Source organism: Hevea brasiliensis, chromosome 12, assembly GCF_030052815.1.
Source record: "Hevea brasiliensis isolate MT/VB/25A 57/8 chromosome 12, ASM3005281v1, whole genome shotgun sequence".
NCBI classification, from domain to species: Eukaryota; Viridiplantae; Streptophyta; class Magnoliopsida; order Malpighiales; family Euphorbiaceae; genus Hevea; species Hevea brasiliensis.
The window spans coordinates 20,403,024-20,475,112 of NC_079504.1; the positions used below are offsets into that span (position 1 = coordinate 20,403,024).

Here is a 72,089-nt window from a genome sequence, read left to right on the forward strand (position 1 = left end):
AATTAATATAAGTGAGAATCAGTGTTTAATATTGTTTATTTATTTTATTGTAATAACCTAAATAATTTTTAATAAATTAATAATACATATAGAATTAAAAATATAGAATTATAATAGGATTTTTAGTATAAGTATAATTACTATTAAAATAATATTAATATTTTAATTTATATTAATTATAATAATATTTAAAAATTAAAATTATCTATAGATTTAGCAATAGATAAATTATTGCGAAAATTTATTAGCGATAAATTTATATTAAATAGCTTCTTTATGCTAAAAGTATTTGGTGATGAATAACTTCTTGTTAAAAATTGTAAACGATATATTTGTATAGAATAGCTTCTCACCAAAAATTATTAGCAACAAATTTATATAAAATCACTCGTCATTACTAAAAGTAGTAGCGAAATTTGTTATTAATTTATATTATTTACAACAAATTTATACAATTGACACCATAGATACTTTTTAATGGTATAAATAATATAAATCATGAAGAACATTATCGGCAATGCTAATGTTTTCTCCCTTCATACATTTATCAATATTATCGTTTGAAACACTTGCAATAACACAGTTCTTTTATTATTTAAATATTGAATATTAATATAATTATTTATATTGAAATGGTAATTTTAAGGTTAGTTTAATTCCATAAATAAAAATATATATTAATTTTGAAATTATTATATTTTGATTAAATTATATTTTTACAAAAATTTATATGTTATAATTAATTTAACTGTTAATATATAATATTAATTTAATTATTAACTTAAATGTAATAAAATGAAAATATAATAGAATAATAAGTTTTTAAAAAATATGACCAAGTAAAGATACTGTTTAAAATTCAAAGTGAGAAATTAATTTTGCATGCAAATTGACTCATGGCATTAGGTTGGTTTAAATTCTATTCTTTTCTTTTTTTTTTTTTTAAAAGTTTTTGGTTTGGTTATATTTTAATATTTTTTTAATAATTTAAAACTGATGTTGATTTCTTTGCATAATGACATTGGATTAGCAAATTAGTTAACATAAAAGAATATTCTTTATAAAATTAAAAATTATAAGTAATTTTAAAATTACACCTAGTTTAGCGCATGAGACCACTTTTATTTTCAATAAATTAGTACCATAAGATTTTATGATGTAACATATTATTCTTACATTCGTTAAAAAAATGTTGATATGTGGTAATTTCTTGTGTCAATTAGTATTATTATCTAGTAGTAATTTCTTATTGCAATTAGTATTAATATCTGGTCTGCATTCCTCTAATGGCATAAAATCTCAAGATACTAATTTAATGAAAATGAAAATTTTATCTTTTAAATGATAACAAGATACATTTTTTTTTTATAATTGCTCTTATAAATTATTATAACAATATATATGAATCTTTTGTAGAATTAAGAATATTTTATTTTTGATGTAAGTTAACAAAAATGGAATTATATCAAATAAAAGATTATAAATCTTTGAGTAAATATGAGAAAAAGTGAGACTTATTAATATATCTCTTTAATTAACAGTTTTATCATGAATTTAATTTGGATTTGTTTTTTCTATATTCCCTCATTTATTTTCTTTAAGATTTTTGAGATTTATCAATCATAGGTGTGCCTCTTACGAAGACAATTATACGTGGATGTGATTAATAGGATCTTTCTATTATTACCAATTTTCCAAAGGTTAAGATACTGATTTTCCAAGGCTATAGCTAAATATGAAATGAAACTAGGTGGTTGTAAACCCAACATATTTATATAAGTTAAGATAAATTTTCATTTTCACGATTGTATGTACAATAGTTTTATTATAGTCATTAATTATGATGAGTCCAAATATAATCAAAGGTCAAAATTTATATGTTGTACATAAGATAATTGTATTGAATAATTTTTCATTAGTTAGGGTTCTTATCAGGAGTAACTATATTGGCATCATTGGTTGTAAAACTGGTGTAGTCTGTTAATTATTATTATTGGAGATTTTTTTATAAGATTTGAAGATTTATTATATTAAAAGAAATTAAATATGTTCATATACTTATACTAGAAAGTCTGATGCAACCTTTATAGATATGTATATATTTCTCACAATCTAATTGCTTCCACATAGAAGCGTCTTGTCCATCAAAGGTTCCTCCACCAGTGAGAACCACACCATTAACTTTTTCAAACAAGAACTAATTATCCTCGAAATATTAACTTAAATCATCTGTTGCTTTTATAGTCCCATGAGCTTCAACAATTAAAGGCTTGGTGCTTTTGTAGGGCTCTTGAAATACGACGGGTGCTGTCATAAAAGTCCCTTTAGATATAAGAATTTTTGCACCAGTAGAGATGGCAACAAGTTTAGTTTTTGTAGGTACCCGATTTGATCAAACCTTAGCAAGATGGATTATTGATTTTGGGATGATAGGTTTGAAAGTTAACTAATACTTGTGATAAGTTCAAGTCAAATTCGAGTTTTACATGCTTCAAATATGTTTATACAAATATTTGATTAAATATAAAAAATATATATTTTTTATAATAATATTTATAAAATTTTATATATTTTATTTTATTTTAAATAAAATTAAAATATTTTATAAAATTATTAAATTTTTAAAATATAAATTATTAACAAAAATATTTTTTTATACAGATTTTTAATTAAAAGTATATAAAATTAAATGGATTTGGATATTTTTCAGGTAATAATAATCGGATTTGTGATGGGTGCAAATAGTTGAGAATAAATTTTAATTGGATTTAGGACAAATTCAGGTTTTGAAAATATTAATCGGATTCGAGTTTGAGTATAATGATTTTCATCAATATCTTACCCATTGCCATCACTAAGAACCAACATTGGTTTTGCATGCCTCATCCCAGGCCTTCATACATGAAAGGCACATTATTTGAGTTTCATTATAGTAAAGCCTTGTCAATCATTGAAAAGTTAGTTTATGTTCGATTTAAGACACAGGTGAATTTCACCCATTTTATACGTGAGTTTCACTTATTTTACATGTAGGTATTATTATACATTATTATTGTATAATCAATAATGAATAGATCTAGATAAGAATTTTTAATAAATAAATGTGTAGTGTAAAAAGAAATTAACCCACCATTGTGCAATGAGCCTTCTCATCTCCCATAGTGTCATATTTGACGAGATCGAAAATCTTAATAGCAAAAGAATAGTAACTTGTGAAATCTTAATAGTCACAGAAATAAAACAAAAATAAAATTTTCTTAACAAAGCTAACAAAGAATGAGAAATAGTTTTAGATACATATATGGATGTGAGATTCAAACTATACTATAATTGAAAAAAAAATGTAAATAAATGAAAAATTATAAGAAGAATAATCTGCTTCGGCTGCTGCTGCTGCTAAGCTCTTTGAAGTACAGAAAAATTGAATCTTGAATTTGATGGATCCCAATAAATCCCAATAAGATCTCCTTCAACTAAATTCCTTCTCTTCACAAATTGAATCATCCAGCCTTTGATGAAAACATAACTCTTCGACGAACGCCAATGCTTCAAAACCATATGTTGTTCGGTATTAGTATCGCAATCCCATATAGGAACTGGAGCACCATCTTTTTCAATCTGCTCAACAGTTTCACTGCTCAATAATGGCAAAATATGATTTCTGACTGATAAAGATGCCACCAAAAGTCTGCACAGGTTACCAAGATCACTACCAGTGAGCTTCTTCTTAATCTTCCACGGATCAGAAAGCATCTGTATTGCCGAAACATCATGCATCGGACTCGCTTTTCTCTCATCTTCAGGGCTGGATGTTATCTCTTCAATATTTTGAACCAATGATTTCGATTCTGAATCCGATGATTCTTTGGATACAACAGGTTCCTCTCTCGTTGCGGCAAAGGCAGTAAACCAAGATTCATCAAATAGTTTTAGCTCAGTTGAAACTTCATTTTCAAGTCGAGTTGAAACAACGATAGCATTGATCTCATTATCAGCAGAATAATTGATTTCTTTGATTCTTGGCTTGTTGATCTTGCTTGGAACCCCGCAAGAAAGGGTTAACTCAGTCGAAACTCCGCTATTCTTTTCACCTTCTGAGTCATGCTGGTACTTCCGCTTCTTTTCAGGTGGCTCGGCCACAAGAAATTTATCTTTCTTTGCTTCCTGAGCTGTGGAAGCATAGAAAGAACCAAAGGGTTTCAAGTGCTGTATCTCCATTCTTGAAATTAGTCTAACTTGTTTCTAATGGAACGAGAGAGGTCAGGGATTAATGCACATATATATATAGAATTGAAGGAAACTTTAACATTGAAGTAATAGGATTTAAGATCCTATTTGGAAACTGATTCCTATGCTTGGGGGAGGGGTGAAGTTTTGTGGTTTCCTTTCCGGAGCTGGACTTGAAAATTTGCTGTCATTTTTGGTTAATTATAAATTAACAGGCTATTGTTGGGCCAGTTTAGCCAGAACTTTTTCTGACAGTGACTTGGGCCTACCTTGATGCTCTAATGTATATAATTTCTTTTTTCATTTTCATTTTTCATTTTGTTATGACAAAAATTATATATCAAATTATCAAAATTAGTCTTTTAATTAGGATACATGTTATATATAATCAATGATTCACCCGTGCGTAATGCATCGAGTATGCTAATTAATATATATATATATATATATATATATATATATATATATATATATATATATAAATGATTATTTTTATAATTTATTTAATTATTTCATTGCCATCACAGTTAAGATTTTCGTTATGAAATACTTAATGAAATGTATCAAAAACATTTATTTTATAAATTAATTTTAAATAATTTATAAATTATTTTTTGAATTATTTTATAAATTATTTTTTGAATATACTTAATGAAAATTCTTATAATGCTGGCTTAGCATACAAAGAAAATCGCCGTTAACTTTAAATTATTAAAAAAATAATAAAATATAGTAATTTAAGCTTATTTTCTTTCAAAAACAAAAGAATAGAATTGTTAAAACATATAAAATATGAGTTTGTCATTTTTAACTTTTAAACATGTTTATCCATTCATAATCTAATTCTATTATTATTATTATTATTATTATTATTATTATTATTATTATTATTATTATTATTATACGTTGCATAACTCGTTATAAATATTTGAGATTTAATTTTTTTATATTTAATTTTTTGTGACATAATAATTAAGTTATTATAGAACACTACTACCATTCGGCTTATATGATATGATAATTAAGTTAAATATGTTTTATATATAAAAAACAGAAATAATGGTGGAAAATATATTAATTAAATAGATTAAAAAATATAAAATTAAATAATCTATGATGTTATATAAGTATAAATGATCTATGATGTTATACAAGTATAAATGATCAATAATTAAATTTATTTAGAAAATATAGACTTTTCTATATAATTAATTTTTATTACTCTATAAATTTTAATAATTTTAAAATAAATAAAAAAATTTAACTATTCATAAATTTGCATAATAATAAATTAAATAATTTACTTTCAATAGCCTAATTAGGAATAAGAATCCAATTAAAAATCTTATCCCTATATTAAGCCCCATGATAATGTGAGAAAAAAAAAACTTTCAAAAGGATTTATTTTAATTTTATTAGATATTCCTATTATGTTTTAAATAAATTGATTTTTATGAGCCAATTAACTTTAATTCTTTATTGTCATAATACTAATATTAGCATGTGCGTTGTATATCTTATTTTTTTTTATAAGTGATTTTTTTACTAACAATAATATTTTTAATTATTTTTAATTTTTTTAGAATTTATTATTTAATTAAAAAATAATATTACTAAAATTAATATATAATACTTAAATTATACTTTTATTTTTTAAAAATATATCTTATTTTGATAATAATTATTATTGAATAAATTATTAAAATTTAGTTTAATTATAAAATATATAGAGTAAGGTAAAATTAAAATAATAATATAATATATGATTTATTTAATAATTAGTTATTCTTGTGAAAACAATTATTTATAATAATTCAAACTTATAATATTTATTAAATAGGAAATGTAAGAATATTGTTCAAAAACCATTTTAATTGGTGCATTTTATTTTAAAATCTTTTGATTAATATTTATCAGATAAAAAAATGAATAAAAGAAATTAAATTCCGCACATTATTAAAGCATATAAAAAAAAATAGATTAGTTATAACTTATAATATTTTTACAAAAATAAATTTAATTAAAGATATAAACTTATAAATTAACCGACATTTTTATTTATAAGATTAATTAAATTTATATTAAAATTAATATTTTAATTTAAATAATTATAAATATTTTGAAACACGTGCTTGAAATACTAATCATATAAAAATAACTATAACCGGTTGAAAATTGAGGATGGTTTTGCTTAGCGACTAATGATTAAATTTTTGTAATTAAGTTTATTAATGTCTCTAAAAAATTTTCTTTAATTAAATTTGAGAATAATAATTTTATTAGATTTAATAGTTAAAATTCATTCAACCATTAAATAATATGAAAATAAATTAAATATTGAAACTAAAAATTTAATTTTTTATACAAAAATTTGTTTTTATTTTTCTAGAATCAAAATTTTTAATTATTACTTATTATACATTATTATTTTAAAACATTAATTACTTTAAATAAAATCTCAACACACATATATATATATATATATATATAAATTAATAAGTAAAAAATAAAAATATAATTAATCTATTATCTATCTATCTATATAATTATCGTCTTTCTTTTAACGCAAAAACAAGATGTATAACAAGAGTTCTATATTTTTATATATTGTTATATATTGAACGTCGCACACTTTTTATATATATATAAATGTGGGAAGGGAGAGGAAACATTTGCTTTACCAAAAATGTTCTTCATTTTTCAAATTAATTATAATTATATTTTTATTATTTAAATTGATTTATAGCATATATGATTTTAAAACTCTTAATCCTACTTATATTTAATTTTAATTATATATAAAATTTTATAAAAAGCAATTAACTAAAATAAAAAATTAATAAGTAAAAAATAAAAATATAATTAATCTATTATCTATCTATCCATATAATTTTAATACATGATAAAGTTTCTATTTATAAAATATTAATTATTCAAATTTAAATAAACAAAAATATGTAGTTTTAGTCCTAAAATATTAAAAATTACAATGCAGCAAATATAATCAAGCTCAGATTCTTAATAAGAAATTATAACTGAACTAAGATTTTAATGAGATAAAAAAATCCAAAAAATTCTAACTGTATGAGTTGTTTTAAAAATGTCATAAGCTTAATTAAATAATTAGCAAATAAATAAGGGAAACTGTGAAAATATAGAAATATTCTTTATTTTTATATTATTTATAATTTTGAAATTTTTAATACTACAAAAAATAATTTAGCAAACATATTTTAAAAAAAATTAGAAAAACATCCACTTTTGTTCACACACGCATAATTTATAAGAAAAATATATAAAAATATATTCTTGTAATAACTTTTAACAAAATATTAACTTGACATTAACATTAATTGAAAAAAAAAAAAAATTCAGCGTTACATAAATGGATACAGACATAATATAACATTATAAAATCTCATAATATTATATATAGAAAGAGAGAGGATTAAGAATATATTATTATAAATGTAAAGTAACTAAAGTATGAGTATATCAATTAAATAAGAAATTATAAATATGAAAATTTTAAATCATTAGGTGTATTTTAATAATTATTCGAATTTCTAATTTTACAAATAAATTTTATGTTAACATAAATTATTTTAAGGTAAATATTATCATTTATTATGAACTTTATTTTTTTATATTTTATATTTGATTTTCGCTTATAATCTATATAATTAATTTTTTAAAAGAATTTAAAATTGGAATTGTTATATTTAATAATGAGGTTGATATTTTTAAAAATTCTTTTGAAAGAAGGAAAACTTATACCATAGAGTTAAGGAAGTTAATTATACTTATTTTAACATTCATGAAAAGTTTAAACTACAATATTTACTGTGGTAAAAAAAATATAGTATATATATTTTTTCTTTTGAAATTGTAAAATTAGATTATATTATATGAATTTAATAATTTTTTATATAGATTTTTTCAATATAGTTATTCATATCAAATTAACATATAAAACTAAAGGTGGGAGGAAAGAAGACATCATAATTGTTATAAAAAGTAATTATTGTTCTAATATTTTTATTTTTATTATTTAAATTCAATTATTACTTATTTTTATTTTATTTATTTGATTTTATTACTATTTAAATTGAAGCAGTAATCTTTTATCTTAGAATCATATATAGAAAATTATATGAAAATAAATTAAATAACGAGTAACGAATATAAACAATGTGTGTGCATGGCAGCTTAAAAAAAAACTAGTAAATTAATAATTGAAAGAGAAACGCTTTTCAATATGTTACATATAATAGTTAAAATTTAGCACCCATATATTCAATCCTGCGTCCGCCCCTTAATTAAAGAGGATTCAATACAGCTCCAGTGAAAAGAACAACCTGAGACACCTCTTCTTTAATCATGAACATGAAAGGATGATCAGCATCTAAACTTGGTGGAGGAAACATAGGTAATGCAGTGCCACAAGCACAACCAAAGACAGTGACTGCTGTTGCAATTGTGCCTTCCTCGTTTACTTCAATATAAGACTTGTGAATTGCATCCGAGACATAAAGCTCTGGACTATCAACAATCTCTGTAATCTCCCGGTTGTTCTCAAAAATCTTGGTCAATCCCAATTCTTTCATAATTTTCTTAGTATTTATCTCATAGGAGAACTTCAACTTGGGAATATACATTACAGAAAGTTCCACTTGCTGAAGATCCCAACGCTTATTTAACAATCTGGAATCAGAATTAAGCTGTTGTATTAATTCTTGTAAGCCATCTTTCTCATCAGGAAGAAAGATATACATGGAAAATTGCTTCTTGTTTTGGCCAGACTTCTATGGAAGCTTCAGGAGTTGGAAACCCTCAAATGATCCATAGAACTGAGGCTCACTAGTGTAGCTAATCATGAAGGGAACTTTAACAGTTCTTCCGCTAAGGAGGTGAAAGTCTTCATTCTCAGTGTTTGAGGCATCAAAAGGGTGAAGTCAAGTTCCTTTGAAAGAGAGCGCATTTGCAAGTACAAGTACCGTACATTTGTTCAAGAAACCAAGTAGGACAAGCCCACTGATGAGACCTTTAGATGCTTTTTTGGCCCACAAATTCACTTCATTTCTTACTTTCTCAGCCTTTAAAATGAAAGTAATGTTTCATCAGAAAATCATTCAAAGAAGTATTTAAAAGATAATTTTAATTTTGATCTCATCAAGTAATATAACTGAGAGAGGATGAGGTCACCTGATTCAGAAAGTCTACGTTTTCGGCTTTGGCCTTGTAAATATCTCCAGCTACCTGTTTGAAAGAAGGCTTTATAGGCTGCCGTTGATCCACCCAAATTCCATTAACAAAAGATATGATCGGCCCTCCTTTGCTGCTCCTGGAAGATGCTTCTTCTCTGGTTGTTGGGAAGACTGGGAATAATTGAGATCACTAGTGTTTTCAGATTCAAGAAATTCCTTACTGGCTGTTACAAGAGCCATCATTTGCGAAGATTGAACATTTAGATCGCCAATGCTTTCGGATTCAAAAAAGCTCAGCAACTGTTCCAAAGTACGTCCCGTGGAGCCCTAAGCCATCAAATTCAACATAGCATGTAGAGAGAGTGAGACAATACCAAATTATTTTTGCAGCCATTCTTGATTTCCTTGAGAATCACATGCCTAGCCAATCGCATCCCAAACTCCATCCTATTGCACTTCTCCATTGGAGTTGCGGTCAATCTCCATATATAGGACTTGGATCGCTTCCCACTAGAATTATGTCAACGGTCAAATTTCATAGTTAGCGTTCAGGAAATATATAATACATAGAGAAACAACAAGAAGAGCTTAAAAATTAAAGAAAATAGTCTTTTTCTATCATTCTATCTATTTTTCTCTGTTGGGTTTTTATCCAACGCATTTGTCTTAATACACAATTGAATTAATTCAGGAAAAGCAATACAAAAACTGAAAAAAAAAAAAATTTCTCGTCAACCAAACACTGTATGCGAGTATATAAAGATAAAAGGAAAAGAATACCCTGTTAGAACAAATCTTGAGAGAGATTAGATGTTGGAGTGGAAATCAAGAGGCAGAGATGGATGTTGAAGGCTAAAGGGTCATTTATAATTGGGCTTCTTGTAGCTTTACAAGTTGAGCAAAAACAAGCGGAGAGGTACCGGATGCGAAGTTGGCATAGAAGTGGCGCCAATTTACTTCATGAGTAGGCCTGGCCTGGCCACACGGATTTGAGCACAATTCTGGACTAAAACTATGTTTGGATTATGATTCGTAATGGTTTCATATTATATAGTATGTTTAGTCTACGTATTTGAGAAGATTATTTTTAAAAAAATGATTATTTGGGTTGTAAAATAATGATATCATAACTTTTCAAATTATCAAATTGGTAGTTTCATATGATTTAAAATTTTTATTTTCTCATTTTATCTCTACAAAATATATAAAATTTTAATTATATAACTTCAATGTTATATATTTATATAGTGATTAATTAAAAAAAATAAAATATGTCTTTAATTATTATTATAATGATATTATTTATAAATTAATATTTTATTTAAATTAATATTTTAAATCGTTTATATTTTAAAACAGTAATAAAGAGTATTTTAATAATCTTTATATTTATTTTACCATATTATATCATTAAACTAAATAAAAAAAGTTATTAAATAATTATGATCATACTATTTTTTTAAATATATTAACAATAAAAATTATATTATATAATATAATATGATACGATACATTAATAAATTAATAAATTACACTGCACTTAATGCAAATAGAGATCGTTATTGAAAAGTGAAAACTGTTTTTTATTTCTAAAACTCTTTTTCAATAAAAAAAAAACACCATTTTCGGCACTACTAAAAAAACAATTTAAAAAAAATATTTTATTTATATCTAAAACATATTAAATTTAATTTTAAATTATTTTTTAATACTCTCGTACTAATATATTTAAAAAATAGAACAAACCCTAAATAGGAATTTCATTCAATTAGAATTAGCATTTAAATAAAAGCCTCAATAATCATACATCCAATTAAAAATTATTTCTTCCACAAGGGGTTTGAGTTATTTCTTATCAAGAAATATGTGATCATCCCAAATTAATTGATAAACGTATTGCCATCCGTTGCTCAAGTCCCGTAACCCTATTAAGCTATTCAGTATTCTCCGAGTCGTGAAGACTTGAGGAAAATAAACAGCACTATACAGGGCCACAGGACTGGCCACCAAGGACGGTTATGTGAATGGGATTTATAGAGGTGTGTAATCGGTTTGATTCTGAATCGAATTAGAAAACTGAATTATCGAAATGATGAAAAATAAAAACCGAACCAAATTGAAGTTAAAGAAGAACCGAAGCAAACCGATTTAAACCTTCGGTATTTATACAAGCCAAACTCCGCCGTTTTCAAGTTTCAACCCTTTCCCAATTCCCTTCCCAATGTCTGTTATGTTATCTATTTTTCATTGTCCATTTTATAAATATACAACACCACATCTAAGAATAAAAATATAGAAATTTGCAACACTACAACATTTCTCCAGAAATTTACAAACTATTAATTTGCATATCTCCAAAATTTACACCATATTTAACATAAACACAATACACAATTGTTATACAAAATGAAAAAAAAATTATCTATTTGAATTTCTAAACCATTATCTCAATTCACAGAAACTATTTCTACAAATTGAAATCAATTACAAAATAAAAAAGAATCCAAAGCCTAAAGGATGGAAGAACTACTGAACTAGACAACCATGGGTCACATGCCAAATCAAGAACCTGGGATGCATAATCAACATTGGCCGTGGGTTACATGCATTTGCAACCCAATAAAATCAGCCCTGTGGGTGAGCAAAATCACAAGGATCTGAAATTAAATATCAGCGTCATGGCCGTGGGTAAGCAACACAAAGAATCAACAAGCATGAATCATTCATTTTGTGACAAAAATCGAGAGGAATGAGTCTCTATAGGTAAGTAAGAATGAAGAAGAAGAAAAAGAAATAGGGAAGAAGAAGAAATAATAAGGGAGGAAGAATAAATAATAAGGAAAGGAGAAAGAATAAAGGAAGAAGCAGCAGAACGTAGAATGAGGTGGGAGGTTAGTTGAATGGGAATAGGAAGGTAAAACTTACTATTTATACTTATTAAATTGGTCTAGTTCGGTTTTTCTATTTTAACCGTTATACGCTTACCCCTAGTGATTTGGGTTGATTAGAAATTCCCTGTCAAAGATTCTTTCAAAATGATTGCTGAAGATGTTTACAAGGCGCAAGCTCCAATTGTTGACTTCGTTTCCCAGGTAGGTACTCTTCATTATACTACTATGTGCTACATGATATAAATAGTCAATTTTCTCTCTCATACGCATATATGCATCCGTTGATCTTCTACTGTCTTAGCTGCTAATGACACCTCGCAGCCCATTTGATGGAAACAAATAATTTATTATACGTATGCATAGAGCTACTCTCAAGGGGCAAACTACTTGATCTACACTCCAAAAGCTCAATGCAAATAAGTATTATTTCAAAAACAATAGAGTAATTTTATGAAATCATTATTGAAATCATGGTATCAATCCATAAGCACGCATAAAAGTGTATTCAGACCATTTATTTAGGTGTGCTAATGCAATTCTGATATCAATAAATTAAAATAAACAAATATACAATTATCCATTTATTTTTAATCTAGAACATTGCGCTCGCACATATATATATATATATATATATACATATATATATATATATATATATATATACATATATATCCACTCACCTAAATGTAGAATACCAACTAGCAAATAATGTAATATAATAAGACAATAATGAAGAGTATCTACCTGGGAAAAACGAAGTAATAATCAAAATAAACCATAACCCACTTTTCATATTAAATATCTAATGAAAATTCAACGATTCTTCCTTTTTAAAATTGAACTAAATCCTTTATCACAAAACTTAAATCCATAACTCAAAAATTATTTCATCATACTCAAATGTCGAAGTCATAGCTCCATATAAATATTATATTTACAATTTCACACCCAAAAACTCTATCAAAATATTCAAAATATATCTATATCACCAAAAATCTAACTAAAACACATATATTTATTTCTAAAAATATTTCACAATTAATTAAATATTCAACAAATATCATATCCTATCTCAATATAATTTTTAGTTCCATCATTCATTTTTATGAAATTTTTTCTCCAACTTTTACAGTCTAAAAAATATTGCATTACAACTCCACAAAATAAAAAATAAGAATAAAAACATTGCACAAAATATATCCATGTCTCAAAAATTTCATAAATTCATGAGAAAGTTTCTAATTGCCAACGATTATCGGGGCTGTCGCACCCATTGGCCACTTGACAATGACCTCTACCATATTTAGGCTTGCCAACATATTATTCTCTTTCTCCTAGTTTCATAGACACCAACCATGCACCATAACTCTTAACCAGTTGCTCAAATCAAACACAAAGTTCAATTTCTTCCTCCATTTCTCTTTATTTCTCTCTCTTCTTTCTCTAGCTAGTTTCTAGCTGATCAAAATCACACACTCTCTCTTCCCTTTGTCAACGTCCTCCCTGATTAGTCAGACTCAACTTTCCAGTCATTCCCCCCCTTTCCTTCCTTTCTTTTTCTTCTTCTTCTTCCTTCTTCTTTTTCTTCACATTCTTTCTTCCTTTTTCCTTTTACATCGGAGAAGATTAAAACCATGTGGCCTTAGGGCCTATTTGGTTTAACTATTGGGTGCAGCTGATAACTGATATTAACTGATTGATGTTAAGTGTTTGATAAAATTATGTTAACTGCTGCTGTTCATATATTTTATTATTAAAATAAATATATATTATTAATTTATTATTTCAACAAATTTAATTATTATTGAAATATATAAATAAAAATTAAATATTTTAAAGTAAAATATATTTGAAACTATAGTAAATAATATTTATTTAAAAAAATTAATAGTCATTATTTGCCAACATTAAACTACGAGCGATTTAATCACGTAATGCATTCATTTGAAGTGCTCAACTTTCTTGACTACTTTCTTGCACTTGAATGCCATCTGCATCACGATATATATATATATATATATATATATATATATATATATATATATATATATATATATATATATATATATATATATATATATATATATATATATAAGCTATTTCGTTGACTTTTTTTCGTTGACTTTTTTCATTGTGAGGTGAACAGGGAAAAATAAATTGAGTTTTTTTTATTATGAGGTGAACAAGGAAAAAAGAAATAGATTTTTAATTTTTTTCATTTGGAGGTGAATAGCATATATATATATATATAGCAGCTAAACTGAAATCATAATGTGTGAGTTCATAATTTGAGTTTAGAGTTGCTACCTTTCACTATTTATTCATAAGCAGTGCGATCACGTATTATTATAATCAAATTAAATTCAAAATCAAAAAAGGATACACAACATTAGTATAAATAGAATTAAAAATTAGAAAATCATACCTTTTTTACTCAACAAGGGATAATCTGATGCACTTTGATGTCACAAATTAATTCTACCTTGAGAAGAAATTAGAATTTCAATTGATAAGCTCAAGAAGGAGACACAATGATGGCACATAAATTGAAAAGAAATCACAGCTTCGATCAAAATAAGAGCAAGAAAATAAAATAAGAAAGATGACAGATTGGAAAGAAATTGGTATTTTGATTCAAATAGAAGCAAGAAGATAATACAGTGAAGGATACAACGTAAACATTATGGATATTTTAGTCAAAAAAATAAAAAAAATGTATAGAGTAGTTCTAAATAACTCCTATTTTAGAGTTGATAAAATCTGTAGCTGCTACCTTTCAGTTATCAGTTAATTTTTTAGAGTTTTACCAAACACTTTAGTTCAGCTGTTTGGATATCCATCAGCTATCAGCTGCATCCAACAACTGAACCAAACACCCCCTTAATGAGTGGTGCATGGGCTGCCACCGATCCACTTTAAAGAAAAATTCATATTAGTCCTTCAACTCTTCCAAAATTCTATTTTCCACCCTCGAAAGATATAGACCTTCACTTAACAGTATAAATTTAAATTAAACCTCCTCCTCAAGATTTCACAAATTAAATCTCCATTTTCTAATACAACTATTATCATTTTTTTAAATATTAGGGCGTGACCAAAAAAGATAAGTCAGAGTTAACCATACTATAATTTTTTTATTATTTTAAATTATTTTAAATCATATAAAACTTAATCAAACTTCAAATTAAATTGTCAAAATGATGTAGTTAAACTACCCTTTGTTGGGTATCTTTATGCTTTGATACAACTTGTTGAAAAATCAGAGGATGAAAATGGATGAATTTATATGAATAAAACTTTTATTAAGAGGGACTAATCAATAATTTTACAATCCAAAAGAGCACTCATGGCACATACACTTAATTTCTCTCAGTCACACCAACACTCTAACACACATAAGACTTTCCCTCACCCACTCACTTGTGCACACAGCAAGCAGTCACACTTGATTGCACTCTTACATTCACTTTCTCTTACACATATACACAACACGCACATGTACATATAATTATACTAGTTTATAAGCAGTTGAATAGATAATTCTGGAGAAGATTTGAAGTCGGTGATGCTGATGCAGATAACCTTATGGGATGGTGGTGTATACTTGATAATTAAGGAAGAAAATTTTGGATTGATTAAGAAGAGAGAGAGGCGGTGATGATTCTTCAATACTCCCCTCAACACTGACTCTCAATTACTTCAATTTCTCTCTTATGCCTCGGAAATCCACATCCATCTTGATCATAGTAGTATTCAATATTGATGTAGTTAGCCATTATATATTGCAAAATATCTTCACGTTCTTTTTGTCAGCCACTATTGCCAAGTATCTTCTCAGTTCTTTCACGTCTCATATGGTTTCTTGTCTTCTTAACAACAATACCTTTTCATTTTAGCTTGTCTGTCTGACTTGGAATTTCTTTTTCTTCTTGTACTACTGCCACCTCATCCACTTCAGCATTCACTTGCCTTTGTTTCATAACTTCATCTTTAATTTCTTCTTTAGTTGTAGACCATGAAATCACCCTCACCAATTTTGAACTATGCTGCACTTCTTACATTTTCTCCTTAAATCTTTCTTTCAATGCTTCGTCCTGTTCTGCATGATCAAATTCCTCAATTGAGGTCAATGCAGAAGTGAATTCCTTGTCTTCTTTCATGAATAAGCTTAAAGCTACCTTATCAATGCTTGGACTTGAATTCAGCTCATGAATTCTTGCTTCATCAAAGTCAATTTCTTCTTCCAAAGGAACTTCTTCAAAGAAGTTTGTAGCCGTCAAGTCCCATTCTTCTTCACTTTCAACCAACTTCGTTGTAGTGAAGGATGCTTCCATATCCCATTCTTCCTTGTTGGCATATTACAGTTCATAACTTCCTGAAGTAACCACATTTCCTTGTATTGATTTCTTATTGAACCAACCTTTTCCTGTGGCAGTGAGTGAAATCTCCTCCTATAATTCCACATTACTGATTCTGTAGTATTTTCTAATTGAGTGGACTCATCAACATCGCTTGGCTTTGCAATGGCACAAGTAGCTTCAAAATCTTATTCTTCTTCAATTTCAACTTTGGACTGTGAGGTAGTCATAACATTCCCTTCTACTCTTTTATGCTAGCAATCTCAAGCATAATGGCCTATTTTGCCACAAACATAATGCTGAGTATTCTTGCGACGATTTGTTCTGTCCACTGATTGATCATAGTTGTGCTGGTAGTGGTGAGCTCCCCTTTGTTGCCAACTTCTTCTTGGTTGATGACTCTGCTATCCTCCTTATTTTGATCTTCCCTCTATTCTTGATCTTACAACCTTTGGATTCTTTATCCTTGCTCCTTTTATTACTGAAGAGAGCCTTTTCATTCTTTGTAACTGAGCCTTTAGATATTTGATTATTTAGAGCCTTCTGATTAGGTAAAATATTTTCTAACCCATTTAAATTTGGCTCTTTAGCCCATCCATAGGTTGCTGCGACAAGAGCATTAAACTGGGGCGCAATCCATCTAATATAATTCTCCTCATTCTAGTCTCAATAATTTGATTTGATGATCCAATTTTGAAATTTCTTGACATAAAGATTTAACTTTAGTGAAATATTCACTCACCTTCATGTCTTGTTGTGAGATTGATAATAGCTCATTCTCGAGTTATTGCAACTTTGCATCATTCATCCGAGTGAATAACTCAGCAAGAGTATCCCATGCCTCTTTGAGGGTCTTTGCATCCTTGATGCATTGCAATAATTCATCCTCCACTAAGACTGACAAAGCATACGTAGTTTTACTAGCCCTAACCTTCCATTTCTTGAGGTCTTCGGAATTTGTTCAGGGTAATATTTCAACTCCTCCAACGATTTCCCATAAATCTTGACTAAGCAAATAGAACTGCATACGAGTGCTCCAAGTACTATGATTATAATTATTGAGTTTTTTTAGAGTGCTTATCGAAGTCGACATATCCACTATATTTTCTTGGTTATTTTCTCCAATTAATTAACCAAGTTTAGTCCTTGACCAACAAGCTCTATAGTCCTAGACTGTTCATGAGCCGAATCTCATTCGATCCTTGATCAATGACTAATAGTGCCACTCCTTGGCAACTTGACACGATCAGCTTTTTAGAAGACCTGGTTCCAGAATGTGTCCCACAGCCTGGCAAAGTCTCCTTTTATAGCACTTGAATTTTTATAGTCCCTTGCTGTTGAATCTAATACCATTCCCTAGCCACTTACTTTGACACGAGCAAAACTTGGAGCAACACCTCAATTAATGCCACGATTAACAGTCCCAGACTGTTAGGCTTTGATACCACTTGTTGGGATTTTGCTTTGATATCACTTCTTGGGTATCTTTATGCTCTAATACCACTTGTTGAAAAGTTGAAAGATGAAAAAGGATGGACTTATATGAATAAAACTTTTATTAGGAAGGACTAAACAATAATTTATAACCCAAAGAGCACTCACGGCACATACACACACAAGAATTTCCCTTATCCCCTCACTTGTGCACACAGCATGCACTTACACTTGATTGCACTCTTACATTCATTTTCTTCTACACATATACACAGCACACACATGCACATCTTTTTATACTAGTTTATAGGCGATGAATAGATAATTCTAGAGAAGATATTTCTTTTCGTGCCGTTGAAAAAGCGAATCTAGAAGTGAGAGTGAGATATACAAAAAGAAAGTGAGAGAGAGAGCTTGAGAGATATAGTGTGAGAGAGAAGACATGTTGGAATAAGAGGAGATATTAGCAATTAATTAATAGAAAAAGCTCATGAAAGTAACTAAATAGGTAATTAATTAGGGTCGCACAAAAAGAGATGAAGACATTAGCAATTAATTATTACTCTCTCTGTTCATTTTTATTTATTGTATTTGGATTTTAAATGGTGATTAAAGAAATTATTGAATAGTCTTATTTTTATGAAAGCATATTAGTAATTAATTAAATTATTTTTTATTTCATCTAATTACTCCTTATATAAATAATTATTGTATTTAGTGTAGATAAAGAGTATTGAAAAAAAAATTAATACTCCTTGATTTTTTAAATGTAAAAGATAATTTTAGATAAAAGAAAAACTCAAATGTGACAACAAATAAAAATAGACGCAAGGGAATAATAGAAAAACCCATGTAAGTAATTAATTAGATAATTAATTAAAAAGGTATAATAGTCTTTTCTGTCTATTAATTTTAAGGTTACCCATATTGATTCACTTTTTATCCAAATTCTTGATCCCAAAGCATTCCGTGATAATAGTAACTATAACTGGTTGAACAATGGGGATAATAAAGTTCACGTTGATTGTGCAAGTTAGGAAAACGTTTTGAATGAAGATTTTGCTAAGCAACTTATTAAAGATTCATAAAAGCAGCTGAGTTCCAAAACTGAAAGATGATCTCAAATTCAACTGTGCAACTTGACATAAAAGATGATAATTAATGGTTCAAGCCTCTTAATTAAAGAATATTCAATACCGCTCCAGTGAAAAGAACAATCTCAGACACCTCTTCTTTAATCACGAACATGAAAGGATGATCAACAACAAAACTTGGTGGAAGAACCCTAGGTGCTGCAATGCCACAAAGAGCACAAGCAAAGGCAGTGACTGCTATTGCAATTGTACCTTCCTCATTTACTTCAATATAAGAATTGTGAATTGCATCCGAGACATGAAGGTCTGGACGATCAACAACCTCTGTAAGCTCCCAACTCTTCTCAAAAATCATGGTCAATCCCAATTCTTTCATTATTTTCTTAAGATCTGTCTCATGGGAGAACTTCCACTTGGGAATATACATCTTAGAAAGTTCCACTTGCTGAAGATCCCAACGCTTATTTAACAATCTGGAATCAGAATTGAACTGTTGTATTAATTCTTGTAGGCCATCTTTCTTATCAGGAAGAAAGATATACATGGAAAATCGCTTGTTGTCTTGATCAGATTTATATGGCAGCTTCAGGATTTTGAAACCCTCAAATGATTCATAGAGCTGTGGCTTACATGTGTAGCTAATCATGAAGGGGACTTTAACAGTTCTTCCACTAAGAAGGTGAAAGTCTTCATTCTTAATGTATGAGGGATCAAAATGGTGTTCCTTTGAAAGAGAGTCCATTTGCAAGTACAAGTATTGTATATTTGTTAAAGAAACCAACCGGGAGAAGATCATTGATGAGACCTTGAGATGCTTTTTTTGCCCACAAATTCACTTCATTTCTCAGTTGCTCAGCCTTCAAAATGAAAGCAAAGTTTCATCGGAGAATAATTGAAAGAAGTAATTAACATTAATTAAAAGATAATTTTAATTTTAATCTCACAAAATAATATAACAAAAGAGATCAGGAGGAGGGTACCTGGATCAGAAAGTCTACATTTTCAGCTTTGGCCTTGTAAATATCTTCAGCCACCTGTTTGAAAGAAGGCTTAAAAGTTTGCCGATGATGCACCCAGCAAATTCTATTAACAAAAGATATGATCGGCCCTTGATTGCCGCCCGTGGAAGATCCTGCATTTCTATTAGCAGAAGAAAAGGGACACTAGGTCGATTCATCCGTGCTTGAAAATAAGGATGATGGTCCTGACCCAACACTGCCAAATGGTGGAGAGCTATGAAACGAAAACCCAAACACAGATGGGTTATCTTGCAGTTCATTGCTGCTCCCGGAAGATCCTTCTTCTGTGGTTTTCTGGGAAGACTGGGAATAATTGAGATCACCAGTGTTTTCAGATTCAAGAAATTCCTCATTGGTTGTTACAAGAGTCATCATTTGTGAAGATTGAGCATTTAGGTCGCCAATGCTTTCGGATTCAAGAAAGCTTAGCAACTGCTCCAAAATACGTCCCGTAGAGCCAGAAGCCACCAAATTCAACACAGCATGTAGAGAGAGTGGAGACAATGCCAAATTATTTTTGCAGCCATTCTTGATTTCCTTAAGAATCACATGCCTAGCCAATCGCATCCCAAACTCCATCCTATTGCACTTCTCCATAGGAGTTGCGTCAATCACCATATATAGGACTTGGATCGCTTCCCACTGGAATTATGTCAACGATTAAATTTCATAGTTAGAGTTCATCACCATAGGAAATATAATACATAGAGAAACAACAACAAGAACTTAAAAATTAAAGACAATAGTATTTTCTATCATTCTATCTATTTTTCTGTGTCGGGTTTTTATCTAATGCACATTATCTTAATACACAACTGAATTAATTCATGAAAAGCAATACAAAAACTGAAAAAAAAAAAAATTCTTGTCAACCAAACAAAGTATGCGAGTATTATGAAGACAAAGAGAAGAATACCTTGTTGAACAAATCTTGAGAGAGATTAGATGTAGTTGGAATGGAAATTAAGAGGCAGAGATAGATGTTGAAGGTAAAAAGGTCATTTATAATTGGGTTTCTTCTACTAACCGAGTAGCTTACAAGTGAAGCGAAAAAACGCGGGGAGCTACCGAACGGGAAGTTGGCGAAGAAATGGCGCTAATTTACTTCAAATTCAAATGCCTTCATGAGTAGGCCTGGCCTTGGCACATGGATTTGAGCCCAGAGCTATTCCGTTCGATTTCAAGGGCCTATAAACGAAGTGAAGTGATTCTGTTCTGGTTATTTATTATTATTATTATTATTTTCTCAAATGTTCTGGTTATGCAATTCTAGAATAAATAGGAATCTCATTCAATTAAAATCAACATTTAAATAGAAATCTTAATCAATATAGGAAATAATCATTTTTCCGTTTAAAAATTGGCAATCATTCCAAATTTATTTATAAACATAAACCTAATAAGCAATTCAGAATTCTCCCAGTAGTCAAGTCTTCAGGAAAATAAACAGCATTATTCAACTTAGTTTCTATTTCATTACAAAATTATTTGTTTTATTATTATTATTATTATTATTATTATCTCTAACCCTGTTGGAATGAGTACATAGTGATTTATTAATGTATCATATGGTATAATATTATATTGGATGATATAATTTTTCTTTTTAACATGTTTGAAAAGATAGCATGATGTAGAATGATTTAATAATCTCTTATTTGGTTAGATAGTGTGGTATGATAAAATAATATCAAGATTATTAAAAATACCCTTTTTACTATTTTAAATATATAAATGGTTTAGAAATATTTATTTGAATAAAATATTAATTTATAATATTATTATAATAATAATTAAAGATACGTTATTTTTTTAATTAATCACTAAATATACCTTATAAATATATAATATTGAAAACAATATAATTAGAATTTTATATGTTGTGTAGATACTGATTTATAATATTATAATAATAATAATTAAAGATACATTATTTTTTGAATAAATCACTAAATATAACTTATAAATATACAATATTGAAAACAATATAATTAGAATTTTATATGTTGTATAGATAATAATAATAATAATAATAATAATTAAAGATACATTATTTTTTTAATTAATCACTAAATATGCCTTATAAATATATAATATTGAAAACAATATAACTAGAATTTTATATATTGTGTAGGGATAAAATGAAAAAACAAAAATTTTAAGAACCATCTTTTCAAACATGTAAAGTAATTGTAATTATACTATGCAGTATAAAAATATCCCAAATCATGATTTAAACATAGTGTAATTGACAATTTTTAACAGCTCCTACAAGTCCAAAGGAGGAGGGAATTACTAGCAAGATCAAGATGGAGTTTGGCATGAGAATGGCTAGGCGTGTGATTCTCAAGGAAATCAAGAATGGCAGCAAAAAGAATTTGATATTGTCTCCACTATCACTTAACTATGCTGAATTTGGAGGCTTCAGGTTCCACAGGACGTTGTTTGGAGCAGTTGCTAATAGCTATTGCAACCATGAGTGAAACGTCATACAAGACCAGCAGCGATCACAGACAAGAACAGTTGTCTAGCCAGGAACACCAAGAACCTATATTTCATGGAAAAGAAAAACGAAAACGAAAACGCTACAAGACTGACCTCCAAGGACGGTTCTCTCCTTCTGCAAGTGAAAATCAAGCACCAACCATAGGTTATGTAAATGGGATTTGGGCTGATAATAAATTCCCTCTTAAAGATTCTTTCAAGATGATTGCTAACTGTTGACTTCGTTTCCAGGTAGGTATTCTTCATGTTCTCTTTCTCTTCTACTTTCTAAAATGATTGATAAATCCTGCAATTTGATCACATGCTTGAAGGTTTTTTGAATTTAAATGAGCAATACAGACTACCCATTTCTAACTTCATCCTGGGTCTTTAGCACTAAATTATTCTTGGGAAATTATTGGTGCATTTGTACACATAAGGTCCTTTCATAAATTTCGAGTCTCTGATAGAATTATGCTTTAAGATGATATGGATGAAAAAAAAAAAATTCTCAGTTGGGAAACATATCAGTCTCTCATAAAAATTCAAACCCACTGTTCATGTATTAATCAAGTCATTATATGTAAGAGTGTTCTTGTTATTGCAACTTTTTTTCTTTTGAAGGGTAAGAAAATGAAAAAAAAAAAAAAACATATGGGCCAAAAAGCAAATAAAGGTCTCATAAAGAATCTTCTTCAACCTGATTGCTTTGACAAGTATCCTATGCTTGTGCTTGCCAATGAACTCTACTTCAAAGGAACTTGGGTTATACTTTCGACACTACAAGAACTCCTCATAAAGACTTTCATCTTCTCAGTGGAGCAACCGTAAAAGTTCCCTTCATGACTGGTGGCTCAGGTAAGCTGCCATTTTATGGATCCTTTGAGGGTTTCAAGCTTCTCAAATTACCATATAAAAATGGGCAAGAAAATAAGCAATTCTCTATGTACATATTTCTTCCTGATAAGAATGATGGACTACAAGAATTAATGGAAAAGCTGACTCTAAACCAAGATTGTTGCATGACGAATTAGAAACTTGAGCAAGCAAAGCTTTCTAAGATGTGGATTCTGAAGTTGAAGTTTTCATATGACATAGAAGCATCAGGTGTGATGTAAGAAGTAGGATTAACACTGCCTTTTGAGGAGACTGACCAAGGGTTGACAGAGTGTTGGAGTAAAAGTGTTTAAACGATTGGAATTTCTAGTTTTAGCAGTAGGCAAGAAAGTTTTCAATTTAAAAAGTTGAAAGACAGATAAAGCAACTGATCTAATTTTATTTCATTCAAAGTGCAGAATTTATACAAGAAAAAATAACAAATTACTCCTACTTTTATGGTCTGTTACAACTGAAATCATAACAAATGTAATCTAAAGTACAACTAAAAACAGCAAATCTTCATACTTGAGAGATTGCAGCAACAACCTTCAAAGACCAAGTCTTCAGTGATTGGAACCTGGAATGTCAACATCTGAACACTCCTCCTTGACATCTAGGTGACAAACACCTATCTTTTGTTTAAGAACTTCAAATCTTTCTTTTGGCAATGGCTTGGTAAACATATCAGCAAATTGATCTTCAGAAGAACAATGAACAAGCAACACTTCATTGGATTGTTGAACTTCTCTAATAAAATGAAACTTGATCTTTATATGCTTTGTCCGACCATGAAACACTGGATTTTTTGAAATTGAAACTGCAGAAATGTTGTCAACCATAACTTGAGTTGCCTCAACTTGTTTTTGCCCCAAATCTTCCAATAATTTTCTTAACCAAATAGCCTGATTTACAGCAGCTGCAGCAGCAATGTATTCTGCTTCTGCTGTGGATTGTGCTGTAGTTTCTTGTTTTTTTGAGCTCCAAGAGAAAAAACCAGAACCTAGAGAAAATAAGTACCCTGAGGTGCTTCTAGAATCATCAACACTGCCTCCCCAATCACTGTCAGAATAGCCTAATAGCTTCAGGTCTCCTTCTGCAGATTTGGAAAATTGAACTCCATGGGAAATAGTTCCCTTGATGTACCTCAGTACCCTTTTAGCTGCTGAGAAATGTTTTTCACTTGGAGAATGCATGAACCTGGAAAGCAGACTAACAGCAAAAAGTATGTCAGGTCTAGTAGCTGTGAGATACAAAAGGCTACCAATTAAACTTCTATACAAGCTTTCATCTATTTTCTTGGAGTCATCATCCTTGCTTAGCTTCTCACTTGTTGTCATAGGAGTAGATACAGGTTTGCAGTCCTGCATTTTGAATTTTTTTAGCACATCCATGGCATACTTCTTTTGACATATGAAGATACCTGAACATGATTGCATCACTTCCATCCCTAAAAAATAATTCATAACTCCAAGATCAGTCATTTCAAAGACTTTCTTCATCTCATCCTTGAACTCTATAATTAGCTCAAGATGGCTTCCGATTATGAGTATGTCATCTACATAAATGGAGACTATTAGAAGTTGACCTCCACTAGATTTCACATACAAAGTTGCTTCACTTTGGCTTCTGCAAAAACCTAGTTGATGTAAATGACTGTCCACTCTAACATACTGTGCCACAGGAGCTTGTTTCAAGCCATACAAGGCCTTTTTTAGCAAATACACATGATCTTCTTTGCCTGGAGCTATATACCCATCTGGTTGCTCTACATATATTTCTTCATCAAGAAATCCATTCAAGAAGGCAGATTTGACATCTAATTGATGAATTTGCCAAGAATATTGAGCAGCAAGAGCAATAAGGAGCTTGATTGTATCATACCTTGCCACAGGAGCAAAGGTCTCCTGAAAATCCACACCATACTGTTGGGCATAGCCTTTCACCACCAATCTGGCTTTGTGTTTGCAAATTGTACCATCAGGATTGAGTTTTGTTTTGAAAACCCATTTGACTCCTATCACCTTGTGATTTTTAGGCCTTTCTACCAATCGCCAGGTTTCATTTTTATTGATCATCTCCAGTTCTTCTCTCATTGCTCTCCTCCATTCTTGAAAATCCTTTGCTTCAGAATAACTTGAAGGTTCTGAGATTGCCAAGCTGCAATTTTGATAGATGTCCTGCAAGGATCTTGTGCCTCTTACTGGTATGTCATTAAAGTTTTCTTCATGAATTTGATCACCAATAGAGACATCTAGTTGCATGTTATTCTGATTTTGCCAATCCCAAGTTATTGCCTCATCAACCTTCACATCCCTGCTCAAGATAATTTTGTTAGTTTGAAGGCAATAAATTCTATAACCTTTAGTTGATGAACCATAGCCAATGAGAATTCCCTTTTGTGTTCTGCTGTCAAGTTTGTTTCTTTTTTGTTCAGGCACTTGATAGTAGCTTATGCTCCCAAACACCTTGAGATGATGCATTGAGGGTTTGACACCATTCCAAGCTTCATATGGTGTCTGGTTCTTCAACTCCTTTGTGGGTAATCTATTAAGCAAATACACAGAGGTATTGACAGCCTTTGCCTATAATTTTTTTGGCATCTTTTTCTCAAACAATAGACACCTAGCCATCTCCATTACAGTTCTGTTCTTCCTCTCAGAGACACCGTTCTGCAGTGGTGTGTATGGTGTTGTTAATTGATGTTCTATACCTGCAATGCTGTAAAACTCAGCAAATTGAGTGGAAGTATATTCGGTGCTATTGTCAGATCTCAAGATTTTAATCTTCATGCCACTTTGATTCTCTACAAGGGCTTTGAACCTTTTGAAAACTAAAAAAACTTCACTTTTGAATTTGATAAAGTACACCCAGCACATTCTTGTATAATCATCAATAAAGAGAGTGAAGTATTTGTCACCACTCAATGATTCAGTTCTCATGGGGCCACACACATCTGTGTGAATGAGTTGAAGATTCTCAATGGCTCTCCAAGATTGATTCCTTGGGAATGGCAATTTTGCTTGTTTGCCTTGTTGACAAGTCTCACATATTTGAGCCTTTTCAGAAATTTCAGGCATATTTTCAACCAGCCCACACTTCTTTAAGTTTGCTAAACTCCTTTGGTTGAAGTGTCCAAACCTTTTATGCCACAAGTTTGAAACACCTTGAGTGATGCTAGCAAAAGCATGTTCAGCAGCTTGCTCCCAATCAATGGTAAAACTCTTGTTTTTCATTTTTACACAAATTAATTTTGCTCCAGAAGGATCAAAGATGGTGCATTGATCGTCTCTGAACTGCAGAGAATATTCCTTTCCAAGCATCTGACCTACACTCAATAGATTTTGGCTAATGTCAGGTACAAATAACACATCAGGGATGTATTTGATACCTGAATTTGTTTTGACCGCTGCTGTGCCTCTTCCTTTAACTTTCACATATTCTCCATTGCCAATCTTCACCTTAGAGCTATAGGTTTCATCAAGATTTTTGAACATTGTAGCATTGTGACACATGTGGTGTGTACATCCACTATCAATGAGCCATGTATTGCAAGTAGAATTGCTATGCAAAGATGAAGCAACAAAAAGTTCCTCCTCCTGAGATTCAGCATCTGCTGTTTGTGCTTGTTGATTACTTTGAGGGCCCTTGTTCTTGAACTTGCACACTTTGGTGATATGTCCAAGTTGCTTACAATTGCCACACATTGCATCAGGCCTCCACCAAAGATGATTTCTCTAGATGAGTATTCTTCTTGCAATGTGTGCAAGGTGGATATTTTGAACCTTCATTACTGCTGCTTCCTTCATTTTTGCCTTTGATCTTCTTATTGAAGAGTTTTTTTCCTTTGCTAGGCTGCTGGTTTTGCACATGAAAGGCACCTTCAGTTTGTTTGCCTTGTCTCAAGGCCCTCCTTTGCTCTTGTGCCTGAAGAGCATTCATTAATTCTGCAAGAGAAATGGTGGAGAGATCCTTGGACTCTTCAAGAGAGGAGATTTTAGACTCAAACCTTTCTGGAAGTGTCACAAGAACCTTTTCAACAATCCTGTTATCAGGAAAATCTTCACCAAGCAACCTGATTTTGTTAACAATCAAGGAAATTCTGTCAGAATATTTGGCGATGGATTCATCTTCTTGCATGCATCTTCTTGCATGCTTAGAGACTCAAAGTCCCTTTTCAGGTTCAAGATTTGCATCTGTCTAGTTCTATCACTTCCTTGGTACTCAACTTTTAGCCTGTCCCATGCTTCTTTAGCAGTTTGGCATGCCATGATCCTAGGGAATACTGAATCTCCCACAGAATTTTGAATAAGTGTCTTGGCTTTGAACTTTTTGGTCTTTTCTTCAGAGTGGGCCTTGATTTGGGCCAAGGTAGGGTTTGGTGGTAGTGGAGCCACTAGCCTATCTTCAACTACAACCTCCCATAGATCAAATGCCTCCAAGTAAGATTGCATCTTCACTGACCAAATTTGATAGTTTTCACCAGTGAAGACTTGCGGAGTTAACAAGGAAAGGTTGCTGGTTGCCATTTTTGGTTAAAAGGGTGAGGGTTTTAAAGCAACTCTAGGTTTTCTCTCAAAACTCACAAGTCCTATAAGACCAACTGAGGCTCTGATACCACTTGTTGGAGTAAAAGTGTTTAAACGATTGGAATTTCTAGTTTTAGCAGTAGGCAAGAAAGTTTTCAATTTAAAAAGTTGAAAGATAGATAAAGCAACTGATCTGATTTTATTTCATTCAAAGTGTAGAATTTATACAAGAAAAAATAACAAATTACTCCTACTTTTATGGTCTGTTACAACTGAAATCATAACAAATGTAATCTAAAGTCCAACTAAAAACAGCAAATCTTCATACTTGAGAGATTGCAGCAACAACCTTCAAAGACCAAGTCTTCAGTGATTGGAACCTGGAATGTCAACATCTGAACACAGAGATAGTGGATTCTGCTTATGTTGACAGTTTATATATCCAAAATGATTCACAAATCTTGCATTGAAGTGGATGAGAAAGGTAAGAAGGCTGCAGCATCGACTCTATCCCATTTCAAACTTAGTTGCGCGCGAAATCCCAGTTTTGTTGCAGATCATCTTTCCATGTTCATGATTAAAGAAGAAATGTCTGGAGTTGTGTGTTTTGTTGGAGCAACAATAAATCCTCTTAAAGGATTAAATAAACATTTAGTTTGATAGGACAATGATAGAATTTGATTTAATTTTGTTTGTTGATTAGAAAAAATTTTACATATTGCTGTTTTAACTTTTATAGGACAATTTCCTTGCTTCTTAATTTTGTCTTTATTTATTTATTGGGATTTTTCTTTTTTTTGGATTTCCACACTGAAACTAAAAGATAAATTAACTGAACATGAATTAACCAGTCCCTTCAGGGACATCCAATAAAAGACATGAATTAATCACACTAGTATCTCACCACTGGCATGCTAACCTAAGTCCGTATGCATTGCAGTGTCATTTTGAGGTCAGGCTAATATATATAAGCAATTATCAGTCTTCAAATGGCACATTTCAATCTCAGTATAGCATGTGAGTAAAATATAATCTGAGTACTGAAGTTTCTTAAAGTAAATATGCAGCAAGGAGGTTTGCAGATGAAACTGGTCATCCCTTACTCATCTATCCTTAAAGCAGAAAAACACTACTCGAGACTGAAATCTAGTATTTTAGATTGTTGATCATGAATTAATAGTAACAGAATTACAGAAAAAGTGTTGTGTTTCTCTTATAGTCTTGTGTACTCAAATGGGTAAACCCAAGATAACTGTGTAGGGGAAAAAAATTAAGAACAAAAAAAATTTAGTAGAAACCTTTACACTGGATTTCGCAGAGATCATAAGATGTCACTATCGTTGTCTTGTTAACTTGCTGATGGAGTGCAGATAAACGGAGACAGAGACAACACTGGAAAAATACAAGACAGTATTAGTCAGTAAACAAAACCACCTTGCTTTTTGAATATTAACAATATTTACCCTGCATGTGTTATAAAGATGGCAGGCGTGCAGAATTAGGACAAAGAGAATGCAGATATAAAATTATAATCTCCACAGTTGAGATAATCGATGTGTTGATTAATGACCAGTCCTACGACTGCAAATGATATATGGCAGCAGGACAGGATAATTGTGAAGACTGATGCATAGACTACAGCAAAGGGAGTTAAAGTGTGTGCTAAGGCAGCTTACGTTGAGCCGAGGAAGAAAGCAAGGGATAGATGAAAGCCAAATAGAAACACAGACACAATTGCTGTGAGAAGCATCGCCACTGAAGTAGCATAGACCTGCACCATATTTGGAACATATATAAATATAGGAACTACACTTAGAGGATCATAATATGCTGCGATTGCGTTTTATTTTCTTTTTCAACTGCTCCAAATTTTCAGAGTTGAAAACATGTAGAATGAAAATAGAAAATGGTTGTTCATATCAACTGAGCCACCAAGTTCAGCCTCAGATCCCAATTTCCTCGACCATAGTAACTAATATTCCCACCCAAGATTACATTTAAAATTGCACATTCTAAAAACTTAAAAACCATACTAAAAACTAGATGACATAAGAGAAGAAATAATTAGTACATAAAATTAGCTATTTTTCACTGAACAAAATATCACATATTGACTTCACATTTTCATCAAATAAAGGAAAAAGTTTATCAACATGCTATACTCATGTAAATGTAAATTAATAAAACCTAACAATTCCAAGAGTATGTTTTACCTTTACAATGTTGTCCGCATACTTCATTACCATGGATACAGCAATGCCACTGCACAGGAAAAATAAAAATATCAGAACCTAAAGTGGACAATATGGAATTTTTGAAGATGAAAGAACTTCCACTGCATGTTCATGTCAAGTAGCAATATCATGAATGAAATTCATTTACCAAAGCGCTCCTATTAGGCTGTCAGAAAGGTTGACGTTCTTAGCACCATTTAGGGAAAAGCATTGGAGAAAAAAATGGTAGATGTAAAATAAAGCAGCCTTTATTATATATTAGCCTTTTTTATTATTGTCTCATACCTATTTAAGTAATTTATGCTTCCACCAGCTGAGCACAAATATTTGTTTCTCAAACTACTAGTGATGGAAAAGTCCTCTTCTTAATACATTTGAAGGAAGGATCTCATTAGACAGGGGGAAAAATCCCAACATCGGCACATAGAAGAGTAGACAACAATGCTATGAATAAGATTGTTTAATGACAAATGCTTTCTAACACTTTTTCAGATGTCCCTAATCATTTCTACAATGTCTATATAATCTCAGCTACCAAGAACATTACAAATACTAATCTTTCCCGAAAAAATGGAACACAAACAAACCACTGATAAACATGACAAGCCAGGAAAGAGACGTAACAAACCTGAGTGCATGATTGAGAATCATGAGAACTGTAATCAAGGAGTATCCATGGAAGAACCCCCTGGAATTAAATACACAAATATAAACACCATTGCTGAGAGTAAGAAGCCATTTTAAGTTACTTAAACCACTGAGCAAAGAGATAAGGGTTTTTCCACTAAAGGTATGGTTAAATCAGTGTAGTAATGAGATCCCAAGATATAAGGAAAGAATAGTGACAGAAATCATTTACTCGAAATCATAAAATAATAGAAAAGTTCAAATTTACTTGTTCATGACTGCATCAAAATCTTGAATCAGAATGGCAACAGCATTGAAGACCATCCCAAAGACATACAACCAGAAGTTTTGCACATTTATGTTTCTTGAAGGACGCTTTTTAATTATAGCCTGTCAAAAGCAAAAGTAATAATCATAGTTTCACCCATTCAATTGAGAATCACTTCTAGCACTCAGTTCATACATCCTTGACTGAGATGATTTTATATCTAAACTCAGTCCAGCTCTTGGCGGAGGTACGCTATTGCTAGCAGGCAAAGATAACAAAAGCATAAATTAATGTTTTAAACATTAATTTCAGCTCATTAAGGTAAAGGTACAACCACTACAATTCAAAAACACACCTCAGTGTACACTCCAGCAAAACCACTTAAAAGTGCCATTACCTGCAAAGGACTCATTGATTAGTAGCTTAACAAATAAATAGGAAAATTAAAACCTTCTTTATTCCTTTTTTCTTTTTTCAACTAAGCCTGAAAGATGTGAAAGACTCACAATGGCCATTATCCAACCCTGATAAGGTGTTTGAAGAACATGATCAGAACTGCAAAAAGAATTTCATTTTCCAAAGCAGCCATTCAATTAAATAAACAAAAGAATTTATGTTAGAAATGAAGATTATATTCATAAAGAAATGAACTACAATGTTAAAAGGCCCATTGGGCCTTGGGTTATGACGACACATGACCCGTTCTGTTAAAATCCCCACCCCCTATGGCCCTATCCCAAATCCAACAGAATTTGAAGCAGGGACCTCCATATTGGAAAATCCAAGTTGAAACCATTTAAGTGTCCCTTCATAACAAAACAATGTTTTTGATCCTCAATTCTCAAACATGGTTATACACATGGAGATATCAATTGATAGTTTAAACATTTTACCAAATTTTCAACTCCATGACATTGGAAAAAATGTGTAAAAGAATACTTCATCCGTTACTCAAAGGTAAACTAGGTTGTGGGTTTCAAACTGCAACATGCACGTCTATTAGTATATGCTAAGAGATAAAGTGGACTAATCCTATCACAGAAGAAACTGAAAGAGAAGTAGTGATCAATCTTACGAAGGGTTCAATTGTGCTGTGGTACATCCAGCGCATAATAGAATGAAAGCTGCCCACTGAATCTCACTTAACCTGAAAACAATATATTCATTAGAACACAGAACCTGACATGAATTTAGCAAAACATCTCTCTCTCTCTCTCTCTCTCTCTCTCTCTCTCTCTCTTTCTTTTGAGGCACATCTACGTTGTTGTTTGGTTAAGTTAATCAGCTTGTTTTGTTGGCATTTTAGATCAGTTTCCCATGAAGTCAAGGAAGCCACTTCCTTCACTTCCCAAGAAGTAACTTACTTACCTTGATTGGGGTAAGTTACTTTACTTCCTGGAAAGTGAACTCCCCAGGAAGTAGGGAGCTTGAACCAAACGTGAAGTAAAAATTAACAGCAGCATCTGGTAGATAAGGCTAGTTAAGTTCCATAACAAATGATAACAATAACATTCAGCATGGAAGAAACAGAAAAGACTTACTTTCTCTTAAGTATCATTTGATATAAAACACCAGTGCTTATAATATTAAGGTTTTTGAGTATTTGATAACCGGGAGCATCCACATAGGCAAAGATGTAATACTGCCAGAAAAATTGGAAAGAATAAATTATTTGTTTTATAAAAAAAAATGTTACAACTAAAATTATAATTAACAAACAATTAGCTGAACCCACCTGAAGCAAATTCTTGACAAGGTAAAGTGCAGCAGGAATGGGATAAACACTAACTTCATCCAAAGTAGTAGACAACCTAGAGATTTACAAAGCACAAGATATTACAAGATGCTTAGTATATTAATTTAAAGAAGAAACAGCCATTCAAAACTGAACATGGGTCCAAGTCTATAATTCAACTATGGAGGTCAAATGTTTAAAAATTTCAAATGGATAAAAGCACAAAAACAAAATTAAAGCACAACATGGATATGATACGATAATTTAAAAATTTTTACTACAAAAAGTTAGTTGAACCATATAAAATATGGATTTAAGTCCCATCAGATTGCTTCTCAGTCATTACATGGCCATAGAATAATGCCCTTCACTTGTAAAAGAGCAAAAGAAAATCTCTAACATGGTACAGATAGCGAACTGCAAAATGAACTCTTTCAATAATGATATGGCATCACATTTATTATTATTATTCCCTGAAAACTATCCAAAATAGAGAAAAAAAAAAAGTATAATAAAAAGGTAAAGAGAACCTGTTATCTTCAGTAACACCTTCATTTTTCCAGATTCTTGCCAAGGCTGCAAGTGATAATACACATTTTAAAGTCTCCACCTAACAATACAAAGAGGGACAAATGCCAGTGTGTTATTATACTTTTTTATAGTCAACACAGAGGTACCTAAGTGCAAGTAAGTGTATATATAAGCAGGTTCAAACTTTAAACTATTCTTCGAGAGTTTCTTTTTGCCCATATTTTTGCATCTCAAATGGAATATGATTTGCTCACCAAGAAATTTGCAGTAGTAACACTGTACTCGTACTTGCCAGCTCTCTTGGACCAAACGATAAGTATTGCTTGTGAACTTGTTAGAATAGTCAATGCAAGTGTAACAATTGTCCTATTCCATTGAACAGAAAACAAATTACAAAAACCAAAAAGACAATAAGCTGTCTGTTCTTCCTTTTATCCCCCCATTTCCTTAGTAGGAGCCAAGTTATCTATGCTGCTAATAGTTAAGATTAAAAGTTAAAACAGGCCTTACTTGCGCTTCCACTTGGATCTGTCATTTGAGTCACCCCCCAATGTAGCCATATTACTTATAGGAGCTGGGAATGAAAGAAAAATGAGCAACAAATTTAGTGGGTTAACTGAATAGATGATCTAGCAGGAGCATTAAAAGTAGGATTTTTTTTTTTTTTTTTGGGGATAAAAGACACCTGAAAGAGATTTGTTTCTCAAGCTCTCTATGTCATCACCGGCGGCACCCTCATCTTTATCCTACATGATAAACATGTCATTCAAAAATATCAGAACTATTGACCCAAGTTAGTCTTAAAGGCATATAACTTTAACAAAAGTGGTATGCAGAAGTTTCACCAAAGAAAATAAGTGAAATAGTAAAGAGCTAGCAATTTAAGTTTCACTAGTGAAACTCAATATGCATAATTCAATTAACTCAATAAATAAAAAACCAAAGACATCACATCATTTGGAGCAAAATGACCCTCTGAAGCACTAGCAATTTTCATTCTATGCGCCAAATTACAATCATTTACCCGAAAACAATCAAAGGCAAATGGGATAGAGTGCTACAAAAATGTAAATCTATCTAGTTAAACAAAAGAACAAGAAAAATCAGGTAAAAAAATCGTGGATTTCATACTTAGATAACAATAAAAGAGCGGATTCAAAGTGGAAGGGAGTGTAAGAGAAAGAAAACAAACCTCATCCTTGATTTTCCTGTACTCCATTTGCAAATAAACCCAGAAAGCAAAATCACACGCAGATCTCTCTTTCGATTGCTATTTTATAAAACACAAACCAACATCTCTATTCCTTTTGGCGCCGTTCAACTTCTATTTCTTGCTGTACATGGGTGAGGTAAAGTAAATCAGCCTCTACATTGCTAATGCAGCAAGTTGAAACCACAATTTCTATTCCTCACTGTGTACTTAAACTTTCAGCAGAATTGAGTGCTACATGCTGCAATAAATATGTCTACTATCTTATCTTTTGGGGAGAAAGGGAAAGAGACTTACGATTCCTATGATTTCTCTGAACTAGATCGAATATCAATACCCTCAATGCCTCAATTGCAATAAATTCTTCAACTCTTGAGATACCCAGATGAGATTCAGAGAGAATTGCAATTCAAATGGCAACTGTTGATTTTTAGAAGAATTCGGTGTAAAATCAGACAAGGAGCAAGCGCTACTGAAGTGAGAATACAATACAGGCCAACTGGTTAAGGGTTTTTTTTTTTTTTTTAATTTTTTATTCTTTCTTAGTATATTGATTTTAATTAAATTCTATTTTACTCCGCCTGAATTTCCTTTTTGAGAAATTCTATTTTTTTTTTTTTAAAAAAAAATTATTAATTCGATCCAAGTAAGGCTTCTAATCAATAAGAATAATTTTTTATATATAAATGTCAGAAAATTGATTTTCTAGAAATTTATTTATTCTAAATATTTTTTTATGAATGTCTATGATTCCATTAATTAAATAATGAAATATTTTCTAATAAATTGGATTAATTAATTGTTTGCTGACTAATTATTTTAGAATTCGTTTGATATTTCTATTTAAACTATTACTAAGAAAATTATTATCTTAAATATTAATTAAAAATTATTAAATTTTAATTTTAAATTAAATTCAACTTATTTTAATAATGATTGTTTGCTCTAGATTCATATGCAATGATAGAATGAAATCAAATACGCAATAGAATTCCTTCCGATCAATCTTTGTAATGAGAGTTACAAGGATATTACGAAGGTGCTTGCTAATCCAATGAAAAAGGCTCTTCCTCATCTTATCTTCAGGAATCATAGCAATTTTATTTCGGGGAGACGACTGTATGATAATGTCATTGTATTGGAGGAAATGCTTCATTCAATGCATAAAAGGAGAACTGGTTGTGGGTGGATGGTCCTCAAAATTGACCCTGAGAAATCTTATCGCGGACTAGATGGGTTTTTCTCTTGGACTGTCTATTTTTGGCATAGTTTCTGGATAATTGGGTTGCTCTTGGGGGTAAATATTTGCACTATAGTTCTATGAAGGTCCTGTGGAATGGGATGGCTTCTGATAATTTTGTACCTTTTAGAGGAATTCGTCGAGTGGGTCTTATTTTACCCTACTTGTTTGTTTTGGCAATGGAAAGGTTGGGTCACTATATTAATCTTGTTGTTGCTGCTAATTATTGGCGTTTTATTCATATATCATGTAGGAGGTCAGGTTTGTCTCACCTGTTTTTTGCCAATGAATTATTGTTTTTTACGGAAGCATCAGTTAACAAATTAATGTCTTTAAGCAATATTTGGATCTTTTTAGTAGTGCTTCAGGTTAGTGGGTGAATTTCAGTAAGTCTTGAATTTTTTTTCTTAACAAATGTGAATTCCAAACAAAGGTAGGAGATATGTCAAGTTGCAACGATGAATGTAGCAAAGGAGATTGGGGTTTATTTGGGTGTTCCGATGACTCATGATCATGTAAATAACTATAATTTTGATCCTTTGTTGCATCATGTTGATGACTACTTGGCTGGATGAAAGATGCAGCTTCTCTCTTTTTCAGGTAGAGTTAATTACCTTAGCTAAATCGATGCTTACAGCTCTTCCTAGCCACCTAATGCAAGCTCTTTACTTGCCTCGAGCAGTTTGTGATGCTTTTCATATAAAAAAAAAAATCGTACATTTATCAAGGGGGACCAATGTAGGAATCATCGTGTGTATCTGTTCAATTAGAACCAGGTTACTTTGCTCGTTGCTAATGGTGGTTTGGGTATTTGGACATGCAACGAGATGAATGCTGCTTTCCTTGCCAAAATTGGGCGGCTCCTCCTTACAGAAGATGATGCTCTAAGGGCCAAGGTGGTGCAGGGTAAGTATTTTGGCAATGATTCTAGGTTGAATGCCTTGGCGGATGAGTAGAATACCTCACTTATTTGGTGTGGTATTGTTAGCAGTGCTCCTCTGCGGCGACAAGGTTCTTATGTGCGGTATGCAATAGTCTTTTCACCAAGTTTTGGGAGGATTATTGAATGGGCGATTATTCATTTTCTATGCAACTTCTGTCTCCTATTCCTTCCCATTTAAAAGATCTTTCAATGGCACAACTCTGGGATACGGATGCTTGGAGGTGGACTGATTATGTACCTTTGCTTTGACTGAGGTCTATTTGAAGTTAGAGGCTTATTCGGTGATGTTGGATGTTAATGCTATGGACCAGTTAGCTTGGAAGGGTACCACTAATGATAGTTTTTTGGTTAAATATGCCTTCTTAAAGCAACGAGTTGATGGGTCAATTCAGGCTAATGATGTGTGGAAAATTATTTGAAAGGTAAAAGTGGCTCAAAGGATTCAGTTTTTTGTTTGGTTGCTTCTGTTTGCAAAGCAGATGACCAATAGTGATCGCTACAGAAGATGATTTTCTACAGATACTGGTTGTGTTATTTGTGGTTGCTCTCAGAAAACAGTGGAGCATGTTTTTAAGAACTATTGTTTTGCTTGTAAAGTATGGCCTTTAGTATGGGATTCTTCTTCTCTTTTGGAGTTTTACGGGATGGTTGTTTAGGACTGGTTTAGGAAGGCAGGTCAGCTATCTACAAGCACTAGTTTTCAATCCTTGCCTATTTAAATCTTATACATCACTTTGTGATGGTCATGGAAATGGAGGATTGAGTTTATTTTCCAAGGCTCTATTGTTTCAGTCTTTTCTAATTTGGCTATTTTGCATTCTCAAATTAGTTTTAATTAGCGAGCTTGGATTGCAGTAGATCTAGCGAATCTTGGAAAGAGAATTATTGTTGTCTCTTGGCATCCTCCTTTGGATGGGTGGTTAAGGTATATATAGATGGGGCTTTTTGAGGGAACCCCAGAAGAGGTGGTGGTGGTGGGGTACTCCGGGATAGCATGGGCTACTGGATTGCTGCTCTTTTGGTCTGTCTTAAAGTGTGTAATTCTAAGCAAGCGGAGCTCAATGCCTTCCATCATGGCCTAAGAATGGCATGGGATTTGGGGTTTTGCAGACTTCTTGTTGGGCTTGATTCTCGGACTATTCTTGATTTGGTTTCAAAGATGGAGGATATGCCTGCGTTTTATCAATTTGGTCTCTCAATATAGGGAGTTGATAAATCGATCCTGGCAAGTGCAGTTGGTTCATTGTTATCGTGAAGCCAATAAGATGACTGACGGTCTGGCTAATTTCGCTGTTACTACTCCTATGGGGTTGCATTTGCTGCTATCTCCTCCTGGGAAAGTGGTCAATCTTATCAGTTAGGATTTGTGTGGGGTGCTTTGCCCCCCGTGGTTTCAACCTTATGTTGATTTTTTTCTTCCGGGTTTCATCCCTCCCATGTGTGTGTGTGCGCGCGCGCACGTATAAATTGTGAAGTACAATGAGGTTCCTAAAGTTTGCCATCATTCTTTACTTCATCTTAAAATTTTAATTATTGCATTAAAAAGTCTCTAATTTTAGCTAGTCAAACTAGCTTATAAGTTCTAAAATAAGTTTATCTATTTGTTTATAGCATTATTTTAGCTTATAAGATTAAAAAAAAAAATAAGGTAGGGGGCCAACTTTAATTTTTAAAATTTCAACACAAATCTCATTTTTAAATGAGATATATAAGATATTAAATAAACTTTGTAAAACTAATTTATAAGCATAGTGCTTATAAGTATTAAAAGAAAAAGTTAGTCCCCCAATCATTTTTAATTTACAAGCTCAAAAAATATTATAAACAAACATATAAGCTTATTTTTAAAGTTTATAAGTCGATTTAACTAACCTATAAGACAAAACAAATACCCTCTTATACTTATAAGCAATTTTTTACTAAACACATAAACTGTTTATCAGTCACTTATAAACACTTTAATTAAACACGTAATTATTTAAAATTTTAAATGCTTATAAGATCATATTAACTTATAAGCTGATTTTCATAAACCATGTCAAACACCCTCTAAGTAGTTCCTCAATCCACTTTTAAAACTTTTTACATTTAGTCAATTTTGTAAAAAAGGGAGAAATGTGAGATAAATATTTATAATTTCCATTCTACCCCATCTCTTATGACACTTACTCCTAGGGGTGAGCATACAACAGTTTAAACAAGAAAACCAAATCAAACTAATCTAATTTGGTTTCTAGTTTGATTTTTTAAGTTAATCAGTTAATGTTTAAGATTCTAAGAAAATTTAATTTTTAGTTCAATTCAGTTTTATTATCGAAAAATCAATGGAAAAAACTACATCAACAGAAATCCCTAAGTTACGTTGTTTTTCGTACCTATATAAATATATAAATTGTTTCTAATTCCTAACCCTCATCAAACAACACCCATTCACTCCTTTTTCTCTCTTAGCCAAAACCCATTCGTTCTCTCTATTGTTGCTTCTCCTTAGTTCTTTAGTTCTTCATATTCTAATATTCGTCCTTTTGGCAACTTATCTACTATATTTTCTTCTTGGAAAACTTTATTCTCCATTGTCAACCATGTTATCATTGTTTTGATCGTAGCCACACCTCATGCCATCATTTATGGGTTAGTGATTCCAAGTATTTCTATACATGGGTCATCTAGGTAGTTCTATGCATGAGTCTGCAATTCTGGGTAGATATATGCTTCATAATGTTCTTGTTTCTAGGACTTCTATTAATCTCTCCTCCATTTGAGATTTTGGGTAATTCTAGTTTTATTGTGTTCTCATTTCTAGGAATCGATAAAGTTGACTGTCGCTTTGCTCATCTTGAGTTGTGTTGATTTATATATATATATATATATATATATATATATATATATATATATATATATATATATATATATGTATATTGTAACACCCTCCCTGTAGCAATTCTGTACATTCTACTATTCAGGTGACCGGTGTCTGTCCGGACAGCTAGAATATCTAGAAAAATATTTAGACTAAAGTAAGGAGCCATAATTAACTCAAATATTAATAAGAAAAATTTAGAAAAAATTTTAGAAATAAAATACAATCAAGTTAAATGAGCCGGTACCCTAGCGATGGGTAACCCAGTGGGAAGTTACGGTCTTCGCAGCTAGAAGCCCTAAACCAGAGAGACAATTCATGAAATAATTTTTGGGACTCAAGAGAAGAGTCACTGAGGTTCTGATGGCATGAGAATGCCAAGAAAATGCTTAGAAAAATTTTCGATCGGTACAGACGATTTTGGCTCAATAAGCCAAACAGAGGGCATTTTGGTCATTTTTTCTTCAGAGATGATTTTTTGCTGACTTGTCCAGTTAAGTAAATAATTATTATAATATAAAATATGAATAAATATTGCTAAAAATTTAATTGAAAATAAGTAGAAAAGAAAATGAAATAAAATGCAAATTATAACATCATTATGATGTCATTTACAAATTTTCACCAATCACATTTAAACAACTACTTAATTAACTAACAAAAAGAGATAATTGAGACCAAAAAAATCAAAACACCATTTGCCTTCTTCTCCCTCAAGCCAGCCGAATTCTTTCCCTTAACCCAAACCTCCATTAAAGCTTCATCAAACTTCACACCCCACTTAATCTCACCATAAACCCACTCAATCTCTTCACAAAAACTCTTTCTTGCACCTTAAACTCTCTCTAACCAGCAAAAAGAAAAAGGAAAATGAAGTTTTTACAAGCTTGTGAGTTGGCTCCAATAAGGTTAGTGCCAATTCCTTCTAGAAATCTAAAGTATACTTTGTGTGGAGTAGAAATTGAGTGAGAAAATTAAGTGAAATTACACAAAATTTGCATGATAAATTTTTACTATTTTTAGTAGCCATGGACTTATTAGGGTTTTGATGATTTCTTTGGTTTAAATGAGTATATAAGCTGCCCTTTGATATGAACTTAACACTTAGCACCTTAAATTGTAAGTTAATGGAAGAATAGAGAAATTGAGAACTTAGGGTTTTGAACAAATTGAGGTTTTGCTCCTATAATGGTGTAGGAACATTTTAATGGTCAATTAGTGACCATTAGGTAAGTTTTAAACTTAATATGAAGTGAATTGAGTCATTGAATGTTAGAAAGGGTAGGCTGCCTTGTGTGCTGTAGTCTAGACTCTTGGAGTCCAGTGTGTTTGGAGAGCCTTAACTGAACTTGTGTAACTCCAATTGGTGCAAGGCCAATTAGAGGTGAAACTAAATATATAATGCCACAATTTTGGTGAAGGAACCCTGCCCAGAAAATCAACCTAAGTAGCTCTAAAAATTGACCTAATCCGAGTGACCAATATGGAGTCCCTGGAAAATAACCAAATGAACAGTGTTCATTCATTTGGTTATAACTCAGTGTAGAAAGGTCCAATTGACCTAAATTTTATACCGATAGAAATTTGAGACACAGCCCTACAACTTTCATGAAGAAAATAAACCCAAATTTTGACCATAACATTTCCAAAAACTCACCTGCAGTCAGTGTAGAAAAACTGCAGAATTGATTCTACCCAAAAATTCTGGAAAAATTGTAATCCAGCCAGTTATGGTATTTAGGCCATAACTTAAGTTACAAAACTCCAAATGGAGTGATTCAAAAAGTGAAATGTAACTAGACACAATAAGGAACAACTTTGATGAAGAACATTTGGCCAAATTCTCACTATAGAATAGCCTAATAGAATAGTGAACTCTAGCACTCAAAACTGAAATTTCTGATTTATTCTCTATTGGTTAGAAGTATGGATTGGCAACTAATGCCAACACTTTTGGGAACCAAAATGTGGTAAATTTATTTGACTAGGACTCATGTAGCTATTATGCATTGGAAAGTCAATAATTTGACCTAAATAGTAACCATACATGTAAAGCATGAAAAATTCAATCAATAACTTTGTAATATGCCCTAGTACACCTACTAAGATTGGTTTGGATAGGTTGGCATGCCAATAGGGTTCAGTTAGCAGTACTGCACATGGCATTATGTCATTCTTTGATTTTATGGCTTTTAGCCATTCTGATATTATGGTGATACTTGGCCTTGTGCCTGATAATTATTACAGTTTATTAGCTATTCTGTTGCACACCGAGAGATACATATGTGACCGATGGTGTGACGGCCCAAAGTACTTGGTACCCAGTGCCAGTTTACCCGTTTATCCAGTCCAGTTATCCAGTATAGGTTACTTGGACAACCAAAAATGGAAGTTGATAAATTTAATGAAATAATAGATATAACAAGTACCAAATAAATAAGACTACAAATAATTACCAAAAAATTATTTGTATGAGACATCAATATACACACTGCATATTTATTTTCTTTTAGTTCTTTTTATTTTATTATTGGTACTACTAAGCATTATTGCTTAGCGCGTTACTTTTTGCCACGCGTAGGTACTAGAGATACGGAGCGCGATCCCAGTAGACCCCAGTCAGGGTGAGAGTTAGATCTGCTAGTGTCATGTGTCGCCTCTCAGCTACAATGCATTGGTAGGATGCTAGGCTACATTTTGTATTTTGTGTTTTGTATTTTTGTAAATTTTGTAATTAAACTTTTATTTTGTCATGTATATTGAAACTTATGTGATTATGTATTAATGAGATCATCTGTAAATGGCATTCATAAATGAAAGTTTAGTATTTATTTATGATTTGAGTATAAATATGATGTGAATTGAATGATTGAAAAGTTTGAGAAATTGATGAGAAATTGTTGAAAATTGATGTGATAATTGGGAGTTGTGGAATAGAATGACTATTGGAAGTGTTTTTCACAGGTTCCAAAGAACTGTTTTCTCTATTTTTAGCCGGTACTCTGCCGGATTTTCTATAAAATTTTTGGAACCTCAAATGAATTTATAATTTCAATAAATGACTTAAATGAGTCAAATTTCACAAATTGCATTTCATCATCATAAAGAAATAAATTAAGGAAGGATAAAAATAATTGAGATAAAATATGGTGTTCCGGTACATAGTGTGGCATTTCTTGCTCGGCTATACTGTAGACGGGTAAGGGGTGTCACATTTAGTGGTATTAGAGCACGGTTTAGGCATTTCTGGGTCTAAATCGTGTCCATACCATGCATTGCATTTGTAAGAGTCAAGGTGACACTAATGCAGATCTATTGTGTTTCTTTTTTTAATTAGGATATGGACCCCACGTCTCAGAGGGCAGTTGAGGAGGAAGTGGAGAGTCATGCTCCACCTGCGGCGGTGAGGCGGGGCGAGGAGAACTGCTCCACCAGCACCAGTGAGCACCTTTCGGCCTCCACAAGCCATGTTCCAGCAAATGGCTAAGTTTTTCAGACAAATGGCAGGGGTAATGCCACCACTACCACCACTTCCACAGCAAAAATCCCATCTGGAAAAACTGAGAAAATTTGGAGCAGTAGATTTTTTGGAAAGAGAGAAGATGATTCTGTTGCAGCTGAGAACTGGTTGAACAGAATAGGAAGGGTTTTAAAACAACTCCACTGCACTCCAGAGCAAAACTTAGAAGCTGATGTAACTCTACTGCAAGATGATGCATATCAATGGTGGGATACAATGTCTAGTGAAGTGTAGCCAGAATAAATAACCAGGGACTTCTTCCTCTCAGAGTTCAAAAAGAAGTATGTGGGTAGTGTATATCTGGAAGAGAGAAGAAAAGAATTCATTAACCTGTGGCAGAGACAGCTGACAGTGGCAGAGTATGAAAAAGAAGTTGTTAGACTAAGCCGTTATGGAAGGGAGATAGTCCCTAATGAGGCCGAGAGGTGTAGAAATTTGAAGAAGGGCTAAATGATAATATAAAGATAATGATCATTGCCTTAGGAATCACAGACTTTACCAAGTTAGTCGAAGCTGCAATAAAAGTGGAGAAAGTCAGAATAAGTGAGCAGACCAGAAGAGAGAGACAGCAGAAGAGGGGATCCAAGTTAGTCTAGCTCATCTCCTGCACCTAGAAAGAAGTTCAGAGGTTCACCTGCTCAGAGTTCAGGTCAGCCTGAAGGTCAAGGTCAGTCCCAGGGGCCCAGACCACAGTTTACACCTAGGAGAGGCTAGTCCACACCATCAGTGGGCAGTGTTAGTAGTATGCCCTAGAGCATATCATTTAGTATGTATCTTGTACATATTTTTATTAATAAAAGGCATTTCCACTTTTCCGTTTACATAATATATTTATGTGTAATAGAAAAGGTCCATTGATATTTTGTTAGAAATATTATTCTTAAGTTGTTAAGAATATGAGTGACAATATTTCTAGCACAAAGTATCATAAATTGGTTCACAATCGAGGATACTTCATAATAAGGACATGATTTATCCAGAAAGATTGTATTCATGTTTGTTACCAAGTTATTTATATAAGATATAAATAAGATGGAATGGTGAGTCTCATGCCATATAACAAACATGATAGGCACTTATAAATGATAAGTAGGCCGAACTAGTGACACTTATGACAAGCACATGGAGTTTACTCTTGTCAATGTTTTTTCATAAATCATATCAGTGCATATAATCTTTAGACCTGAGATAGCACAGTTATCTTGTATGTAGGTAGTTTGAGTTTGATACTGCTTTTATACTTGTACTATGTATGGGTATATGGGCATGTGTTGGCTCATACTAGCTATATATGGAGGTAGGTGTTGATCAAGATGGAATCTGTTCCTCTAAGTAAATAGAGATAAAATCCTATGTTCATTTAATTGTTCTTGATGTTTCAAGTTCCTGGCCAGGACAGATAGATTTATTCAGAAAAGAGTTTCTGATGAGAAAATCTTTTTAATCAAGAACTGGAATTAAAAGAGAACATAATATTCATAGCAAATGGAGTTTGACATAAACCATGACTCCAGCTTGAGTTGGGATTTTGTAACAGAGAGATTCTAGTGCATGGTAACATATGATTATAGGTTCATTTAAGGTAAACCTTATTACTAATTGGGTGGCCATGGCATGCTATGCTAGGTGTTAACCATGGTCTATGAGGTGCATAAAATGATTTAGAGAAATCATTTATGGTAAGAAAGAGTTCTGATGATATTAAGAGTTGATATCATTTCTCATTGCCAATAAGTGATGAGCCTAGTAAGTCACACACATACACAAGTTATCACCTATTTAAATATGATTTAATTAATTAATTAAAGAGTTTAATTGATTAATTAAATAGGTTTGGTTTGCAATTAAATTGCAAAGTCCCTAGCATGACTTGAAACCAAATCTAGATTATTGGATGTGTAGTATAAATTAAATTTATATTTAAAGTGTTTAAATATGAATTTAATTAATGAGAAATTAATTAATAGAGATTAATTAATTAATTTATATTTGATATAAATTAATTAAAAGAAGAGAAATAATTATTTTGGGTTAAGAACTCAAAATTAAGACACAGGGGCATTTTGGTCATTTCACAATGTGACACGTGGCACCATGAGATGGTGACACATGGGATTACACATAAGCTTGCCAAATGTTTTTTAATCATGTAAGATGATTAAAATCAAGCTTAAATATAGGTTTGACACTTGGCACAATGTGATTGGGTCACTTAAACCTAGAGCTAATCAAAGGGTGACATGTGGCAAGGGTTTAATGTGTTAACCTAGCTATTTAAGTGTGGTTATAAAAAGAAAAAATAACCAGCAGCCACTCCTCTTCTTTGTCACACCACTTTGAGGGTTTTCATCTATTCTTCTTCATCTCTCATCAATTCAAAGAGATTAGCCATCGATCTCTTGAATTTAGAACGCTAAAAATTATTTCTAGTGTCCTGTTTATATCTCTAATCTCTTAAAAGGCAGAACTTGAATTTCTAATTAATAGAAAAAGCTTTAGAAGCTGTTCAAGGGCTGTCATAGGTGTTCTTGGTGTGGACAAGCTATAGGGACAACATCTGGTGTCCTGAAGACGAATCTCAAAGGCGCAGACACGCTGCAGTGCATCAAGAGGTTAGTGTAATCGTTCTTGATTTAATCTAGGGTTCTAAAATTAATCTGATTAATTTGAAATTCTTAAATGGAAAATACAGATCCAAAAACATATTAAAAGAGTTTTAATATGTTGTTTATCATTGAAATCAAATAGATAAAAATAAATCTTGCATGATGCATGTGACCCTACGTGAAAATTTTTGAATTCAATGGTATAAACTTATGTTTTTCACGCTTCCGTTCCTTCAATTGGTATCAGAGCCACTATATTTGCCATTTAGATTGATGTTTATATGATTTAATTATGTGTTTGATCATGAGATCAAAAGTTTATTGCTGGTTGCAAAGTCAAGGTGGCGGCACAAATGATGAACACCATGGTGCGCATGGTTGATGCATCACAATGGTGTGCAAAGGTAAATGGATGGTAAATGTGCAATTGTTGTATGATCTAAGATCCATTTTATGTCTAATTAAATTGTTTAATTAGAAATTTTATCACACAATTAAATTATGATTCAAATCAGAATTTTAAAATTTGTTTGAATGTGATTCAAATCTAAATTTTAAAAGTTGTTTGAATGTGATTCAAATCTGAATTTTTAAAGTTGTTTGAATCATATTTAAATCTGATTTTTTAAAATTGATTGAATAAAATTCAGATCTGATTTTTTAAAAAATATTTGAATGTGATTCAAATCTGATTTTTTAAAAAATGTTTGAATGTGATTCAAATATGAATTTTTAAAGTTGTTTGAATGTGATTCAAATCTGAATTTTTTAAATTTGTTTGAATGAGATTCAAATCTAAATTTTTAAATTTATTTGAATCATATTCAAATCTGGATTTTTAAGTTGAATATGAGATATTCAATTTAATTTAAGTATGTATGTTTTATTTAATTGTTAAATAGTGATATGCATGATGGATGATCATGAACTATAAAAGACCAATGTGATTGGATTTATTTCTTTTATGTTTCTTTGGGATTGAAAATTAATTAATTTATTTTAATTTATTTTGGGCATGTATTATTAAGTTTGTAATAATTTTTGAGTTGTAATTTCATTTATTTAAGTTCTTGTAAATTCGTCTTGGTATGCCAAGGATTACCATGTAATATTGGATTGCAAGAAGTTCAAGGAGGTCAAGAGCATTGGTGTGACCAGTGGGAGGAATTAAAGATCAAGTGTTGATTATGTACTCCTTCAGCAACTCTTGTAAAATGAATGAATGAATGAAATGCACCTAGGAATGTCCTGATTCAATTCTTGGTGGCTCAGAATTGAATCCCTTAGAAAGTCCATGATCATACCATGTTTATTGCTTATCCATGAATGCATGAGATGTATGGGAATGTATGCAATTATATGATATATGCATGCTAAATGGATAATGTGCAAAGTGAGACCTTAATAGTAATTAGAATGACCATAAAATCTTCCAAACAAATGATTAAGTTGGAAATGCTATAATTAAAGTAATTATAACATAGGCCCTCCATTGGGGCAATTATTTTAAGAAATTTTAAATAGTTGCATAAGATGCAATTAATTTAAGAGATTTTCTTAATAATAATTGTTAAGCATGAGATGTTGTAAATATGTAAATGGTTTAGTGACCAATATTGGATGTACCTGAGGACATTAAAATTATTTGCATAATTACTGGCTCAATGGGATCAACTTAACTAATGCATGATAAGTCAATAATGGATGTACCTGAGATTTTGAGCATTAGGGGCTAGGTAAAGGATTGAACCTCACATGAGATGTGATGGGCAAGGAGTTGCTCACTTATAGTTTATTGTAATTCCAATGATGGATGTACCTGAGGATGATCAATAGAATTATAAGAATTCAATCACCCACCAGAAATCCATCCAACTAGGATTTCCGTTTTCTACTTTGGAAGTGTAGGATTCGCTAAGTTAGTGGGAGGACCAATTTGATTAAAAGACCATAATCATTTTGGTTAATTACATGATACATTTACTAATTAATCTGGTTATTTTCTGCAGTTAATTTTCTGATAAAAATGAGCACAAAACAACCACCACCATCCAATATCCTTGCAAGCATACTTGATCACAATAGGTTGACAGGACCTAATCATGCGATTGGATAAGAAATTTGAAACTTGTCCTGAACCTTGAACATATAGGATATATTCTAGATTCAAATGTTCCTGGTCCCTTACCTCCAGAGGCCACACAAGAGGAACATGAAACTTTGGACAAGTGGAAGGAGCATGATATGAGAGCTAAGTGTTACATGCTTGCTTCCATGAGTAATGAGTTACAGAAGCAACATGAGAACATGCAGAGTGCGAGTGAGATCCTCCTTCACCTACAAGAGTTGTATGGTGATCACAAGCAGAATGCTAGGTATGAGATATCTAGACACTATTCCGTATGAGGATGTCGAGGGACGAATGTTGGGGATCATGTCCACAAGATGATTCGGCTGATTGAGCAATTGGAACATCTTGACTTCAACATGGATTTCCAACTACAAACGGATTTGATCCTTCGATCCTTCCCGAGTCTTTGGGAATTTTGTGACGAATTTCCATATGACTAAACAGGAATGCACCTTAGCTAGTTTACTCAACATGCTGGTTATTGCCCAAAATAATATGCCAGGCAATAAAGGAAAAGAGGTAGCTTTGGTTGCATCTTCTTCTGCTGAAAAGTCCAACAAGAAGAAGGGCAATAAGAAAAAGAAACCTCAGATTCCTGGTCCTTCCAAGAAAATAGCTAAACAGAAAAGGAAGACTAAAGCTGATGAAGCCAACAGGAAAGTGTTTCCATTGCCAACAGGAAAGTGTTTCCATTGCCAGTAAGAAAGTGTTTCCACTGGACAGAGTATAGCAATCTAAATGAATACAATGCCATGGTGAAAACCAACTCAAGTTCAAAATATATTTGGCACTTAAGGTTATGTCATGTTGCAGAAGATAGGATTGTAAAACTAGAGAAAATGGGGATTTTATCCTCATTGGGCTTTGAGCCTACTCCAACTTATGAATCTTGCCTTCAGGGCAAAATGACTAGATCACCCTTTGTTGGACAAGGGCTAAGAGCTGAAAATATTTTGGAGCTAATACATAGTGATGTATGTGGTCCATTTAAGGAAATGGCTAGAGGGGGCTTTCATTATTTTATTACCTTTACTGATGATAAATCAAGATTTGGGTATTTGTATTTGATGAAATACAAACATGAATCATTTGAAAAGTTTAAGGAATTTAAATCTGAAGTAGAAAATCAAACAGGAAAGAGTATTAAAGCTCTTCGATCAGATCGTGGAGGTGAATATTTGAGTACTGAATTTGATGAATACTTGAGAGAGCATGGCATTGTTTCTCAGCTGACTCCTCCAGGAACGCCACAGCTGAATGGTGTATCTGAAAGGAGAAATCGTACCCTATTGGATATGGTACGTAGTATGATAAGCTATACTGATATGCCAATCTTCTTTTGAGGATTTGCATTAGAATCAGCTTTGTATATTCTGAATAGAATTCCATCAAAATCAGTTTCTTCCACACCTTATGAGATATGGCATGGAAGAAAACTAAGTCTTAAGCATGTTAAGATTTGGGGTTGTCCAGCTTATATCAAAAAGCTGAACACTGATAAATTGGAGACCAGATCAGAAAAAGGTCGATTTGTTGGATATCCAAAAGATAGTTTTGGATATTATTTTTATTTGCCTACTTCACAAAAGGTTGTGATAAGTAGAGATGCCACATTTCTTGAACAACAGTTTGTTCAAAAAGGAGGCAAAGGAAGGCAAATAGAGTTAGAATTGGAGAATTCTGACCAACCAACAGATTAGATGGATATAGATCCATCTAGTCAACCTATACCCGTTGATGAAACATCTACAGCTGTTCCTCGTAGAACAACCAGGGTATCTCACCCACCAGTTATAGGGGCGGGGGCGTGAGACAAAATATCATCCATTAGAATTATATAAAATGCACCAGGTAATGCCAAGGAAAGATGGTGGAGTCACAATGGTCTCACTTAAGTACCACCTCCTTAGACAGCATTTCCTAGACATGCACTTCATACAATCCTAATAGAATCAAACCACTGGTAAGTACCGTCTTCCCATAACACTACCACAGTACTAAGGATTTATGCCACGAAGGCATAGATAGACAGGAGTCGCCACCCGGGTAATAACCGGGACATATTTAGTGTTTCTTCCGAGGGTCATGGATGGCAACTTACTCCTTGCAGAGTTTCCACAACCGTCATTACCATAGCCCAATGTCTAGGTTCGGGATAGTGGGTACGTAAGGGGAAGGTGTTAGGTACCCCTTATGTCTGGTCTAACCTCGTTAATTCGAGTGCCAGTCCTCTACTAATGTTTCTAGAAGTCTTATTTATTATTCCTTTATTAAACTTTATCCTAAAAAATGCAATTCTAATCCTACACACGCAAGTAATTCATAAAAGGGTTGTTGTTTACACTCAATTTTCATGCACAAGTAATTTCTATCTATGGGGTTGCTAATTATTTAAATGATATTTACCAGATGATTAAAATTAATTTATTATTGAGAATTTAATTTACAAACAAATTCAATTTCAAATAACCCTACGTTTCTATTTAACCTAATTAATTAATTTTCACCAAGTTACCCTAAGGATAATTGAACTAAGTTAATTATGTATATGTATAATTTATTCTAATATCACATAAGGCCCAAACAATCACAAGCTAATAAAGATTTCTATCATGCAAATTTATTTTACAATTACCAAGTGTTAAATTAAATTTATTTTACATGCCAATGTTAGTTTAATTTACAAATAAGATTAATTTTAATTTACAAAGTATTAATTTAAATTAATTACATGCAAAAGTCAGTTAAATTAAAAACAAAATTAATTTTAATTTACCAAATAAAAGTTCTATTATTACTACAATTTCATGCCAATGGTTATTCGAGAAGTGTAGAGCTGCTTACCTGTTGGTAAATACAGTTGCCATTGGGGCAAGCTACCCTTAAAAAAGGGTCTTCTCTTCTAGTATGGCAATGATATCCCTGGCTTACTCCCGTTTAGCTCCATATAAGCTCCGCGCAAATTCCCTCTTTGGTACTTACCTTAGGGCTTCCAGAAATCTTGTATGAAAATCTTCTTGAAGAAAATAAAAAATAAGGAAGAACTCAAAGAGTCTTGAATATCTCTAAATTTCTTATAGCCCTGAATTTTCTCTTCCTCTTTCCTCCCATCATCCCCCTTCTTCCCTTCTCTAGTAGGGTATTTATAGGGTTTTGGAAGAGAGGTGTGATAGGGTTTGGAGTCTTAGGATGATAAAGCTTAGATGACTTAAACAACTACGATTGCAGAGTTCGAATAAGACTGGGATATGGGTGAGGTGTTTCAACCAATAGGAAGACAGGAAAAAATGGAAAGCACCAATAGGGAGTGAGGAAGAGGTGTGGTAGGATTTGGAGTCTTAAGGTGATAAAGTTTAGATGACTTAAATAACTACGATTGTAGAATTCGAATAAGACTGGGATATGGGTGAGGTGTTTCAACCAATAGGAAGACAGGAAAAAATGGAAGGCACCAATAGGGAGTGAGGAAGAGAGTGGGGCCAAGGAGGAGAGAGATATTTTGTTATTTTAATTTTCAGAAAATAATTAAATGGGTTCCATTTAAAATTCCTAACTAGGCTTTCTTAGGCCCATAGAGCCCAATTAAACTTAATTAGATCCATTTAAGAACTACCCATATTAAATTTAAACAAAATAAAATTTTATTTAAATTTAATTAAATTAATTTCCCCAAAACTTTATTATTATTATTATTTTTTCAAGATCATGCCACGGAATTAATAATTCAGCTCCATGCCTCCAATTATATCTTACAGTCATATAATTTTTCATCATCGAGTTTCCCACGGCCTCAATGCACATACTCATCACAAAATAAGGGTCTACACTAGTGAGATATGGTTTTCTTCATGAAGAAGAACAAGAGTTGTCTACTCATGAAGAAGTAGATCATGGAGATGATCCACTTACCTATGAAGAAGCTATATCAGATATAGACTCTTCAAAATGGATTGATGCTATGAAATCCGAGATTGATTCCATGTATAAGAATCAAGTTTGGGATCTTGTTGACCCACCTGAAGGTATTGTACTTATAGGGAACAAATGGGTTTTCAAGAAGAAAATTGGTTCTGATGGAAAGGTAGAGACCTATAAGGCAAGGCTAGTAGCGAAAGGGTTTGGCCAAAGGCAAGGAATCGACTATGAGGAGACTTTTTCGCCTGTTGCCATGCTTAAATCAATTAGGATTTTATTAGCGATAGCTGCATACTATGATTATGAGATTTGGCAGATGGATGTCAAAACAGCTTTTCTCAATGGATACATTGAAAAAAACATTTTCATGGAACAACCTAGGGGATTTGAATCCCAAGATGGTTCCAAGGTATGCAAGCTAAAGCGATCCATTTATGGGTTGAAACAAGCTTCGAGGAGTTGGAATATCCGTTTTGATGAAGCCATTAAATCCTTTGGTTTTATAAAAAATGAGGATGAGCCATGTGTATATAAGAAGGTTAGTGATAGTGCTATCACTTTCCTTGTCTTATATGTGGATGACATATTGTTGATGGGTAATGACACAGGTATGTTGACAACTATAAAGGTGTGATTGTCAAATACATTCTCCATGAAAGACTTAGGGGAGACAACCTATATTCTTGGGATTCGCATCTATAGAGATAGAGCGAAAAGAATAATTGGTTTATCCCAAAGCCTATACTTGGAAAAGGTGTTAAAGAGGTTTAACATGCTTGATTCCAAAAGAGGATTGTTACCAGTGAGACATGGTATCCACCTTTCTAAAGAGATGTCTCTAAAGACACCTAAAGAAAGAGATAAGATGGCCAGGATTCCATATGCTTCGGCTATTGGAAGTTTAATGTATGCAATGTTGTGTACTAGGCAGGATATCGCATATGTTGTTAGTTTGACTAGCAGGTATCAATCCAATCCAGGTTTGGAACACTGGATAGCTGTCAAGAATATTCTTAAGTACTTGAGAAGAACTAAGGATTTATTCTTGATTTATGGAGGTGGAGACTTGCAATTGGATGGTTATACTGATTCTGATTTCCAATCAGATATCGATGATAGAAAGTCTACCTCTGGATATGTATTCATTTGTAATGGAGGTGCAGTCAGTTGGAAGAGTTCCAAACAGAGCACGACTGCAGATTCCACTACAGAGGCTGAGTATATTCTTTGCATCGATCTTTGCAAAGGAAGCTGTTTGGATAAAGAAGTTCGTGACAGAACTTACAGTAGTTCCTTCCATTGAGTCAGCAGTTCCACTACACTGTGACAATAATGGAGCAGTCATACAGGCTAAGTAACCAAGGTCTTACCAGAAATCCAAACACATAGAAAGGCACTACCACATTATCAAAGAAATAGTTGGGCAAGGCGATATAGCCATGCAGAAAATAGCATCAGCTGAAAATCCAGCTGATCCATTCACTAAGCCTATGTCACAAACTCAGTTAGACCGACATCTTGAGAAGACAGGTCTAAGGTATTGTAATGAATGGCTCTAGTGCTAGTGGGAGATTGTTAGTAGTATGCCCTAGAGCATATCATTTAGTATGTATCTTGTACATATTTTTATTAATAAAAGGCATTTCCACTTTTTCGTTTACATAATACATTTATGTGTAATAGAAAAGGTCCATTGATATTTTGTTAGAAATATTATTCTTAAGTTGTTAAGAATATGAGTGACAATATTTCTAGCACAAAGTATCATAAATTGGTTCACAATCGAGGATACTTCATAATAAGGACATGACTTATCCAGAAAGATTGTATTCATGTTTGTTACCAAGTTATTTATATGAGATATAAATAAGATGGAATGGTGAGTCTCATGCCATATAACAAACATGATAGGCACTTATAAATGATAAGTAGGCCAAACTAGTGACACTTATGACAAGCACATGGAGTTTACTCTTGTCAATGTTTTGTCATAAATCATATTAGTGCATATAATCTTTAGACCTGAGATAGCACAGTTATCTTGTATATAGGTAGTTTGAGTTTGATACTGCTTTCATACTTGTACTATGTATGGGTATATGGGCATGTGTTGACTCATACTAGTTATATATGGAGGTAGGTGTTGATCAAGATGGAATCTGTTCCTCTAAGTAAATAGAGATAAAATCCTACGTTCATTTAATTGTTCTTGATGTTTCAAGTTCCTGGCCAGGACAGATAGATTTATTCAGAAAAGAGTTTTTGATGAGAAAATCTTTTTTAATCAAGAACTGAAATTAAAAGAGAACATAATATTCATAGCAAATGGAGTTTGACATAAACCATGACTCCAACTTGAGTTGGGATTTTGTAACAGAGAGATTCTAGTGCATGGTAACATATGATTATAGGTTCATTTAACATAAACCTTATTACTAATTGGGTGGCCATGGCATGCTATGCTAGGTGTTAACCATGGTCTATGAGGTGCATAAAATGATTTAGAGAAATCATTTATGGTAAGAAAGAGTTCTGATGATATTAAGAGTTGATATCATTTCTCATTGCCAATTAGTGATGAGCCTAGTAAGTCACACACATACACAAGTTATCACCTATTTAAATATGATTTAATTAATTAATTAAAGAGTTTAATTGATTAATTAAATAGGTTTAGTTTGCAATTAAATTGCAAAGTCCCTAGCATGACTTGAAACCAAATCTAGATTATTGGATGTGTAGTATAAATTAAATTTATATTTAAAGTGTTTAAATATGAATTTAATTAATGAGAAATTAATTAATAGAGATTAATTAATTAATTTATATTTGATATAAATTAATTAGAAGAAGAGAAATAATTATTTTGGGTTAAGAACTCAAAATTAAGACACAGGGGCATTTTGGTCATTTCACAGTGTGACACGTGGCACCATGAGATGGTGACACATAGGATTACACATAAGCTTGCCAAATGTTTTTTAATCATGTAAGATGATTAAAATCAAGATTAAATATAGGTTTGACACTTGGCACAATGTGATTGGGTCACTTAAACCTATAGCTAATCAAAGGGTGACATGTGGCAAGGGTTTAATGTGTTAACCTAGCTATTTAAGTGTGGTTATGAAAAGAAAAAATAACCAGCAGCCACTCCTCTCCTTTGTTACGCCACTTTGAGGGTTTTCATCTATTCTTCTTCATCTCTCATCAATTCAAAGAGATTAGCCATCAATCTCTTGAATTAAGAATGCTAGAAATTGTTTCTAGTGTCCTGTTTACATCTCTAATCTCTTAAAAGGCAGAACTTGAATTTCTAATTAATAGAAAAAGCTTTAGAAGCTGTTCAAGGGCTGCCATAGGTGTTCTTGGTGTGGACAAGCTAGAGGGACAACATCCGTGTCCTCAAGACGAATCTCAAAGGCGCAGACATTTGCGATTGCATCAAGAGGTTAGTGTAATCGTTCTTGATTTAATCTAGGGTTCTAAAATTAATCTGATTAATTTTAAATTCTTAAATGGCAAATACAGATCCAAAAACATATTAAAAGAGTTTTAATATGTTGTTTATCATTGAAATCAAATAGATAAAAATAAATCTTGCATGATGCATGTGACCCTAGGTGAAAATTTTTGAATTCAATGGTATAAACTTGTATTTTTCACGCTTCCGTTCCTTCAGGCAGCTCTCCAGGGACGGTGTTTAGGGGACCAGCCCTAGTATCTTCTGCCTGTCCACATTGCCTGAAGTGGCATAAGGGGGAGTGTTGGAGAGCGACAGGTGCCTGCCTAAGGTGTGGGTCGACAGAGCATCAGTTAAGGAACTGTCCACGTAGAACTGCCACAGCTGCTCCAGCACAAGTAGAGAGACCTGCCCCTGCACCTCAAAGGGGTAGGAAGTCTGATAAATCTGAGGCAGTTGGTCCATCACAGAGACCTGCATCTGAGCCAACTAAGAGGCCAGAGGCTAGAGCACCTACTAGAGCTTATGCCATGAGAGGTCAGGAGGAGCAAGATGCCCCGGATGTTATCAGCGGTACGTTCTCCCTCTACAACATATCTGTGCATGCATTGGTGGATCCAGGATCCACTCATTTATACATATGCATCAACTTACCCGTAGAAAGGGGGATACTAGTAGGGGAGAGTGACCAAGACATTCTGGTCACTAATCCATTGGGTCACAGTATAGTGGTGAACAAAGTATACAAAGGTTGCCCGTTAAGGATTCAGGGGTATGAATTCTTGGCAGACCTAATTGAATTGCCTTTCCATGAGTTTAACGTGATTTTGGGAATGGACTGGTTGTCACGTCATCAGGCAATAGTTGATTATAAATTGAAAAGGATTTCCTTGAAAACTCCTGAGGGTAATGAGATTATAGTTGTGGGGGAAAGGACAGATTTCTTGTCCAATGTCATCTCAGCCACAGTTACAAGAAAACTGATGAAAAAAGGTTGTGAAACCTACCTACCATATGTGGTGGATACTAGGCAGGCTAAGCCAGATCTGTGTGACAAACCCACAGTAAGAGACTTCCCAGATGTGTTCCCTGAAGAATTGCCTGGCTTGCCACCAGAAAGGGAAGTCGAATTTGCTATCGAGATACTGCCAGGTACAGCACCAATATCTATTGTTCCTTATAGGATGGCACCTACTGAGTTAAAGGAGCTGAAAATCCAGTTACAGGAGTTACTGGATAAGGGGTTCATACACCCCAGTGTGCCACCATGGGGAGCTCTAGTGCTGTTTGTAAAGAAGAACGATGGGACTTTGAGGTTATGCATCAATTACCGACAGTTGAATAAAGTGACTGTGAATAACAAGTATCTGTTGCCTAGAATTGATGATCTGTTTGATCAGTTGAAGGGAGCAGGAGTATTTTCTAAAATTGATCTCAGATCAGGGTGTCATCAGCTGAGGGTGAAGGATGTAGATGTACCAAATACTGCATTCAGGACCCAGTATAGGCATTATGAGTTCATGGTGATGCCCTTTGGCCTAACAAATGTACCAGCAGCATTTATGGACCTTATGAACTGTATCTTCCATCCATATCTAGATCGATTCGTAGTAGTCTTTATTGATGATATTTTGGTATATTCCAAGACCAGGGAAGAACATGATGAGCATTTAAGAATTGTCCTGCAAACCCTGAGAGAAAAGAAGTTGTATGCTAAGTTGTCCAAGTGTGACTTCTGGTTGAATGAGATTGCATTCCTTGGACACATAGTGTCAGCTGATGGGATTAGAGTGGATCCCAAGAAAATAGAAGCAGTGATGGAATGGAAGCCTCCCAGATATACAACTGAGGTCAGAAGTTTCTTGGGGCTAACTGGGTATTACAGAAGATTTGTAAAAGGATTTTCTTTAATAGCTGCTCCAATGACCAAGTTGTTACACAAGAATGTCATATTTGACTAGAATGACAAGTGTCAAGCCAGTTTTGAGAATTTGAAGGCTATGTTGACAGAGGCACCAGTGTTAACACAGCCAGTGTCAGAAAAGAACTTTGTGGTCTACAGTGATGCCTCACATAATGAGTTAGGGTGTGTATTGATGCAAGAGGAGAAAGTGGTCACCTATGCTTTCAGGCAGCTAAGGCCACATGAACAGAACTATCTTACCCATGATCTAGAACTTGCAGCAATTATCTTCACACTGAAGATATGGAGGTACTACTTATATGGTGAAAAGTGCTGCATTTACACAGACTACAAAAGTCTAAAATATTTGCCAACTCAGAAGGAGCTCAACCTTAGACAGAGTGTAACACCCCTATTTGTATAGCCTGGTATATTTCACTATTCCGGTGACCGGTGTCGGTTCGGATAATTAAGGAGATTAGAACCATACTTAAGACAACTAGATAAACCATAAACACAAATAATTAGTAATTCCAATTAGTTACGTATAAATAAGAAAAACTGAACATAGGAAGTTAAACGAGCCGAGAGTCACAGCGATGGGTGACCTCCTCGGGAACGACTGCGAAGTCGATTTAAACTCAAATTTCGAACCGTAAAATGTGACGCCGCGGTCCTTAGGACCCTTATAAACACAGTGGAAAAGAGAAAATCACGAAAAAGAACTGTTAAGCCAGTCAAATAATTAGGTCAGAGAGCCGGAAGAAATATGGAATTAATTGCAAACCGGGATGAACCGGCGAAGGGCAATTTGGTCAATTGACCCCGAGAGCTGACTCCTAACCTAACTGTCAAATAAAATCAGAGAAAAGAAAATTTTGGAATCGAGAATTAAATTAAAGAACTAATAGAAAAATTAAAAAAAAAAAAAAAGAAAATGAAAAAGTTAAAAAGGTGTAGGAAGATGACATCATGCATGATGCCATAAGTCATATAATTAATAAATTAATTAAATCGATTTTTGAGTCTTCCATAAGGATAAAAACAAAAGAAAAGAAAAGAAAAAAAAATAAAGTAAAAAGCCTCATCTTCCTCACCATTTACGTTTCTCTCTCCCTCACCATTGTAAACCTCCATTAAGCTTGCTTCAAGCTTTGAAACCACCATTAAACCCCAAATCCTCCCATACTTGCTTCACAAAAACTTGATTTAATCACTTGAGAGGAAGATTGGTCATCAAAGAATTGAAGAAAATTGAGAGGAAGTGAAAGTTCAAAGACACCTAACAAGGTAAGTGATGCAAACTTCAAGTTTTAGTTTAATTAGTGTATGTATAGCATCAAGAGCATAGAAACAAACTTGAAATGAAAAGAAAAATTGGTTGAGGGACTAAACTGATTTTTGGACAGCTTGAAGGGGGGCTATGATTTGCATGAATTTAATGGGTTTGAATGAGTTATGGACCTCCCTTAGTTGAATGATTATAGTTGGGAACTTTGAAATTGCTAATGGTAATTAAGTAGTGAGATTAGGGTTTGGAGGCCTAGGGTTTTGAGGCAAATTTTGGAGAAATGCATAAATGATGACTTTAACCTATTGTGAAGTGAAAAATGGTCAATAATGACCAAAGGAGATGTGTGGGAATTGTCAGAATAGAAGTCAAATTCGTAGGGTAAATGGTCATGCTGCTGGCAGCATGACCAAGCCAACTTTGAAGGACCAAAACTGAAATTTTACAAGTCCAATTGATATGCCACTAATTGGGGATGAAAATAGACATAAAATGACACAATTTTCATTAAAGGAACCATGCCCAAAAACTGACCAAAACCTAGTGAACCAATTGACCAAAGTTGGTTAAGAGCAGTCTGCCACTGCACAAACTGACTATCTATTCATTTGGTCATAACTCGAGCTAGGAAGGTCAAAATGACCTGAAATTTTACCAGTAATTAGATAAGATATAGATCTAAAACTTTCATGAAGAATACTAACCTAAATTATGCCATTAACCTAATCAAATTATTGACCAAAGTTGAGTTACTGAACCTGCAAAACTGCAGAATTGCCATTTGAACAGTAAAGTTTCAATGGCTATAACTCTCTCTAGAAAACTCCGATTTAGGTGATTCTTGAACCGATGGAAACCTAAGACACATTAGAACATTTCTTATGAAGGAAATTAGACCAAATTATGGACTTAACTTGATCAAATTACTGAACGAATTTGAATAAAAAATCTACCAGAACTAAAATCTGCAGCATGAACAGTGCACGTGAATAGTAGCTTTATTTTGGCTATAACTTGAGCTACAAAACTCCAATTAGGGTGATTCAAAAAGGAGAATAAACTTAAGATAATGGAGAACATTTTCTATGAAGAAAGTTTTGCCAAATTCCAACATTAAAGTGACCAATGGAACAGTGCAACTTAGGACTCCAAAACTAAAATTTACCAAATTTGCCTAAAAGACTTAGGATTTGAGAAAATGACCAAAACCAATAAATTTAGTGACCAAAATGTGGTATGTGGGTGAAGTTGGAATTCCCATACCTATTAAGCCTTAAAAAGTCAATAATTTGACTTGAATAGTGTAGTGAATAGTAACTCGAAACACAAAATTTCAAGAACATCGAGTTAAGCGCGTTAGAGCTAGGTAAAAGTGAAACTAAATTTATTTTGGATTTACGTTAAGTTCTAGTACTGAAACATTGTGAAATTGTGTGTTTCAGTTGGAAAGAATATCGGGAAAGAACCCGAGGAACCGAGTCAAGGCCAAGAGGCGACTCGCTTTAGGTTTGTGCACAACTAACTCTTTTGTTATTTTTCAATTCCAAATTGATTTGAAATAAATTTATTGTATGATTTATGATTTTTGTTGTGTTGAGAATTTTAACTTATTGAATGAAATTGTATAATTTGAATATAAATTTTCTTATGCAGTTAAGGATTTATTGCATTGTTTTGAGGATTGTAAATTTTAAGTTTGATGTGTTGCCAACCTTGAGCATTAATTTATGATGATTAAATATGTTGATTTGTAAATACTTTATAAATAGAAATTGTTTTGAATATGATTTGAAACCACAGTTGACATGACAAAATATGTTGTGAATTCTCATTAGCTTGTCTAGTGAGATAACTCCTCCACTTGATGGGGCGAGTTTCTTCCTCTCTGGCTTGCCAGTTGGAGAATGATGTGAATGAGTACTCATATATACTAGCTAGTCTTTGTTTCTCCCTTTTAGCCTCGATTATTGGGAGAATGTGAAATGTCGTGGTGTACAACACGGCATCTATGTGAATTTTGGGTCATGGGTTCGACTGTGTGTATTGTTGGCAACGCCCTTTAAACTATGCATGATTTGATAAATTGTGATTGAAATAAATAATTTGTCAGTGATTCAAAAATTTTTGTATTGTTTCAGAATTTAAAAGAAATGTAAATAAATAGTTACTATTTGATCAAAATGTTATTCAAATGAATAAATTGCATAAATGATAATGTTGATTTCTGAAGGTCATGGATTTTGAAGAATTTAGAAATTTTAAAATTCTATTTGTTATGAATTGTCAAGCATAATTTGTATTAAGTTTTAAATTATTAGTTTGTGCACCACTGAGTTCACCACTCAGCGATAGCTTTGTATGCTGTCGCAGATATAGAGACTAGAGGAGCAGCAGATTGAGCTGCTGAGGACAGGGGAGCTACCTGCTAGAAGTTATCGGGTATAATTTATACCCTGACTGTAAATATTCATTTTGATGTATGTATTGCACGTAATTGTATGGACTTGTAAAATCGGTCTTGAGCAGTTTGTACAAAGTTTGTATAAAGTTGTAATAAATTTAGTTTGGATTTTCTTAATGTAAATTTCTAATATGATGAATATAAATTGTTTTGTCTCTAATGAAATATGAGTGGAACTATTTTATTTAATCTGAATGAAATGTATTGCTAGTATTTTGAGAATTATTGAATTTTGAACTTGAGAAATTGATTGAAATGATTATGGAGTTGTTGAAATAGATTGAGTTTGATTGTGAAATTGAAGTAGTTGTTGAGAAAAAAATTTTTAGAAGTGCTTTTTACAGGTATTTGAAGAACTGGTTTCTCAAAATACAGACAGAACTCTGTCAAAATTTTTATAAAATTTGCAGAAAACTAAAATGGACCAAAAATATTAATTAGTTTTAATTTTAACTAAATGTTTTATATACCTATTAGAAAATGCTCACCACTTGTCAAAAGTAAGAAAATTGTTTTAAAATCCCTTGTAGGGTACTTAATGAGTTATCGGTAGGTGAAGTTCGGTAGTTCATGAGGTATTCTACGGGATCATGTTATGCTTTACAGAGGGGTAAGGTGTAACACAGAGGTGATGGATTAAGTTCCTGAAGGACTATGATTGTGTGATTGACTACCATCCTGGGAAGGCAAATGTAGTTGCAGATGCTTTGAGTCGAAAATCCATCACAGCTTTGAGATCATTGAATGCCCGTCTATCTTTGGCTCGAGATGGAGCTATTTTGGCTGAGTTGCAAGTGAGGCCAAACCTGCTACAACAGATTTTAGATGGGCAGAAGGTAGATGAGAAGTTAATAGCTACTATGAGCAAAATCTCAGAAGGAAAGGCAACTGACTATGAGGTAAAAGTAGATGGGTATCTGTACTATAAAGGAAGAGTGTGTGTACCAGATGTTGGGGAATTGAAAGCCAGTATTCTAAAAGAGGCACACACCAGTGTTTATGCTATGCACCCAGAAAGTACAAACATGTATCATGATCTGAAGCTTCATTATTGGTGGCCTGGTATGAAGAAGGACGTAGCTGACTATGTGACTAAATGCTTGACATGTCAGCAAGTTAAGGCAGAACATCAAGTTCCATCGGGTTTGCTATAGCCCATATGCATACCAGAATGAAAATGGGATCGGGTCACCATGGATTTTGTAAGTGGTCTACCTCTCACCCAAAAGAAGCATGATGCAGTATGGGTGATAGTAGATAGATTGACGAAGTCAACACACTTTCTGCCAGTTAGGACTGACTACTCACTAGAGAAGTTAGTAGAATTATATATTAGTTGTCACACCTTACCCCTCTGTAAGGCATAACATGATCCCGCAGAATACCTAATGAACTACCGAACTTCACCTACCGATAACTCATTAAGTACCCTACAAGGGATTTTAAAACAATTTTCTTATCTTTGACAAGTGGTGAGCATTTCTAATAAATATTTAAAACATTTAGTTGAAATTAAAACTAATTAATATTTTTGGCCATTTTAGTTTTCCGCAAATTTTATAAAAATTTTGACAGAGTTTCCTCTGTATTTTGAGAAAACCGTTCTTCGAATACCTGTAAAAAGCACTTCTAAAAGTTTTTCTCAACCACTACTTCGGTTTCACAATCAAACTCAATCAATTTCTCAAAATTCACAAGTTCAATAGTTCTCAAAATACTGTCAATCAATATCATTCATATTTCATTAAAAACAAAATAATTTATAAACAACCTTCCAAATTTATATCAAAAGAAACACAAACTAAACTTTATTACAAACTTCATACAAATTTGTGTACAAGCTGCTCAAGACCCATTTTTACCTGTCCATACATTTATGTGCAATATATACATCAAAAGGAGTATTTACAGTTAGGGTATAAATTATACCCGAAGGCTTCAAGCTGATGACTTCACACACCTCAGCAGCTCAGTCTGCTGCTCCTCTAGTCTCTATATTTGCGACAGCAATAAAAGCTATCGCTGAGTACTAGGACTAAGTGGTGCACAATATACTAAAATAATATTTATGCAAAACTTAAAGCACATTCATTCAAAAATTTGGCTAAACATGAAAATTAAATACAATCATGCATTGTAAGATTTTACATGTAAACCAAGTTCATTTCAAAGTATCAAAACACATTTCATAAAACCCACAGTTAGATCATGCCATTCGAAACAAATAGAATCTCAATAGCCAGAGGCTAAAGAGAAATCACATGAATCTCAATAGCCAGAGGCTAAAGAGAAATCATATCACAAGGCTAGCTAGCTCAAATATATGGATATCCATTCACATCCTCTTCTACTGGCACACCTCAACACTTCTCCAGAGAAGGAATCAAATTCAAAACTAATTACCCCCACTAGTCGTGCTAGTGAGGTGTTCAAATATATGGTCATGATACTGTGGTTTCAAAACTTATCTTAACAATTTGCTAAACATTGTCATTTCAAATATACACAATAACTTTCACAATTTGAATCAAAACTCATAAGTAAGGTCACAATACTTTCAACAATTCAAAGCAACAATAAAATGCATATTTCATTCATTTAATCAATGAATTTTTTTAAAGCATAGTAATATTGTGCACAAACCTCAAATGAGTCGTCCTTTAGCCTCGACTCGGTTCCTCGGGTTCCTTCCCGATATTCTTTTCAACTGAAACACACAATTTTACAATGTTTCAGTACTAGAACTTAAAATAAATTCAAAAAAAACTTAGCTTCACATTTACCTAACTCTAACGTGTTAAATTTAACGTTCTCGAAATTTTGTGTTTCGGGTTACTATTCACTGTACTATTCAAGTCAAATTATTGACTTTCTAAGGCTTAATAGGTATGGGAACTCCAACTTCACCCACATACCACATTTTGGTCACCAAACTTGTTGGTTTTGGTCATTTGTTTAAAGCTTAGGTCATTTTGGCAAAATTGCCAATTTTCGGTTTTGGTTTTCCGAAGTTGCACTATTCTATTGGTCGATCTACTGTTGGAATTTGACAAAACTTCCTTCATAGAAAATATTCCTTATTGTCTTAAGTGTATTCTCATTTTTTTATCACCCCAATCGGAGTTTTGTAGCTCAAGTTATGGCCAAAATAAGTTTACTGTTCACGTGCACTGTTCATACTGCAATTTAGGTGCTGGCAGATTTTTGATCCAACTTTGGTCAGTAATTTGATCAAGTTAAGTTCATAATTTGGTCTAACTTTCTTCAGATGAAATGTTCTATTATGTCTTAGGTTTTCATCGGTTCAAGAATCGCCTAAATCCGAGTTTTCTAGAGAGAGTTATAGCCATCCAAACATTGCTGCTCAATGAAAATTCTGCAGAGTTGCAGGTTTGGTAACCTAACTTTGCTCAATAATTTGAATGGGTTAATGGCATAATTTGGGGTGATGTTCTTCATGAAAGTTTTAGATCTATATGCCCTATAACCCCTGGCCAAATTTCAGGTCAATTTGACCTGTCTAACTCGAGTTATGACCAAATGAACAGTTACTGTTCATTTGGTGAGTTTAGTACAGTGGCAGCCTGCAATCAATTCACTTTGGTCAATTATTTCACCAAGTTTTGGTCAGTTTTTGGCCATGGTTCCTCAATAAAAATTGTGCTATTTTATGTCTATTTTCATCTCCAATTGGTAGCATATCAATTGGGCTTGTAAAATTTGAGTTTTGGTCCTTCAAAATGGGTTTGGTCATGCTGCCAGTAGCATGACCGTTGACCTACGAATTTGATTTTTATTCCAACAATTCCCACACAACTTATTTGGTCATAATTGACCATTATTTCATTTCACAATAGGTCAAACATGCCATTTATGCATTTCTCCAAATTTTTGCCTCAAAACCCTAACATTCAAACCCTAATTCACTCAAATTGTGCAATTAATCACACTTAATGGTTTTAATGCTAATCATTCAACTAAGGAAGATTTCTAAACTCATTCAAACCCATTAAATTCATGCAATTCATACTCCCTTCAACCAGGCCAAATTTCAGCAATGGTCATTCTCCCATGTTTGTTTCATTTAATCAAGTTCTAAGCTCACTTTCAACCATCACATATGCATTTGAATGGATAAATAAAGAGTTTAGCATACTAACCTTTGTGTAGCAATTTTCTTCCTCCTTTCCTTCAAATTTTCCTTCTTTCTTTCTTGCTCAATCCTCTTCTCAAGTTGCCTAGATAAGCTTTAACTATGGTGGCTAATTTTTCTATGGTGGAATTAGGGATTTGATCAAGCTCAAAATGAGCTTTAATGGAGGTTTTGGGTGAGGAGAGGGTGAGTGTGAGAGAGAGTCTAGTTTTGTATGAAGAAGATGACTTTATTATATTTTTTTTCTTTTCTTTTCTTTTCTTTTATGTCTTAGGAAGACCAAAATTCCCAAATTAATAAAATAAATCAATTAAGCCTTTATGACATCATGCATGATGTCATCACTTTGACTTTTCCATCTTCTTTCTTTTTTTTTTTTCTATTAGTTCTTTAATTTAATTCTCGATTCCGAAATTTTCTTTTCTCCGATTTTATTTGACAGTTAGGTCAGGAGTCAGCTCTCGGGGTCAATTGACCAAATTGCCCCTCGCCTGTTCATCCCAGTTTGCAAATAATCCAATATTTCTTTCGGCTCCCTGACCTAATTATTTGACTGACTTAACAGTTCTTTTTCGTGATTTTCTCTTTTCCACTGTGTTCATAAGGGTCCTAAGGACCACAGCGTCACTTTTTACGGTTCGAAATTTGAGTTTAAAATGACTTCGTGATGCGTTCAGGAGGTCACTCATCGCTGTGACTCTCGGCTCGTTTAACCTCTTATGTTCTGTTTTTCTTATTTATAGTTAACTAATTAAACATTACTAATTATTCGTGTTTATGGCTTCTCAAGTTGTCTTAAGTGTGGCCCTAATCCCATTAATTGTCCGGACCGACACCGGTCACCGGAACAGTGAAATATACCAGGCTATACCAATAGGAGTGTTACAATTCTCCCCCCCTTAAATAAATTTCGTCTCGAAATTTTACCTGGTATCAATCTCTGAACAGTTGTGGGTGTTGTCTCCTCATGTCCTCCTCTCGTTCCCAAGTAGCTTCTTGGCCCGAATGATGGTTCCACAGCACTTTTACCAACGATATCTGCTTATTCCGTAGCTGCTTCACCTCATAAGCCAGAATCTTTATGGGTTCTTCTTCATATGTGAGGTCTGGATTCACTTCTATTTCTTCTACTGGTAGTACATGAGATGGGTCTGATCGGTACCTCCTCAACATGGACACATGGAAGACATTATGTATCTTCTCCAACTCTGGAGGTAGTGCCAACCGATATGCCAAAGGACCCACTCTTTCCAGAACCTCATATGGCCCGATAAAACGAGGACTTAGTTTCCCCTTTCTGCCGAATCTCATAATCCTCTTCCAAGGAGAAACCTTGAGGAAAACTTTCTCACCCACTACATACTCAATATCTCTTCTTTTCAAATCAACATAGGACTTGACGGTTCGATGCGACTTTAAGTCGATCTCTGATCACCCTAATTTTCTCTTGATCATTGGACAATTCGGGTCCGATCATCTTTCTTTCACCCACGTCATACCAACACAACTGGGTTCTACATTTTCTGCCATACAAAGCTTCATATGGAGGCATCCCAATGCTTGATTGGTAGCTGTTGTTGTAAGCAAACTCAATCAAAGGCAAGTGTGTATCCCAACTACCCTCAAACTCAATCACACAAGCCCGTAACATGTCCTCCAAAATCTGAATTACCCTCTCAGACTGGCCATCTGTCTGTGGGTGGAATGCAGTACTAAAGTTCAATCTAGTTCCTAGGGCTCTCTGAAGACTACCCCAAAATCTAGAAGTGAACCTAGGATCTCTGTCTGACACAATAGATACTGGCACTCCATGCAGTCTCACAATCTCATCGATGTCTAACTTGGCCAATCTGTCTAAATCAGAATCCATCCGGTTGTGAAAATGGGCGATTTAGTCGATCTGTCAACAATGACCCAAATCGCATCATGACTCTTACGTGTCCTCGGAAGTCCCATCACAAAATCCATCGTTATTCTCTCCCATTTCCACTCTGTGCGGTAGTGGATGTAACAACCAGTGGTACTTGATGCTCTGCCTTTACTTGCTGACAAGTTAGGCATTTAGATACAAACTCTGCCACATCCCTTTTCATACCCATCCACCAGTAATGCTCCTTTAGCCCTCTATACATTTTTGTGCCACCAGGGTGCATGGCAAAAGGAGACTCATGTGCTTCCTTCAAAATGATCTGCCTCAAATCAACATCATTAGGAACACACATTACTGGTGTAGCAATGAGACCATCATCTCGATTGAGAATTACGGTTTCTTGCCTGCTGGACTTCTTCTATCGACACGATACTTCCGATCATTACGGCGACCATTCTAATCTGATCAACCAACACTGGCTGTACATTCCATGCAATTGTTGTTTGCCCATCATCATTAATCTCTAAACTGGCATGTAATGATCTCAACTCATGTACCAAAGACAAAGGAGTAACTTGTAGATTTGCCATAGTCTTACGACTTAAGGCGTCAGCCACAACATTAGCTTTCCCTGGCTGATAGTCTATCAGACAATCATAGTCTTTTATCAACTCTAACCATCTCCTCTGTCTCAAATTCAACTCTTTTTGGGTGCCCAAATACTTCAAGCTCTTATGATCTGTATAGATGTAGCACTTCTCCCCATTCAAATAATGCCTCCAGATCTTAAGAGTAAACACAATAGCTGCAAGCTCCAAATCATGTGTTGGATAGTTCCTCTCATGCGATTTTAGCTGGCGTGATGCATAGGCAATGACATTTCGATCTTGCATCAATACACAGCCTAACCCATTGTGAGAAGCGTCACTATATACTGTATATTCTTTACCTGGAGTAGGTAAAGTAAGGACTGGAGCTTCAGTCAAACATCTCTTCAATTCATCAAAACTCTGCTGGCATTTATCCGTCCACTGAAATTTTACATCTTTTCTAAGCAGCTTGGTCAATGGAGATGCCAATATGGAAAATCCCTTCACAAATCTACGGTAGTCCAGCTAAACCCAGAAAACTACGAATTTCTGTGACATTTCTGGGTGGCCTCCAATTAAGGACAGCTTCAATCTTACTTGGATCTACCTTGATGCCCTCTTCTGATACTACATGCCCCAAGAAAGATATCTCCTTCAGCCAAAATTCACATTTCGACAATTTGGCATATAGCTGTTTCTCCCTCAAAATCTGCAGTACAATCCGCAGATGTCTATCATGCTCTTCTGCATTCCTCGAATAGACCAATATATCATCAATGAATACCACAACAAACTGGTCGAGGTATGGTCTGAAGATAGTGTTCATCAGATCCATAAAAGCAGCCGGAGCATTAGTTAACCCGAATGGCATGACCAAGAACTCATAATGGCCATAGCGGGTTCTGAAGGCAGTTTTTGAAATACTCTGCTCTTGAACTTTCAGCTGATAATAACCTGATCTCAGGTCAATTTTGGAGAACACAGCTGCACCCCTCAACTGATCAAACAAGTCATCAATGCGGGGTAATGGATATCTATTCTTTATTGTCACCTTATTCAACTGCCGATAATCAATACACAAGCGGAGAGTGCCATCTTTCTTCTTTACAAACAACACTGGCGCTCCCCAAGGTGACACACTAGGGCGGATAAAGCCCTTGTCAAGCAATTCTTGCAACTGCACTTTCAACTCTTTCAATTCTGCAGGTGCCATTCTATATGGCGTTATAGAGATTGGATCCACACCAGGCATAACATCAATTTCAAACTGCACCTCTCTTTCTGGAGGTAATCCTGGTAGTTCATCAGGAAATACATCCGGAAAGTCACATACCGTAGGGATGTCCCTTAGTGCTGGACTCCCCACTTGGGTGTCTATCACATGTGCCAAGTATGCTTCACACCCCTTTCTGATCATTCTTCTGGCTAATGCAGCCGAAATGATGTTTGATGGCAATAAATGCCTCTCCCCATGTATTACCACATCATCGTACAAAGGGAGACCAAAAGTGACTGTCTTCAGTCTACAGTCAATCATGGCGTGATGCCTGGCTAACCAATCCATGCCCAAGATGATATCATACTCTCTGAAGGGCATTTCAATCAAGTCTGACAGGAAAACATGTCCTTGGATTACCAAAGGACAGTCTCTATAAATTCTGTTGACCCGGACCTCTTGTCCTAACAGACTAGTTACTAGCACTTCAAAACCCATTTGCACACATGGAACAGCAAGTGAACTGACTATGCTAGCACTAACATATGAATGGGTTGAACCCGGATCAAACAATACAAATACATCTTGACTAGAGATAGAGAATGTACCAGCTACCACATCAGAAGTCTCAGCCTCTTCTCGCTGTTTCATTGGGTAGATTCTGGTTGAAGCACTTCCTTGTGCTGATTGACCAACTGTGCCCTGACTGCCTGAAGTAGTGCCTCTACCTCTGCCTCTTCCTCTACCAAATGACTGTGAACCTCTGGGAGCAGGACTCTGAATAGATCCCTCGGCAGTAGTAGGAGTTGGACCATATCTCGGAGCACTAGTACAGTCTCTTGCTAAATGACCCTTGCCCCCGCAGTTAAAACAGGCTCCAGTGCCCCAATAACATTCCCCCCCATGAATCTTGCCACAAGTCTCACAGGGGCGGACAGACTGTGAACCCCTGCTCGACTGCTGACCAGACCTAGGGGGTCTCTGTCCTGAGAATCGGCTCCTACTAAATCTTCCACCTCAACCCCTGCTGGGTCCACTAAACTTCTTTCTCTTTCCAGAGGTAGCACCAGAACTCTGTTCAACTGATTTTTCCCCCTTGTCTTTTTCTGATTTCTCTTGTGAACCCTTCCTCACTGCCCCTTCTGATTATCCTTTCTAATTCCAAGGCTTGTGAGATCAATTCAGAAAAATTCTGATGTCTGAAACCCACAACTTGCATTCTCAGACTCTGTTTTAGCCCGGACTCAAACCTCTTGCATCTGTCTCTGGGGGTGGAGACTAAGCTTCCAGCATAGTGGCTTAGCCTTAAGAAATCTCTTTCATACTCTTCTACAGTTCGGTTCCCTTGTTTCAAACTCAAAAATTCTTGCAGTTTCTGATCAACATATGCATCTGGAATGTATTTACATGCGAACTCTCGATGAAGTCATCCTGTGTCAAGATCGTGGTTCACCAAGCCGTGGGGATGGTCTTCCACCAATCATACGCATCCCCTTGCAGTAGCGACACAGAATATTCCAACTTCAGCTCATCTTGGCAGTACAGTTTCTTAAACACTCTGTCCATTCTTTCAAGCCATTGCTCTGCCTCTAAAGGGTCCACTGTACCCTTAAATTCTGCAGCCCCATACTTTAGCAATTTATCAAACTGTCTGGCTGGAGGCAGTGGTTGTGCCACAGGTGGTTGGGGTGGAGCTTGAGCAGGCATACCCCTAGCCATTTGTTGAAACATCGCAGCCATCTGCTGTGCGAACTGTGCAGGGAACTGCGGCATTTGTGGGGCTGGTGCTACTGACCCACTAACATTCAGTAAAGCTAGGGCTTCCCCTTGTGCCTCAGCTTCAACAGACTGCTCGACTGAGCGATCCCCTTCTTCCATAACAGTTTGGAGTAGGGTATCTCCTGAACAAGTAACACAAGGAGATTTCCCTCCATTAGTTCATATTCATGATGTAATGCACTGTATGTAACAATTATGGACATTGAGCAGTTGTACTTAACAAAGAAAAGACACAAATTCACAATTTAAAACATAATTCAAAAATTTGCTCTGATACCACTAAAACATGTCACACCTTACCCCTCTGTAAGGCATAACATGATCCCGTAGAATACCTAATGAACTACCGAACTTCACCTACCGATAACTCATTAAGTACCCTACAAGGGATTTTAAAACAATTTTCTTATCTTTGACAAGTGGTGAGCATTTCTAATAAATATTTAAAACATTTAGTTGAAATTAAAACTAATTAATATTTTTGGCCATTTTAGTTTTCCGCAAATTTTATAAAAATTTTGACAGAGTTTCCTCTGTATTTTGAGAAAACTGTTCTTTGAATACCTGTAAAAAGCACTTCTAAAAGTTTTTCTCAACCACTACTTCGGTTTCACAATCAAACTCAATCAATTTCTCAAAATTCACAAGTTCAATAGTTCTCAAAATACTGTCAATCAATATCATTCATATTTCATTAAAAACAAAATAATTTATAAATAACCTTCCAAATTTATATCAAAAGAAACACAAACTAAACTTTATTACAAACTTCATACAAATTTGTGTACAAGCTGCTCAAGACCCATTTTTACCTGTCCATACATTTATGTACAATATATACATCAAAAGGAGTATTTACAGTTAGGGTATAAATTATACCCGAAGGCTTCAAGCTGATGACTTCACACACCTCAGAAACTCGATCTGCTTGCTAGTCTCTATATTTGCGACAGCAATAAAAGCTATCGCTGAGTACTAGGACTAAGTGGTGCACAATATACTAAAATAATCTTTATGCAAAACTTAAAGCACATTCATTCAAAAATTTGGCTAAACATGAAAATTAAATACAATCATGCATTGTAAGATTTTACATGTAAACCAAGTTCATTTCAAAGTATCAAAACACATTTCATAAAACCCACAGTTAGATCATGCCATTCGAAACAAATAGAATCTCAATAGCCAGAGGCTAAAGAGAAATCACATGAATCTCAATAGCCAGAGGCTAAAGAGAAATCATATCACAAGGCTAGCTAGCTCAAATATATGGATATCCATTCACATCCTCTTCTACTGGCACACCTCAACACTTCTCCAGAGAAGGAATCAAAATTCGAAACTAATTACCCCCACTAGTCGTTCTAGTGAGGTGTTCAAATATATGGTCATGATACTGTGGTTTCAAAACTTATCTTAACAAT

The 72,089-nt window shown here is 33.4% G+C and overlaps 2 protein-coding genes and 2 pseudogenes across 4 annotated transcripts; all 4 read right to left on the reverse strand.

Annotated features, from left to right (window-relative positions):
• Positions 1–3,396: 3,396 nt before the first annotated feature.
• Positions 3,397–4,218, reverse strand: LOC131171128 (B3 domain-containing protein At2g33720-like). Its single transcript, XM_058130585.1, has one exon. The coding sequence runs from the start codon at positions 4,216–4,218 to the stop codon at positions 3,397–3,399; it is 822 nt and encodes a 273-aa protein (XP_057986568.1).
• Positions 4,219–8,546: 4,328 nt separating this feature from the next.
• On the reverse strand, positions 8,547–9,898 carry LOC110650868 (serpin-ZX-like; annotated as a pseudogene).
• A 9,398-nt stretch (positions 9,899–19,296) lies between these two features.
• LOC110652972 (serpin-ZX-like) lies at positions 19,297–21,189 on the reverse strand (annotated as a pseudogene).
• A 1,267-nt stretch (positions 21,190–22,456) lies between these two features.
• On the reverse strand, positions 22,457–35,247 carry LOC110649520 (CMP-sialic acid transporter 4). 3 transcript variants are annotated; one of them, XM_021804111.2, is made up of 17 exons: positions 35,022–35,247; positions 34,707–34,848; positions 34,200–34,260; positions 34,025–34,088; positions 33,769–33,880; positions 33,514–33,593; positions 32,984–33,059; positions 32,790–32,890; positions 32,324–32,395; positions 31,755–31,803; positions 31,604–31,645; positions 31,249–31,370; positions 30,982–31,041; positions 30,333–30,381; positions 29,796–29,890; positions 29,418–29,511; positions 22,457–22,850 (listed from the first exon to the last, which is right to left on the reverse strand). In XM_021804111.2, exons 2-16 carry the CDS (start codon positions 34,731–34,733, stop codon positions 29,454–29,456), a joined length of 1,068 nt encoding a protein of 355 aa, XP_021659803.2. In that variant the 5' UTR covers positions 34,734–34,848; positions 35,022–35,247; the 3' UTR covers positions 22,457–22,850; positions 29,418–29,453. The 3 variants fall into 3 exon arrangements, with proteins under 3 accessions (XP_021659803.2, XP_021659804.2, XP_057987234.1); XM_021804112.2 differs by lacking the exon at positions 22,457–22,850 and adding an exon at positions 22,875–23,021; XM_058131251.1 differs by lacking the exon at positions 22,457–22,850 and having other exon boundaries at positions 29,256–29,511; positions 35,022–35,246.
• Positions 35,248–72,089: the final 36,842 nt, after the last annotated feature.

Bases quoted from the DNA above. Each gene is read 5' to 3' on its own strand.
- LOC131171128 (XM_058130585.1), bottom strand. From the start codon at position 4,218: ATGGAGATACAGCACTTGAAACCCTTTGGTTCTTTCTATGCTTCCACA.
- LOC110649520 (XM_021804111.2), bottom strand. From the start codon at position 34,733: ATGGAGTACAGGAAAATCAAGGATGAG. The intron at 34,089-34,199 runs GTGTCTTTTATC...TTTCATTCCCAG, and splicing joins GAGAAACAAATCTCTTTCAG to CTCCTATAAGTAATATGGCT. The intron at 33,594-33,768 runs GTGAGCAAATCA...TTGTATTGTTAG, and splicing joins TTACTACTGCAAATTTCTTG to GTGGAGACTTTAAAATGTGT.